At 41.1% G+C, this 72,089-nt stretch overlaps 5 protein-coding genes across 5 annotated transcripts in view; 2 read left to right on the top strand and 3 right to left on the bottom strand.

Moving 5' to 3' along the window:
* Window positions 1–19,431: 19,431 nt before the first annotated feature.
* Window positions 19,432–28,253, bottom strand: slc34a1b (solute carrier family 34 member 1b; the record flags this gene model as incomplete). The annotated part of the gene is made up of 12 exons (XM_079229012.1): window positions 19,432–20,043; window positions 20,526–20,650; window positions 23,313–23,429; window positions 23,632–23,799; window positions 23,911–23,971; window positions 24,128–24,223; window positions 25,175–25,370; window positions 25,867–25,978; window positions 26,939–27,082; window positions 27,354–27,503; window positions 27,940–28,110; window positions 28,193–28,253. The coding sequence occupies 12 exons, from the start codon at window positions 28,251–28,253 to the stop codon at window positions 19,432–19,434; spliced, it is 2,013 nt and encodes a 670-aa protein (XP_079085138.1).
* A 10,808-nt stretch (window positions 28,254–39,061) lies between these two features.
* LOC306745892 (regulator of G-protein signaling 14-like) lies at window positions 39,062–47,828 on the bottom strand (the record flags this gene model as incomplete). The annotated part of the gene is made up of 15 exons (XM_079228754.1): window positions 39,062–40,103; window positions 40,363–40,441; window positions 41,143–41,201; window positions 41,990–42,071; window positions 42,500–42,626; window positions 42,916–42,992; window positions 43,229–43,444; window positions 43,603–43,691; window positions 43,804–43,885; window positions 43,968–44,141; window positions 44,221–44,364; window positions 44,934–45,026; window positions 45,162–45,313; window positions 45,471–45,492; window positions 47,784–47,828. The coding sequence occupies 15 exons, from the start codon at window positions 47,826–47,828 to the stop codon at window positions 39,844–39,846; spliced, it is 1,701 nt and encodes a 566-aa protein (XP_079084880.1). The 3' UTR covers window positions 39,062–39,843.
* A 7,022-nt stretch (window positions 47,829–54,850) lies between these two features.
* arl3l1 (ADP ribosylation factor like GTPase 3, like 1) lies at window positions 54,851–58,236 on the top strand (the record flags this gene model as incomplete). The annotated part of the gene is made up of 6 exons (XM_079228442.1): window positions 54,851–54,868; window positions 55,677–55,820; window positions 57,113–57,229; window positions 57,641–57,691; window positions 57,838–58,023; window positions 58,186–58,236. The coding sequence occupies 6 exons, from the start codon at window positions 54,851–54,853 to the stop codon at window positions 58,234–58,236; spliced, it is 567 nt and encodes a 188-aa protein (XP_079084568.1).
* A 3,690-nt stretch (window positions 58,237–61,926) lies between these two features.
* Window positions 61,927–68,782, bottom strand: LOC306745971 (soluble guanylate cyclase 88E-like; the record flags this gene model as incomplete). The annotated part of the gene is made up of 18 exons (XM_079228835.1): window positions 61,927–62,067; window positions 62,218–62,352; window positions 62,506–62,652; window positions 63,235–63,324; window positions 63,416–63,525; window positions 63,605–63,761; window positions 63,843–63,989; window positions 64,293–64,439; window positions 64,544–64,673; window positions 65,324–65,441; window positions 66,205–66,291; window positions 66,635–66,719; window positions 66,841–66,960; window positions 67,052–67,175; window positions 67,515–67,649; window positions 67,766–67,905; window positions 68,331–68,471; window positions 68,663–68,782. 18 exons carry the CDS (start codon window positions 68,780–68,782, stop codon window positions 61,927–61,929), a joined length of 2,274 nt encoding a protein of 757 aa, XP_079084961.1.
* A 1,712-nt stretch (window positions 68,783–70,494) lies between these two features.
* LOC306746301 (myozenin-2-like) overlaps window positions 70,495–72,089 on the top strand; it is a gene marked incomplete at its 3' end in the record, with an annotated part of 5,153 nt that continues 3,558 nt past the window's right edge. The window contains exons 1-2 of the mRNA XM_079229199.1: window positions 70,495–70,596; window positions 71,530–71,623. Coding sequence (XP_079085325.1) covers window positions 71,536–71,623 — 88 coding nt within the window. The 5' untranslated portion in view covers window positions 70,495–70,596; window positions 71,530–71,535. The remainder of the gene's footprint in view (window positions 70,597–71,529; window positions 71,624–72,089) is intronic.

Genomic DNA, 72,089 nt, shown 5'->3' with positions numbered 1-72,089 from the left:
TTTAATGTTATTAATTACAGCTGCAATGACTGATACAGGGGTTGTGAAAATGGCCTTTAAGTCAGCATGAACAATACCAGGACTCTGAAACTGAAGCAGCTAAATGACCTCAGTCATCATTCATTTATAACATTTATATCTGTGCTATTTCTACGGGCTCAAGTTACAAATGTCCTCAGTGAAAAAGGCCTATTGTTCATCAGTTCAAGTTTTGTATGATACAAAATGGTACATGGGTAACTCGTTGACAAAATGAAGAATGAAGAATAGTATATTGTACACACTTTAATATTATTATCTGTAGTTGTCAGCTGCCCAACTTTTTTTTTTTTTGCCTGCCTGTTGTAGCCTCCTGTTTGCCTGCAGTGACAGACATGTTACAGATTGTTAGCCAGCCTAACCTTTGAGAAAAGTGCTTTTGAACCACCCATGCTCCGCTGAGCATCCTAACCTGTTAATATTTCAACACAATACTAGGGTCACAACACTTAAGATGTTATTTCATCTCACACTGTTTCATCTGCTAGGTTGTAAAAACTGTCATGCAAGTTGTAACATCGTCAGACTGCACTCTACACAGAACTTTTCAAATCTGAGGTCACAATATCAATTCAATTCCCCAATGTTTCTGACCACTGGGCAAGTTTTAGTCCTTCCCTTGTTCATGTGTCTCAAGAGACAGGGGTTAAAAGGTGGAGAGTGACTTCTTTATGTGTTTGAAGGTGAGATAAACGTAAAGCACATGACTCACACATGTGTGGGAGTCATCTGTGCACTGGTTCATGCTTGTTTTTATGTAGCTTGGGGATCTAACTTTAGTTATTACCATGTGAGTTGACGTGCATATACGACCTCCCAGGGAAACATAAGCAGTCTTTTGAAGCTAATTAAGACAGACTACCTGTAAACGTAGCCTGAGGACTTTGACAAAACCATAGATCGTTATTGTGAACCTATCACATGCACAGAGGGGATACGGTTCGGGCTGATCACAGTATGGAAGCAAGTTACCATGAGGGAATATCCCTGATTTCCTTCTTTTTTTTTTCTTTACAATTTTCAGTATGTAAAACCCAAGGAGGTGTGCTGTGTGAGGAGTCGGACGCTAAAAGATGGTAGTCACAGCTTTGAATGTTGTCTATGAAGCTACACATTGAGTAAAACATGTCTGCTGTGATATGAGCAAACCATAACTTATTGGTGTCATACATCCAACCAAGTCCTCTTTAATAAGAATGGTTCCTACACGGGGTACAGATGAGGGTGACAATAGCTTTGTTATACTGCTGCAAAGTGAATGTAGGTGCTTTGCCGACTGCTGGCTAAATGAGTAGGCCGTATCTCTGCTGCTACTGGGAACCAAACTCCATGAAGGAGGAACAGGTGCGGGGAGTGGACGGGACGGCCTGCGCGCTTCGATTAGCAGGCAGATGGTGGAGTAGAGTTCATCCCGGAGCAGAGAGAGGACGGTGAAAAGAGAGGAGAGAAATTGAAGAGAGGCAGATCTGCCAACACACTCAGACGCTCAGATAGGTAACCATTCAGAGTAACAGAGGAGAAGAGAGAATGTGTGGGGAGGATGAAGTAGCAAATGGACTGACACCTAACAGTCAGGTGATGGATGGATGGGAGAGACACACACTTCACTGATCACATTGTTTGAGTTATTGAGGATTATGCAGTGATATGATGTTTTTAATTTATCCCAAACAATTATTTCTTGCATATCAATTTGTGTGGTGAACTGCAACATATGACAGACACTGATTATGAAATAGATTTAAACTTGTGGGGACCAGCTCACTGCAACATATAGGCTAAAAAGCCTAAAATATTGTGGTACTTATCTCAATGTCTCAATTTCCACTATGACACATCTGACCTCTATTTTCACACTTCTAATTTGTTTTAAAGCATCACAACAGCAACACAGTACACGACATACCCTGGTTTTTGTCAAAATCTTTCCAGTAGAGACTCTGGTATCATGTGGAGTTTAAAAATGTGACCTTTCGTTAATGAATGTGGCCTCATTAGGGGGATCCATTGTAATTTGTAAAGGAAGCTGAATGTGTGTATCAAGGTTTGTGTTGGCGGTGATGTGATGTTTGTCAAACATCAGACTCTGACCTTTAATCATAATGCCCCCACTGCGCTAGCAACTGATTTGTTCGTATTGGTGTCAATTCATCGAGCGGATTTCGTGACATTTCAGTAAAAAAAACTAAAATGTTAAACTTCTACTGGCACTCCATGAAAAAAGTCTGGATCACCTAAGTCAGTAGACGTCATTCTCTGGAGACCATGAATGTCTTTACACATCATTTACTCCATCCAATAGTTAAGGTGTTTCAGTCTGGACCAACAGACCGACAGACTGAAAGTCAGACATAAAAATAATGGGTGTCCATCCAAACATGTTTAACACAGTGTTAAAAACTGTAGAAAGTTTTCTGTGTGAAATAAAGTACCCTGAGTTTATTAGGATATGCCGCTGTATTCGTACTCACCGTGACACCTTCTACAGCACACTGTTCTCTTCAGTGAGTTGATTTTATTTTACATATCATCCTATTCTTCGCTGACGGAGGTGACGATTCACGTCACACTGGCTTATTACAGTGATGGGTTCCTGTGCTCTACCTATGAATTATGCAGTACTCATGTGGCTTGGACTACAATTCCTGACAATAACAGCAGTGCAGATATTCGTAGCATTTTATCCTGTTTTAAATTCAAAATCCATCTTCGATCGGGATTGGTGTTACCGCTTGAGGAGCTCACCCAGTTTGAATTTGGTTTTCCTGCAGATATAGCTGATGAAAACTATTGGAAAAAAAGGGGTATGGCAAGTTGATGAGTGGGCGTTCTGTATTCGTAAATTGACAGTCGAAAACAACCCACAGCTACGGTGCTATGATGCAGAGAGTGAGTCAGAAACGTAGACAGAGAGAGGAGCGTAGATTCAGAATAATTCACCATCAGGCACAGAGGTTTTGTCCAAAGATGTCACTGCGTCACGACTGTTATAAATAATCTAATCACAAGAGAAAACATAGAGGCTTTTATTTCAACCAAACACTAAAGCACCTGATTTCATTGATTAGCACAAGGATAAGAAACGGTTTAAATATTATGTCTTCTCAAAAAGTAAATGCATTGTTGCACTGTAAACACAGCCTGTAGATAAATGTGAAAAAATAACAAATAACATGTACATGACAAATATGTTTAATGCACTACCTCGTTCTGTTATTTTACAGAGTTATCTCTTTCTTCTTTCTCTCTCTCACACACACACACACACACACACACACACACACACACACACACACACACACACACACACACACACACACACACACGCACACACACACTTTATGCCCCTGGTCAGATATGGCGTTGCGGCTAGTGTGATTCCATGCAAGATAATCTCTAGATTTAAATGTAATGTAAATGGTTACAGCTGAACATCTGCAGCATACCTTACTCTTTTTAATCGAAAAGACATGACCTGCTCTGTCGTGGTTAATTAATACGTGCAGTCGTGTCACAATTAAGGGGAGTTTTAAATGAATGTTGCTCTCCTTAAGCAAGAACATCATTTCCCTCTCTGAATATGGGAAGTCTTGCCTTCAGCCTCTCATGTACTCAATGATGGCCCTCAAACAGGAATCCTCATCTGACCGAAAGCTTCTCCAGATATTCCTGTATATCATATATCCTGTCCAAAGTTACAAAGCATGTCATAATTTTCAAGCATTTTGGAACTCGGTTATGGGTGATGGTGCCAAAGCTTCCTGTTTTTCCTCACCTGCACCACGATTCAGACTTCAGCCTACAAGCTCTCAGTTGTCTTACTCTTGTGAGATCCTTTCTCATCATTGTGTCTGCTGCAGTTTTAGCTTTGTTGTTTTCACATTTCTTGTAAAAGGTCCTCAAAACTGAAAAACAAAAACATGCCGGTGACCTTTGGATTTAACCACAGCCATTGAAAACAAAAAGACTTCTTCTTTGCGTTTTGACAGTGTGGTTCCATTCCATGCTTGCAGATTACTGAGCTGGTTGAAACAGATAGCAGATAAGCTGCACAGACAGTAGTGTCATATGGAAGGATGAAGCTAAAGTGGATATACGTGAAAACCGATCAACACAAAAATGCTACTGTGAGTATATATAGTTCATAAAAGTCATGTGTACACAGAAACAATCAACCATGTACGCTATACTGTTCAAAAACCAATACATCCCAGTCCATCTCACAGTGAGAACATTCGCTCTCACTGCACTGGGTGGTGTGAGAAGTGGAAGCGAGCGGAGACACAAAGCAGCTGTTGGAGCAGACAGAGGTTTACATCAGGATGCAGCAAGCCTCCTCCTCATCGTGGCAGCACTCCCAAACAGACATGATAATGCTGCAGTAGCCTCTGGGCTACCGTCCAGTGTCTAGTGTGTGCAGTTCACACAGTTCAGAGGGGTCTGATGCGTACGTCTGCTGTGTATTTGTGTCATGGGGAAATTATTAATGAAATCCTCTTGGTGTCTTCTGAGGTTAAAGGGAAGGCTGGATCACAAACAGGGCAAAGAGGACAACTATGTCCAGAAAGCTCCAGGCTTACTGCTGAATTGTGTTTGGGACTATGTGTCATTCAAAATAATAGTAGCTGTTCTCTTCATGAACGGGATATCATTTATTTAAGTCCCATATGACACTGACACAAATGGAGAACAGTTTAATTTTCTCAGTTGGCAGCAGTAAGTTCTTATACAAACGTGAAATTGTCAGACAATAACGTTGACAGTGCTTAGTCACTGTGAAAATGGATGTGTTTTCTGGGGATAACACCGTGCCTTTTAACTGCACAGCTAACATATTCCTCTGTGTTCATTCTAATAACAGGAACACGCCCCGTGATACTTAGCAACTCGTTCAGTATCACAGTAGTGTTCTCATTAGCAAAACTACTGAGGCTGATGAGATGACACTTATTCCTCAGTCATTGTGTTTACAAGAGAGGGTGCTCATGTCTTTCTTGACAAATGTCACAAGATTGTATCCAAATATTTAAAATATGTGATGTCAAAGTAAATACTTAAAACAGTAAACAGTTACATCATTTGGCGAAAGATACACCAAGCACCTCAGAACATGGCATCAACACCACCACTATGTGTCAGTGTCCAATGTTTCTCCACTGACTTGATCACGAAGACAAAGCCATGGCAACATCAAAATGGGTTTTACCTTGATGGTCTTTATTGACCTCCAGCTGTTGCCATTGAGTGTATAAATCTATTGAAGGTGTCAGTTGGGTAAGATCAGTAATGTCACAGCTGAGACCACACCCAACAGTGATGTTAGAATGTGTTGCAACAGGCTTGAAGCTTTCCCCCAAGAGAAGTATGTGAAAAAAACAACAACAGCAGACACAGAGTGGCATTCCCATACATTTGAATCCGTGTTTCATCACCTGATGATTCTCCAATGAAGTCCAATAGTGAAAATAAAATATCTGGATCTTTAGCATCTAAATGTTCAAATCACCAGCTAATTGCTAAATCAAGCTCCAGCTTAAGTTCAGTCAGGAAGACTTTACTCTTGTATGCTTAGGCTTGTAGTTTATTTCTCATACATCTACTCCTCACGCATGCGTTTGTGCTAGTCCAGTAAATGAGGAAATAATGAGGAACCCTGTTCTTAAAATGAAATTAAAGAAAAGCTTTTTAATCCTTTTAGATCACATGCCTGGTCATATTTCGCCTCTATATAACAAATGTATATTTGTGAATATATGATTGACAGCCCCGAACAATGTAAGTAAGTAACTAATGAGTGATCATTATTTACTTACTTTCAATGTTCGGGGCGGTCAATCATTATATCAGCTGTTTAGATCAGCACAACGAAACAATATCGTTATCCTGTCCAATTGCTGCTGTCTCTGTTAAATATGATTGTCTCTCAACCTTCAGTTCATTCATGTTGCCGTTGCTCGCCCCTCCACCTCCCCCTCCCCGCCCAGTCTTTGCAGATCCATCAGCTTTATCAACTCATCATTCTTTCAGCCTCATCAGCCACCACCACCAGGTCTGGACTCCACGGGGAATTCATCTCGCTGCTGCTCAGCCAAAGACTCTGTCAAGACTTTATCATCACACAATTATCTTATCTTTATCTGACTTGTCTCTCCTGATTGAACTGTGTTTTTTTTGCACATGTATGGTTTACATAAGCATGACTGAGTAACATTCAGTCTCAGCCTCAGTCAATGTATGTCCACAACATATTGTGAGCCATTTATACTGTATATTTACGTGCTAGTATAAACCAAACTAGAAGCAAAAATAGTGTGATTTGATCAGCCATATGTCATTTCATGTGAGCAAGATCTGATCACAGTATGATCTCTACTGTTTGATTAGATAGACCTAAACTGACCATGTGTGGATGCCTCAAAATACTTGACACAAAACATGCGCTACTCAGGTGATAAGAACTCTGGGCAAATAAAAAAGAGGATTTCTGTTTGTTTTGGAATAAGCCTCAAGTGACAAATAAAAGAAAAAAAATTGCTATCGGTGCTCTCACCTCTGCAAGAAAGCTCATTTTGGGTGAAAAAGATGAGTGTATTGTGTGTAACATTAAAATTCCCCAACCGTCGACCTCTCTATCTTTCTGCTTTAAAGCTCTGCTCTCTCCCAGAAGTGCACTCCTCGGCCTCTTCTGTGTGTGATTTCACATATCTCATGTCTCCGTGGGCAGCCTGCTGCGAGCTCAAAGCACACAACCCAATAAACCTCAGCTTATATTTCAACTAATATGCTGTTTATGTCTGAGAAACACTGCTTTGTCTCTGCTTTTGGAACGTCAGCCTGCAGAGCGACTTGTGGCTCCGAGACGACACGCTGGTGCAATCACTCTGCGGTGCTGAGAGCCATCAGCGGGTTCACAGGTTGGTGAAGCAGCGCCCCATTATCACCCGTTTCAAGCGTGACTCATGAAACCTGAAAACTGCTTATCTCCAAACATGCAAACAAATACAAAATCCATCACGGACAGCTCCATTATGTCACATGAAATGAGCCAGGCTGCTTCCTTTCGGTGAACCTGTCTTACTGGCATGAATCTTTTATGGTTTGGGTTTATGCTAATCCACCTATTTATCTCTGCCTTTAGTTGAGGCACAACCCAGTGGGACGTGTTGTAGAGATTCTGATTTTTTCTTGCAGCGTTTTAAGAGGAAATGGAACAACCGTCTCCCAATTTCTGTCCCCCTTCTTATCTTCCCTAAGTCATTCCAAAATATAAAAAATACTTTATTCTAGGATGCACTTGCTGATGAATGCTTCACTTCAATATGATTTTATATTCATTATCTGCGCTTTGTTTTTCCACTAATTAAGATCATGATCCAGAAACTGATCACTTTCGGACACAAAGCGACGTGTTTCCGTATGCGATGTTCATGACTCCAGCTCACTGAAGTGCACAATCAAAGCCTAATGAGTCCATAAACAGACTGTGGCAGGCAAGCTGTCATCGGATGGACATTTGGCTCTGCCAGTGCTCATTTGAAGCCGGGTTAGGTGAGCATATGCATGTGTGCACAGACACACACCCTCACACACACACACACACGCACACACACACACACACACACACACACACACACACACACACACACACACACACACACACACACACCACCACCACCATTAGCGCCTGACAGTGTCATTCCTCATTGGAAATCAAACCAGGTGAGTTCCTAATGCATTACCCATTGCACATAACCAGGCCACAGTGCAACAGGAACCTGTCAATTAAAATGGATTCATTCCGCTCATTGTGCACCAACTTCAACCCAGGATGAGGGAGGGGAGCATATGGGTTAGGAGAGGAGTGTGAGGACGGCATGAGAGGAGAGAAGAATAGAAGAGAGTGTTTTCAAAGCGTGTCATCATGAGTGTGTGAAAACGATAATTCATCATTATTCACCAGGCCTCGGACCCACAGAGTGTACTTGTATACCAGTGAGGCTGCTCTTAGTCAGGGTCTGTTGTGGAGTTATTCACACTGACTGTTCAGAGCTGACTGCAAACTGGGAATGACTCCCGATGGGATCGTCATGGCAACCTCTGACCTTCTCCAACACCGCCCTTTTCTTCATTGATATATTATAAGCACCAAGATGGCACCACATTAATTTCATTGAAAGTATCTCACTACTACGATGCATACACTGACACCTGCAGAGCCTTTCTCTGGCTCACTGCATGCACACATGGATGAAATAAAAAATGATTTCTTGATAACACTCTTGGCGGCTTTTAAATATAATTGGATATGATGATTTCAATTGTGAAAATGCATCGAGTGAGTCTCTATGCCCTGCTTTGTTCCTGGGGGCTTGGCACACACACACACACACACACACACACACACACACACACACACACACACACACACACACACACACACAAAGTGTGTGCATTGAAAAATGGTTTATTTATTTTTTTAAATGTGAATTTGAATGCTCCAGGGCAGCCAGATTACTTAGAGGCCACACAATTTGTCTTTTTTGTTTATTCCGTCTTCCAGTATAACTTACTCAAGCAACTAATAAAAACATTTAAAAAAAATAACATAACATATAACACATGTGTGTGGAATTCAAGCACTGTGTTAGACTGTTTTCTTTTTTCTTTCAAGACCGATATCCGGTTGAGGATAATTGTGTCATAATTTGACTGAAAGTCATAATGTGACTGGATACGGTCATAAAGTTGATATTATAATTCACTAGTTCAAGAATAAAGTTGAACAATACTTTATAAATTCCCAATTTGACTCCTGGGCGTGAGGCTCCCCTCAGGCAGTAAACCTGGGCATGAAGCACCCAAGAACTCTAGTTACACATTGTTTTAACGATTAGTTTATTATTCTATTCTAAAAATGAAATTAAAGAAAAGCTTTTAAATCCTTTTAGATCACATGAAATCAAATTGCTCATTATGACATTAAATGTTTCAGTTGTCACCAAGTGTGGGAGAGTGTTTTGAAAAATGTGTCTTGTATAAGATATTCTGTTCAGGTGTATATAAAAAGTAATTTCCATCATTAGAGATTATTTAAATGTAGTAGTATCACATCACAACCAGTTCGTAGTGGAAAACATCTTTTGGGGAAATAATAGTCAAATTCCCTGTCTAACCAGTGCCACCAGCCAACTGTCAATAACCGGGAGAGAGGGACCCAAAAAAAGCAACATGCTCAGACTGAAGAGAAGTCTCTCCCCATCTGTCTGTATATCTCCATCGAAAACACAGCCACACAGACAAGCAATGTGTCTGCCGAAAGTCCTTATTTAAATGGAGGCGGCATTCCAAACAGGATTTGATTGACAGGGATTTTCACAGTGTTTCATTGTTTTCAGATACACCAACTGAACAACACCCTAAAACTATTGAATGGTTTGTTTGTGTCATTATTCTTCACTTGCATTCTTTATCTAATTGTTTTATCTTTCGCTTGTCTCATGGCTGTATGTGCCGAGGAAACATGCTACTTCTGCACCATTTGTAGCCCTTGCCAGAGTTTTCTTTCATTTAGACAAAGTGAATGGGATGAGCAAAATGAAAAGATTAGAAATATGTTGTCTAACCTCTGCTCCATTTGAAGGCAGAGCTGCTTACAGGCACTGGATGATGTATCAGCACTGTTGGAAAAAACAACAACACTTTGGCCACTAGAAATTGGTCATTCAAATTGAGTATCATTATGATTCTCCAAATGCAGTAAAAAATGGAGAACATAAATGCAAGTGTTTGGTACCACAGATAATCTTTTTTGGAAAACTGTACATATCAACCCAGCAGGTAAAAGAAAACATGCAATAATGGCTCAATGCATAATACACAACATACTGTACATTCTGAAACCATTTAACAGCTCAGGAAACATACTGTTGTCTTTGGGTTGAGAATTTTTTGTCAAATCGTAAAGCAGTTTTCATATTAAAGAAAATATAATCACATGGTACCTTAAAAACAACAAAAAATATATTTACATGAAAACATCAATATTATAAAATGATGACTACAGCAAGACAAAGGATACATCATGAAATAGATAAGCAATAAATACTCAGGTTCAAAAACTGACACAACGCCAGCAGATCTTTTCCTTATATTAAAAGACAAACATTTTCCAGACCAGAGGCACCACTAGAGTTTTAGTTTGGTTTTGTAACCCTAAACTGTAAACAGCCAAAGACCAAAGCTAGTGCACCTGAGAGGCCAAAGGAGCAGGGACTTGAGGTTCACTAATACAATCTGGCTCCAGGTCACATAAAGCTATGTTAAAAAATAACGTAATATGTGAAAGAATACTTGATCTTGATAAGTCGCTGCTTAGTTGAGGGGAGTGCTGCAGCGCCTCCCAGTGCCTTTGAGCAGTTTCCAGCACCCTCTGTGGTGCTTTCTGGTCCGAGACCGAGCGGTTGCCATACCATACTGTGATGCATTTGGTGAAGATGCTCTCTAAGATGTCGTTGATAGAAGTTCACCAGAATCTGAGGTGACAGACAGACTTTCCTCAGTCTCAGTCTCCTTAAGAGACGCTAGACTTCTTGACCCGGGTTGAAGTGTTGAGGGACTTGAACACTGAGAAACGTCAAGCTGGCAACACGCTTCACCTCAGTCCCGTTGATAGAAATGAGAATCTGCATGTCATGTTGCAACTAGCTGGTGAACATGGTGGAAAATGTAGCCGCTAAAGAGACAGATGTGTTCATCAAGAGTGGAGGAGACCAAAAGCAGAGCTAAAAGGGAGGGATTGTTGGCCAAAGTGGCCAAAGAAACACAGTTATTGAAGGTTTAAAATATCAGGACGGCAAGAAGTAGCAGCATTTCCGTGGATGAATTGTAATGCCTGTAGAACATTCTGTTTTTATGATTATCATCTGTGCAATGTGACCAGATCTTGGAGTCACTTCTGGGTTTTTTTCATATATGTCTGCACATCATCGGCTCAATGAAATGAGATGTTATTATAATACATATCTAAAGGAAGCACACGCTGTACAGTGAGAACAGCTCTTTGAAGTTAGCAAGATATAATCATCATTTCTATGAACCCTTTCAAGGCAGATTTGGAAATATAGGGGCCACTGTCTTAATGTGTCAAGTGGAACATTATTGCTGGCGTTGATTTAAAATTATACATGTAATTTTTTACCACCCAATAACTCAACCAAACTTGAAGTTATTACTTTGCAGAACAATGAAATATCACTCATATGGTGGTGGACTTCCGCCGAGGTAAATGCTCTCCTCCGGTACCAATGAGCATACAGGGACCGACATTGAGATTGTTAAATCTCATAAGTACCTGGGTGTTCAGTTGAACAACAAACTGAAAAAATAAAAAATAAAAGTACAGAGCAGACTATTTCTGCTAAGGAGACTGAGGTATTTTGGGGTGCAGGGAGCATTCCTGAAGACCTTCTTCAAATCTGTGGTGGCATCAGCCATCTTCTATAGACTGGTCTTTTGGAGCAGCAGCATCACGGCAGCTGACAGGAGGAGACTAAATAAACTGGTAAGGAAGGCCAGCAGGTGGTGGGGGACAGGAGGATGATGGCTAAGCTCTCAACCACGCCTCCCACCCCATGCATGACACTCTGGCAGCGCTGCACAGCTCCTTCAGCCACCGGCTGATTCGTCCCCGGTGTCTGAGGGAGAGGTACCGAAAGTCCTTTCTTCCCGCTGCTGTCAGGCTGCATAACAAGCTGAGCTCACAGTAGACCACAAACACTTGGAACACTTTAGAACACTTAAACACTTTAAAACACTTTTAAACACTCAAATCACTTTTGGCCACTTTATTTATGTGGTGCAATATATAATACATTTAAATACTTTCATTTAGTGTGTATACTTAATATTGCTATTGTATTCTTCTTTACTGTTTATATTACTGTTTTACTGTTAATTTATATTACTTGATTATTTCCCCACTGCGGGACTAATAAATCATCTTATTATTTATCTATTATCTATCTATTATCTATCTATTATCTACTATATATTATCTATTATTATCTATCTATTATCATCTTATTAAATGATATTATTATTATCTTATTATCATTATCTTATTTTATATCAGCCCATGGGGAAGAAACCTTGTTTTTCTTTAAATTCTCAGGTGAATTCAAACATGCAGCACAATGATTACTCTCTCTTCCTTAAATGTGACTATTTTGTGGGACAAACCTTTGTATATATTTGCCTGTTGTTTGGCAAAATGAATGTGTAACTGTGTGTAACTGCAAATTAGCCATTTATTTCTGTTTCAGATCCTGAGCATAAACAAACACATTGTCCCGCTTCTCCTTCAGTAATTTGATGGATCATTTGTTCCTGTATGCATGTGTGTATGTCTGTGTGTGTGTGTGTGTGTGTGTGTGTGTGTGTGTGTGTGTGTGTGTGTGTGTGTGAGGGTGTGTTTTCAGATTTTGCTTGATTGCGTGCATGTGCATGTGATTAGAGGGCTATCCACAAAAACAAATGAGCTGAAGCAAACTCATCCATGACTCCTGGTCACGACAAAAAAGTGAAGAAGTCCAGATCACATAGTTTAGACTTTATTCTGACTCACTGCTGAAAAACATTGACTCCAAGATAAAAATTAGTTATTTTAAAGTGGTCCCTTAGTAAAAAGCTTAAACAGACCTGGCACTCCTTGATGCTTTTGTTATAACATGCTGGCAAGATCTACTGTGAAAAGTATTGTCATGCCAAGATTCATGTTCCTGTTGCAGAGTACGCCTTTATTATATCATTGGCATTTTTAGCTGTTTAGAGAACTTCACAAATGTACATTCAGGCATATTTAAAGAGGCCGCAAGAAGGGGGGGAGGGGTGCAAGAACTAAGCTGCAAGTCTCGTCGAAAAGGTCATGGCTACAAGACCTGTACTGGAGGAATACTCCCATAACTCTGCTCTACACGTATGTTCTGATAACAGCTGTCAACACGGCTTTCTGAGAAATGCAAACATTTCAGCGTTCTAATGGTTTGAGAAAACGTGCAATGTGTGATGCACGTTATGTCACAGATTTGATGTCTAAAATACAAGTAATTTGAAATCCTCTTTGCAATTCTGCTACCTCGTGTTACATTGACAATACACATTGATACGCCTCTTATGAGACTGTTAGCAGAGGTGGATTATCTCTGTTTATCTCCTAACTAGCTCTGGGTCGTTGAGTTCATGGCACATCTGAAATGTGTAATGCTGAAACCGTCACCTCATCTCAGATCTTACAGGGATGTTTTTTTATTTGAGTAAACATGCTCTGTGTACTATTGGCTATCTACTGTACATTTACATGTCAGATTGGACTTCTGAGCACCAAAGAAGATCATTCATTTGGAGATGTGTGTCCAAACGACATCGGTGCTTCCTTCCGGTGCCTGAGCCGATTTAAATACTTTTTTTTACACTACTCTGTAAAGTTGCACGGTATATAGATACTAAAAAGGTAGCGCGGTACCCGCACGTTAAAAACGATTATTAAAATAGCGCAGATCAGAGTGCACTCGCTGCCCTGCTCTCTGTCTGCCTGCATGCAGAGCGGGGCTCGAGGGGGCGGGGCTTCCAGCGCTCACACACACAGTGCGCGCACACAGAGATCGCTGGAGACACGAGCACGAGCTTTTGAATGTCCGTCCTCGGCTTTCTGGAACAAATCTCTCCAGTTGATATTAATGATGACGTGTAGTCCAGTAAAGCAGCAGTTTTAGGATCCAACAGTGTCTGAGTTCTGTTGCACACGGTCCCATCAGAACACCTGATGCTTGTGTCTGTTCTTTTTTAAATATATATTTTTATAGTTTGAAGTTAAAAGCTTTGAAGCTGTAGTTTGAAGTCAAGTGTTTTGTATGTACTTATTTATTTATATCTATAGTATACTTTAAACAGTTCATAATATTGTTCAATTTGAAGAAAAAAAAAGGCCATGGCAATAAAAAAGTATCGGTTCAGGCACCGTTTAGGCACCGGTATCGTTTTAAAAGTATCGGTTTAGCACCGGTATCGGAAAAAAACAAACGATACCCATCCCTAATAACAACTGACAAAACAAATATTGGAATTAAAGGAATGTATTATGCAAGATTTATTATCAACCTGATGCTTGAATTATTTCTCAATACATTCCAAATTACACACGGCCCTGAGGTTCGTTTTTGTGTGAATATGTAATACAATATTTTATCATAGAGCCAAACCTATTTATGAAAACATTTGGAAAATTGTTTCTCTCTTTCTCTCTTCAGTTGCCTTCAGTTGCCTTCAATAAAAATGTGTTGTGCTGTTCGGGAGGTAATGAAGTGAGTTCAGCACAGACAATGTGAAGTACTATAAACTCATGTGGACCTTTTTAAAATATCGAAATACTTTTTGAAACCATTTTAGTGACTAAACTTTTCAAACTTCATGAATATTTTTTAAGATATCCTTTTTGTATAATATCCAGAGTTAACTTCCCCCACCTTTCTGCCTGCATGCACATAGAAAACACAGCACAATGTGTATAATAATACCATCAGTTAACATTTTAAATTAGATAGCGAAGGAATTTCTCAGTGATAATTCCGTCCCTGTGTGTGAGTTCTATTTAAATTCTCAACATTTGACGGGATCGCTGTGACCTGGGCCCTATTCTTCGTACCTGTCTTACTGAGTTAGCTGGCTAATTTTCAGGATAAGATGACGTAGGTCAGGCTTTTCGGTTCCTCGTAGCGAGTTTAGAAAAGTCACCATAGCAACACAGCCAAAAATGTAAACCACCTCAGGCTTACTGAAATTCACTGGATAAGTTGACCACTCCCACCGGACAAAAAAGGCAGCTCCCTTCCTCATTCACGAAGGAGCGATGTTAGTTATATTAGTTTTATAGGGAGAGAGTTCTTCCAGATCGCCAAGATCCGTTATCACATCATCATGACTTCCTGTATGCAGCACTATAAATTCCTCCGACAAGGAAATATCTATTTACGAGAGCTTCTTGAGCCGCGGACATTGATCACCACAGGCGCAGCCCGTCTCACAGACGTAGACAATCACCCGTTACATGCCGCGCTGTTCTTAAGGTTATTTAGCTCTTAAGTAACTTATGGATTTGTTGAAAGCACTCATAATTATATGACAGTGTTATTAGTACACCATACATATCATTATTGTAGAACATGATTAAGGTGGACTCATGATGAGAATACAGAGAATCACACACAATTTATTTTCACTGCTTCAATTGATTGAAGTTCTGATTATGAATAATACATACATACTGATCCGCCCATACACATATTCAAACTCCTAGTTGTATGGTAATCTACACATACATGTATATACACATATATAGTACAGTATATATATATATATATATATATATATATATATATATATATATATATATATATATATATATATATATATATATATACATATTTGTATACTACTGCCAGCAGTCACATTTAAAGAAATATAATCTGATTGATTTGGGTGATGAAGCATTTCAAATTAGCCGATACATTTTCCCAACAATGACACAATTAACTTGTCTGATATATTTGCGACGCTTATGTCTCGCAGCGGGGGCGGTGTTGAGCTGCGTTCACACCAAAAACGTTGCAAAAACGTTGCGAATCGTTTGCTGTGAATGCAGCATTAGATTTTGACATGATTATGGTCTTGGATTCCTCATATGCGTTCATGATCATCTCCCGCTTCTAAGCGGAGAAAAAAAAAGAGGTTCCTCTGAGTTTATTTGTCACTGTACTGTTAGAACATTGAGCTCGCATTTATGCAGATGACTGACGTCTGGTTAGAAATAACAAGACCGTTTCAGCACGGATCTGCCGTGGAGAAACCCAGATAGCCTGATGTCAATCATCTCGCTAATTTAAGCTGGATAATAGGACATTTGCTCGACTTTGTTGAGCCAGGTACGAAGAATAGGGCCCTGAACTGCACTGAGAAATGCTCTGCTACTGTTTAACAAGCTACCTGACCAGCGGTGGCCTGCACATCTCTCCTAATGTACCCACTTAAAGCACGTCGGGGTTTTAGATATTACACTTCACCATACATTCATGAATTCTGCCTCACTCTGCCATGGCCGTCGAGGTCTGATCCTGCACTATATATGTGCAGGCATGCGGATCTAGCATTGAATCAAAACAAAGGTTCTCATTCAGATGCATCATCACGTCTCCATTATGCACCATATCGTAGTTATAGGAAGAACAAATGCAAACACATAACACTAAACGAGCATAGCTTAAGTATTAAATGTCATTAGTAGCCAACTGGATTTGTGACAAAGATGTAAAAGTAGACAGATAATATTTGGCCCCATGGATAAGACGGATATATGAGGGAATCATTTTCTGCAGTTTGGGTAAACATGTGTTCCCAAAAGGCCCACACATTGCTCACTCAACAACAGCCACCGGCCATGTTGAATAATAATGGATTTTCGGTTCTCTTACTCTGGTTATTTTTTTAGAAACCATGATTAGGTAGAAAAAACATCATCCATGAAAAATGATCATATAAAATCATCCATCAGTTCTTTTTTAATTTGACATCACAGCTTGTATTTGTGGGACCTCCATGAATGTATGAGGAAAACGTATTATTTCACATCTGGCTGAGATTTGGGGACATAATGACTAATAAAAAGTTGCAGCTTTTTGTGAGCACAGACTATTTTGTTTATTGTGTTCATGTGTTTCTAAGACCAATACATTGATTTGCAATGATCTTATTTTACGTTAGGGCCAGACAGGTCCTGGTTACCAAGTTAAAGCCTTTTTTAAAGTAAATGATTACTGCATTTGACCACCCTTTTCTGTCTTTCTATTTCAATATATAGCAATCTTTTCTTTAATAATTGCTGGTTCAGCAAGCAATCTGGCTTAATTTGCTTTGTATTGATAGTGAGCATGGCCAATATTCTTAATCATTAAGTGATAATAGACATACATCAACTCAGTGACTAACAGTATTAAAAGTTAGAAATAATTTGAACACAACTTCTCTGTTGTTACAGCAGTATGTCTCTGAATCATAATGTTGAGTAAGTGTATTGTAATCCCTTTGAGAAACTCTGACAGCATCTAACACCGTGAGAATTAGCTGTTGGTAGATGAATGCTGCATCAGCACCTGGGTGGGAAAGCAAAATGCTTTTCCAGCAAAATCTGAGGGTTTAAGGGTTGAAAAGGTTCATTAAATTAGCTATTTTATGAAAAGGCTGAGAATCCAACCCTACGTGGTGAAGGGAAGGGATTTACTTCCTTGTACCGTAAAAACACAAATGCACACACACGCACGCACAAACGCGCACACACACACACACACACACACACACACACACACACACACACACACACACACACACATACTCACACTCACTCAATGTTAGGTCACGTAGAGAGGGATGTGCAATAAATGAGTGTTAGTGTGAGTGTGTCGGGATCAGATTCCACTTGCGAACACAAAAATCACATTAGAAAAATACCTATAATTGTTTACAGATCCTAGATAAGTAAATAAAATGGGTAATTTAGGAGCCTACACATTTTAATCAGTGTATTATAATCTTTAAAAAATACACTTTTTATCTGATAATAATGAAAAGGCTGAAAAACAGTGGGGATGCCAGAGAGCCCTGGCAGCTCCGGCAGGGCTCGGCAGGACCGTGACCCGACTCTGCTGGACTCCATCCAAGCTGCAGCTCCCAACAGATAATCAGCACTCACATCAGCTCTCTCTGACAAGAGAGCGCTGCCATACAACAGGTGTGTTTTTGTATGTGCGTGCAGGAGTGAGTGTCAAGGTAGATTTCTTGTTTCTGGCTCCCCTTCCTTTACGGACTTCTCTCGAATGCCTCCGGGGTTCACATTGGACTCAGCAGGATGATGCAACCTCTGTCCGGACTGCCATGTCTGCTGGAGGAGATGCTGCCTCTCATTTAAAACCCCAAAACTTGAAAGAGCATGGCAAGATCAGAGGAGTGTGATGAGACAGAGCTGCTTTTGTTGAAACAAAGGTGTCTGAACTGTACGTTTGCAGATTAGTGGGGTCCACAGAGACAAAAAAAAGGGACAAATTTGTCTTCATTCTTTCAAGTTAGACACACGACACAAGAATGAATGAAGTCTCTCTTTTCGGCCGTATTAAGAGAGAGTAATTATATATTTAATGTGTATGTTTGCAGAGCGCTCTTCAAAGTCTGCCACCTTAAAGAGTCAGACTTTATTCTCTCTTTAAATTAACAGACTTCAGGCAGGGAAGCAGCATTTCTTTAACGCACGATCAATTGTTACAGAGCGACAGAGAAAATGGCACACATTCACACATTCAATAACACCTCCCGAGTGTGCATTCTGTCCCACTTAAACAAGCATACAGACCAAACACTACAGCGCGAGCGAGCGCGCACACACACACACACACACACACACACACACACACACACACACACACACACACACACACACACACACACACACACACACACACACACACACACACACACACACACACAAACACACACACACACACACCTTTGTAGATAACCTCAAGAAGCTAACATTATGATAATTGTAATCCTTTGTAGTGTCTGTGTGTATTCAGGCACCCACATACAGTTATATAACAAGTGACTACATGCAATTTAACATAATGATAAACGTGTTTGCACTCTGTAATACGATTCATTAGCATTCAACTTTGAGCTAACAACCTTTTCTGTCCGCTTGTTCTTGACACAAAAACATGAAGAAAAAAAAGAACATAAAATGTATGAACTTTGCACCCGAAACTGAATCCTTCAGTTTATACTCACTCTAGTATAAAGCCTTTGTAGTATGTGTGGTTACTGACTGGTCATAGTTGACATCAATGTTAACTAGATGGCCATCCTCTTCTTCACTGCCTTTGTTGAAACATTGTTACGTTTTTGGCTGAAACAAAACGGAGACACGCTCACAAAAACATTGCTCCAGCACCACTAGTGGGCCAAAACAGTGCACCTTTAAAGCAGTTACTATGCTACATGTTATGCTCTGTTTATGTAGTTCATCTTTAATTCAGTTTCAAAGTTCATCACTGAACGCGTCAAAAGGTGACAAAAAAAAACCTAATCGTCATTAGCAGATGGAGCTTGCTCAGTTGGATGAAAATCTCATACTGAGCTCATGATATTTAGCCTGGCTTTGGAAGGCCATATTATAATGTGAATCAATACAACATTTGAAATTAGTTCATTTTTAAGCCATTACAAAATGTCGTTCTTTCAACCCATCTATTCCCTCAATACTGACAAAATCCAGTTGAAATGTTTTTATCAGTTTGACTACAGTGGAGTGCTGTTGCACCGCTCTAACCCTTTTAAAACCAGCACCTTCACACCTGGTCTGCTCTCGCCCAGGTAGTCCAGGGCTGGGTTGTCATAAGCCAGCTGTGCCCTCCTCTGGGTGGACTCTTTCTGCGTGTTGACATAGGTTGCCTGTGTTGATATATGCTCTTCTTCTTCTTCTTCTTCTTCTTCTCCTCCTCCTTGCCCCTGCTGGGACGCAGAGCCGCAGCAGACAGTTGCCTTCGTGATGAGCCGGTCGAGCGGTTTGAAAGAGTGCATCCACTTGGGCAGGAAGTCCCAGCTCTGGAGCTTTGTGGGCAGATGACGAGGGCTATGGGCCTGCATCACATTTACCATGGTTATGAAGATGGTCACACCCAGGAAAGGAGCCCCGACACCAGCCATCACTCGCCAGCCTGCCAGCGAGAGGCCGAACACAAGCGACGGCAGGAGCAAGAAGGAAAGGAGAAGATACAAGACTGCAAACCAGCGGTACTTGGCAGTGCGCTCACCCAGGACACGAGCCATCGTTATCGGCAGGCGTGTGAAGGGAAGAGGATACCACAGCAGAATACCAAAGACGTTGAAGAAGAGGTGGCACAGAGCAATCTACATGGAGCGAGAAGATACAGAGATACAGTGTGTGAGCGCTGAAGGATGTCTGTCATTTACTTCCTCAGAAAGTCTGCATGACCTGTTTTGTCATTATGTTACATTCAATCCTTTAATGACACAGGATTGTCCTTGTTTTGACAGTTTTGTTTAAAAGAGAAGATCATTACAAACAACTGTTTTCCCTGAACTTGTCCACTTATTCGCCTCTAGCTCGTTTATGCATAAACCCATGCTCATAAAAATAATTTATCAACCATCTTTAGAGAATTATTGTGCACATTCTTTTTTGTGTAAAGGAAAAATATATTCATGGACTCCCTAAATGTTGTCTCACTGTGTGTAAATTGTCCTCTGACATATCATAAAAATAAGTTTTTCCTTCAACGTGGGAGGGTGTTGGTAACGGTGCATTCACTTATTTATTTTTCTTCTCTTTTTGCTGTATGGCTCATGCATCTGATAAAGCATTGGCTTACTTGTATGGCAGCTGCGAGCTTATCCCCCGGACTTGCCAGAGCTGCCAGCAGGGCTGTGGCAGTGGTGCCGATGTTGGACCCGAGGGTGAGGGGATAGGCCCGCTCCAGGCTGATCACACCAATACCTGAGGGAGACGACAGAAGCATGCATCAGAGGACACAAGGGCATTAAATGAGGAGTCCACTACTTTTAAAACAATAAGAAGTAGTATAGAACCACATGAACAAATTAAATGTACTGGCGTCATTGTTGAGAGCCATGAAGGCTGTTCGCCATCAAATGTTTTTAAAATTTGAATTTTACAAACTATATGACTCAATTTGCATCTCAGATTAATCAACGACATAAAATACCATCTGAATTTGGTGATGAACAAAAGCCAATATTACAATAAGCAGCAGAGGCTGAAATATAACTTTGCCAGATAAGATGACTAATGAGTGACTGACAGCAACTGACAACCAAGTATACCAAGTAGTCTCTATTTAGTTAAATATACTGAAATAGAGGGGAAATGGTTGCTCTCTATCTGTTTTAAATGATACTATGATCTAGTGACCGCAACAGTTGAAGGTAAAGCGAAAGTCTAACATAAAACAATCAGAAATATTGAATTAAGTGTATCCGAGAATTGGAAATCATCCATGTGTATTAGTCTCTTGCCTTTTAGCTTTTTCAAGCTGCTTAATTACTCCGGTTTTAAATGAGACATGCTTTCCAACTCACATTTATCACTGAGTAGCAGGCTGATGACTCAGTCATCACTGATTCTACATGCTTCATTTAGCCAGTGGCATACAATACCTGTTATGCAACATGCTCTTACAAACTTCACAAGACTCAATCAGTGGAAATAAGCAGAGTTGTGTCCTTATTTGGCCTCATCTAGCTGGTAAATGAGTTATTAGCCAACAAGGAAATTTACTCCCGCGAGTATGAGAACAAACTCATTTTTATTCGCCATTAGATACATGACAAGAGCAGTCAGGTAAACCTTTTCTCAATAAACAGTAAACAACATATTACTGAAGCAGTGAATGTCTGTTCAGAGGTTGGTCCAAAAAGCAGTGGCCTTGGAAACAACAGTCCATTCATAAGCTGTAAGTTACAGCATGTGCTGTAGTTTTCAGCATTTGGCATTCTCTCTCTTCCACAACAACTTCAAAACAAAGCAATCACATGAACTGATATTTGTGTAAAAGATTAAATGAGATTATCTGAGCTCACAAACGCAGTGGCAAACCTCAAATGCCAAAAGCAGAGTCCAGACAAGTAACATGACTGATATCCACCTCTGCACAGTGCTGGCCCACTCAAGGACAAGATCTGATACTCTGCTCAGTTAGAGTCCAGTTTAATAAGACATTACAAGAGACTCCCCGAGGGTTTGCACCAAATGCAACATGATGAGATGAGGAGAAGATTCACATCAGTCCAACCTTGACTGGGCCGATGCTGGAACTGCCCCCGGACTATAATAAACCCTTTCTTAAAGTCCACCCAACACAAAGAGGAAAAAACTTAGCAAATTGAATGTTTTAAGAGTTGTTTTACTCTATACGACTTCTGAATCACAAAGAAAAATTGCGATGACAAACTATAGTGTATAATGAGCGAGTACAATTACAGTTGGATTTTGTATATGATGTAGAACCAACAAAAGTACCAGAGATTAGCCATCAGGATGCTACGAATAACTGTTCAATTTACCAGATGGTATTTCTCTAGAGAGAATAAAGTGCTGGACAGCTGCCAGGGATCAAATCGCTGTTTAACATTACTCACATATCTCTTATATACTGTAATATCTAAGCGATGCTGCCACAAGTTTCACACTCGCACTGAGGTGATGGCTGCACAAGGTTATATTGTATTATTCTGTATTTTATTAGCCGGGGGTGTTTTAAAATGGTTCGGCCACCTATGCTCACTGGTTGGTGGTCAAGAACAAGAAATATAGAACATCCATGAGAGTAAAACAAAGCCATGCAGCAGGGTTTCTGCTCATGCAGTGTTCATGCTGCAACCTATTTGCAGCCGTGACAGTGAGACAGTGAAACACTAGTGCAAAGACCAGATAGGTCACCCAGCATTGGTAAAAGAAAGTAAAACTAAATAGGCAAACTAATAGTACAAACAAATCCGTCAAACAAAGAGCAAAGAGGTTTTATTAAATATGTCTTGCTAGAAACAAACTTTTCACCTCTGTAAACACATTGTGTGTCTCCACTGAATCTTTAAGTGTTTGAGGTGTTTTATAGAATACAATCATGGTTTCACAAGAGAAAAATCATATGTGTCGATAATAAACCATAATATTAATTGCCATTAATTCAATTGCTTTCTGAGCAAAATCTGTTATTAGTTGTTGGTTTTACATAACAGTTGTCATCATATTTCAGGAGTCTACAGAACGATAACAAATGTATGAGGTTTTAATATCAGAAAATAACTAAATGATGTACATGTTTAGCTCTTAGCAGCCCTCTTAGTGGGGTTATTAACATATTTCTGCATGTTCAGTATCTTGTCTGCCTTTATCACATATTCCTCCATTTCTAAAGTCTGAAATATCTATTTTGTGCACATCGATTTTCATGCTTTAATCTGATTGGATTCTGTTTCACATTATGCTGATGAGTTTTTATTTCTGCCTACAATTAATTGTCTTTTCTGGGTCATACATACTGTACCTACACATTTCTCAAGTTAATATTGTATCTTATAAATGTTTTAACTTCCTTTTTTACAGAATGTAATATGTTGCAAAAGCATATTTCACCCACCTATTAGAGGAGTCATGGCTGAAGTGAAGACAGAGCTACTCTGGACCACAAAAGTTACCCCTGCACCCACAAGCATGGCCATGTATCCTGACAGCCACCCAAAGGGATAAGGCAGGTCTATTGAGATAAAGAGAGGAGAGATGGGATTATGGAACGCTTGTATTACCACATCAATACTTGGATCTTCTTCACAGCCTCGTTCGTGTAATTTGCAAAGAAGGTATTCTTGGTTTATTTGCTCCTTCGCAGACTGCATCATACATTCAGTTGCTCCATAATGACCTGTGTCAAACCTCCAGCAGCTCAAAAGAAAGCCCACCTATGTTGACGACTTTATGGATGACCTTTGCGACCTGGCCTTTAAGAAGAGAGTTGAGCAGTTTAACTAGCAGCAGCAGACAGGTACAGAGGACCGCCAGAGAGCCCGCCAGGAGAATCAGGCCCACTGTGAGGTCCGACAGTCCGGTGGACGCAAACAAATGCCTACCTGCAGAGTGACGGCACCAACAACCATCAGAAAATGATCCCACAAATACACTATACTGAGAGAAAATGCATACAAGAAAAGCCGTGTAGATATTGTTAAGTTTGAACTCACACTTCAGTGAAGATTGGGACATGCCATGAGTGGGGCCGCAGTGTGCAGTGCTCACATTGGACTGTAGAAAGAAAGAAAGAAAGAAAGAAGCATCTGTGGTGAAAACACAAATTTGCAACACAGTTCACTGGCAGCAGTGCCATGCTCTATTTGGCGCCAGCGTGTGACACAATGTGTCTACATGTGCAGGAGACAGCAGTAGAGACGATGCCATTACCATAACAAGGTCAGTCTGGCACCATTCCTTCACCAGGCTCCTGTTCCTCATGTCCTCATTCCCCATGGCGATCCCTGTGATCACACACTTGTCTAGCTGAGGGGGAAATAAAGGAGAAATATTCGTCCCATTTTTTCAATTCAGTGAGCTACAGTATTCAACCTGCAGTCATTCAGTCACATCCTCCATAACAGCTGTCCAAGACACTTAGGACAATTAACTGACTTGTTTGTTAGGCTCCGCCCCCCTTAGTTATAGTTGCCATACCTATCAAGCTTTCCAGTCTTCTGCGGCACATATGCAGTTTAAAAATGGATAATACCGGAGGCAGATTTACCACTCAATTTTCAAAAACAATGGGTCTTAGATTCAAGACAGAAAAGCAGGTCTATCATTTATAGCCAGCACCTGACATCTTTGTCAGCCAAAATGGCAAGACATTTGGACTCGCTGATTTGATTTAGCTGCTTTGAGGTTCCTGGTATCATCGTTAGTGTTATTAGTAACACCTGTGAGACTTTTTGTCTCCAGCTGACTTCTTTTGAAATGAGAATCATGCAAACGAGGTCTTAAATGTATACATGATATCTTACTGGTAGACTGGAGCTAAAGCTGCGAGTTACTGGCAAAAACGTATTGTCCTCACCAGTGATGATCAATGAAGACATAGAAAACGAGATTATTCTTGCATTGCAATGAAGAGCCAATTAGTCCTTGCATTGCAGCTACAATAAGTAGAAATGTAGATCAGACTGCTATTTCAATCTAAGATTGTCTTGACTAGGTGTTTAACTTTTCACTTTTAATGACAACTGAAAAGGCTTTTAGAAAGTTATATAACCAAAGAAACAGGGAAATGCATCTTGGGTTACATTGCAGGCAAAAAAGGGCAAAAATCCCATCATCCTCCAAACTCTTCAAATGCATCGCTCTTACAACAGAAATCCAAAGATGGCCAGTCCCGCCTAGTTACAGTTGTTCAGCTATGATTGGACAATCAGTTTGGGGGAGCGGTTTCGCGAATGGTCAGTTACAAAGATGATTCACCTGTATGATGAGCTTAGTGACTGGCTCAGTGATGACCTTGAGCATCTCAGGTGCTTCCTTCCCTGGCTGAAGCTTGAAGCTGGTGACCAACAGGTACGATAGCTGGGACATGAGGCCACTCGCCACCTCCAGCGGCAGCAGAACCAGCACCGACAGCCAGTTGAAGCAGTCGTGGATCGTTGCCCCAGCAAAGGCCCTGCAGTGGGTCGTGTTATCTAAGTTCAGCCATCAGCATGATCAACTACTCAAAATGATTGCTTGTTAATCTGCTTTTTTAATAGCTCGCCTTTTGGGGATGTGTCTGATGTAATGGGAATTTTAGTTTTGACTCAGTGTGTGAGTATGTTATAAAGGTTTAATAAATTATATTTATTTAACCAGACACAGATAAAGCAACGTGCCATCTGTTCAGTGACGTACATTTTCATGCCAAGGGGTTAGTGTTGTGAAATTAATGTGGATTGGTGCCATTATTGTCACTGTTGTAGAAATAATGCTCGAACAGAGGCTGAAGCAAAGAGGCAGCGAGCAGCTGCTAATGTTCTCCCTTCACCTTCCTCTGTTTTCTCCTCTGCCCTTTCAGCACTTTTCCCTTCGTTTCTCCATCTCCCCACTTATCCTCTTCAGTTTTCCATTTCAATTTCTTCTTCAGCTTTCCCCTGCACTCACCCTTTGCCCCGTTTTTCACTCACCGTTGAAACTCGGTCCTCTCTGCAGCTTGCATCATGGCCACTATGGTGTTCGTGACTGAAGTCCCAATATTGGACCCCATAATGATTGGAACAGCCGACCTCACCTCTAGCACTGTGACCACGTAAAAACATCTTACGTGTGAGTAATCATTCTTAAAACTATACATGCAGAGTGAAACATAAACATTGTAAATGGATAAATGTCCACATGCATTGAATGGTGATCATCTCACACGTAAGAATGATACAAATGACCTTCTGCATTCAGAATGCAACCTGAGTTTTAATGGAGATGAAAGGGGATTGTGATTTTCTGTTGAGTGGAAGCAATTTAGTCCTCGTAGAAGTTCATTGTTGAGGATGCATTTAATGATGATGACCCACGTTCACACATGCATTGCATTTCTTTTTGTCTTTGAAAATAACCAATAATCTTTCTCCTGGCTCTCTTACAGAAAGGTTTTAGAAGCACAGCGGCAGCTCCTGCATACTGATACCATTTACTTTAACCACTGTAATGAAAGAGAAGCTGCGGTCCTCAGAAACAGACGGTTATAACCTCACCATGTAATGGTTTTATGAGGCATTACAAACTACAGGCTGAGATGTTGGGAGATTACAGTGTGGGAAATGGTTTGATTTCATTATATCTGACCCCAGTCAGATCATCTAGAGTACAATAAATCTCAGATGGTTTCTACAAATGGCCACTGCAGCCATACAATCTCAAAATGTAAAATTCAGGTCAGTGTATGATAAAAATAACACATACGAAAGATTAAATTACACCTAAATTAATTGAGTAATTTTAATTAGATGTGAAGGATGATGCTGATTATATTTTTATTTTTGTCAATAAATGTGCTCTTTATCTATTTGTTATTGCCAGTCTTTTCTATATTTAATACAATGTTACTGTTTTTTGTTTACTGTAATGTTTTTGCATGCTAAATAATAGCGTAGCGAGACAAACAACATACAATTTATCTCAAAATAAATGAGGCCAACCTGGACATTTTTAAAACCTAAAATAACTTGTTGTTCAGACACACTTTTATGCTCCTATACTCACATCCGGAGGCCACCAGACTGACGACAATGGAGGTGGACGTGGATGAGCTCTGGACCAGCACCGTAACCAAGATCCCCACCACCAGCCCTGCCACAGGGTTAGTCAGCACCGCATTGTCCTGGAAAATGTCCCCTGCCACTTTTCCTGGTTAAATATGCCGACCACATACACACAGAGACACACAAAATGCTAGTCTCAGATATAACACGATTGCCAAGAGCAATGTTAATCAAAATTCAAACCTCTTGTTTCCCCAAATCCAGAAAGGTCACCAGATGAAGCTTTGTGGTAAATTATGCAGCAGAGCCCGGTAGGACAGTGTGAACTGTTCTGCAGTGACTCACTTATTTGTCAAACCTCAACTGGCTGAGTCACTATCAACCCGCTCTCGGGGGCCAGTGAGGGTTATACTTACCCCCTGCTAACTGGAAGGCAGAGCTCAGCGTGTCCAAGGAGCAAACAAAGAGGAACAAGAGGAGGAGGAGGAGAGGGATCTTGGATAGATTGATGATAAGGAGCTGCCTGGTCTTGTTCTGACTCACTGCTGTGTTCTGCAGAGAGCTATCTGTTGAAAACAACAACATAAACCAGGGAGATTCTTTAGCTTTACAATATGCCCTACAGTAGAGCGCAAAGTCATCAAAAAATATTTCACAGATAACACACAAATGCGGGGTATGTTTCTTGCCTTTGTACTTCACTGTTTCTTTCTGGATGAGGGAGATGGCCTCAGTAAGCAATCTCACATAATGTACAGAGAGCAAAGCCATCTGACAGACTACATTACCCATATGCAGCCAAATGCTGCTGACTGACAGCAGGACTTAGCCTTTGTTGCCCAGACTGTAGGATCCCACTAGCCCTGTGTGTCTGTGAGCATGTCCTTATCTAATGAGCATGTGGTTTGGCTTCTGCTGTTGTTATTTGCCTTCTTTTTTTTTTATAAGGTCAGACCTGCTGCCAACGCAGGACACGAGTGCAACATTCTCCTCCTAACATACCTTTCTGTTTCGGGAGTCTGTCTGTCTCCCTGAATGTAGGTTTGCTGGAGGGGTGATGGGCATGTTGGTTATGGCCCTCAAAGGGGCTGCAGAGGTCAAGGGTGGAGCCAATTCCCGACTCTCTGTCCTCCTCATGCGGGAGTTTGGGCTGTGAGGAGAAAATCCCCCCTCCTAAATAACCACAAAGAGTACACACTCAGCTTTGAAGCATCTCAAAGACATAAAACAAACAGAATAATTGCCAATAAGTTACCATTGTAGTGGAGCCCTGTGCTCCGCCCAGAGGACACTATAGTTATAGATCGAGATGACATGGTGCTTGGAATGCTGTGTGGAGACATGGAGGTAATTCAAATTGACACCGTTGTAGAGGGAACACATGTGAGAGATAATGTGTTTATCAGTCACCTGCAGCATAAAAAAAAAGAAGCCCAAGGAGACAAACGTGTCTGTATATGAGCCCGTCGCTCTCCACGCTACTCAGATCCACAGACAAGCAATTAGAAAGAGACAAAGGCGGCCCACACTGTAATTGCCGGCTGTCCTTGGTTTTTGAGGTCAAACTGGCACGCTTAAACTACATACACCGCGAGGCATCGTCTTGCCTCTCAACAAATGAACGCCTTGTCAGAATCAATAAAGAAACACCAGTTTCCATGTACTTGTCTCGCCCTCCATTTCCTGCAGCTGCAAGTAAGCTCTTAAAGGGACTCTCCACTGTCTATAGTGCCGCAAATCCCTCCAAAGATGTTCATGCTCTCGGTTTGAAGAGAAGCGTTTTGTTTTTTTAACCCCCTTTTTCATGTCGGCCACTTTGACATACTTTGGGGACTCCAGTGTAGGAGGGAGTACTAATGTGTCTCTGTAAAGCAAAGAGGATGGAAGTCACAGTAATTACAGGAGTCGAAATTGCAGTAATTACAGTCGCTGCATCATTCTCATTGTGTGTGGCATCCTCCTGCAGGTTCTGATGTGCAGAGAGGCCCAGTTCACACATGTACGTATGTGAGAGTGAGACTAGTTCCATAGATTGCAACTGAATGTACTTGAGCATATTGTGTGTGTGTGTGTGTGTGTGTGTGTGTGTGTGTGTGTGTGTGTGTGTGTGTGTGTGTGTGTGTCTACTGAATGCTATCCTCTAATCTACCTGCCCTACTCTCACTGTTTGCCGGTCTGCTACTCTCCATTTCTATTTGTGAGCTTGCTTTTAAGTCACTATAACTTATATTGTCTCAATGGTGTTTATGTTGTGCCAAAATCTACTTGAGATTTACTTTAGTAACAGTTGTTAGTGAGTAATGGCTGACATGCCAACATGTTCTCAAGGATGTATGAGCTGTTGGTCCCTTTTAGATAAAAGGACAGATTTTCTGTAATATTAATGAATTATTCATTTTATATAATAGCTTCAGTAATAATGAAGCAAAGTCACTAAACATATTTATTTGGTAATGACATATGCAGTAAAGTATCTTACCTTTTCTGAAACAGTCTAAGGTGTTGTGTATGACCCTCTGGAAAGGAAAGCATCAAACTGAAGTGTAGATCAGCTTTAAATAAGCGACCAGGTAACACCTCATCTCTCGTTAACCTGCTCCACTCTCACAGCCCTCACTGTTAATCAATAACACAGAGACATAACTTAATGACGCACAGGCTGGGAAAGCACGTTGTGTATTAGGTGATGAATGATGTTTGTTCAACCAGCTATTTTTCCCCCTGACTTGGGGCCAGATAAAGAATTCCAGATGAAGAGGACCATGATGTGATTGATGATCGTCCTTGTTGTTGGAGGTTCTTCTAGTTTTACATGGAAGAGAAGGAGAAATCTGACACCTAGTGGTGGAAGTTAGGAGAAAAGCATAATATATTCTCAAGTCCTCTCATATTTTCAAACAACTGTTTTCATCACGTACTGTAGTTTGGCACAGAATCAAGTCAGGATAATAAATGATAATTTATTGCATGATATAGTGGAAGTGGAAGTGGTTCAAACACGTGTAATCTCCCAGACGTGCAGAATGTTCAGGTGCTTATGGTACTTTTCCAGTACTTAAGATCAAGCATGTTGTGATTGGAATTTAAATATCAGGAATATTTTCTCAGATCCTCTTCACACACAAGTACACACATGTACACACCGCACTACTCACAGGCAAGGCCCTCCTCCCCATGGGGTAAACGCTGTGAGTAACAGGGTAATTGTTAACAATTAGTCCAGCTACGCTTCTGTCACATCAGCAGTGCTCTCAACCAAATCTGCCAAACCTGCTGACCACAGACTTGTATCCATGATCTCAAAGGAGCAGAACTTAATAACCCACTAGCCTAGAGTTGTTATTTTACAAACTGTTATGAGAGCTGTGAGGCAGAGAGCGATAACGGCTCTGTTGTTGTGCAGGCAGCTGGACCAGAGCCGAGGCTGCTGCTGTCAATGGTGTCTCTGGGATAAATCCTTGAGATGTGGTGCTGCATTGAGCAAAGGAAAAGAGAGAGACAGAGACGTACATGCACATATGGACACACAGACGGCTAAATATCTGGCGCGGTCCCAGAGCTCTTTGGTACACCCCCTCTCCGTGACGCTGTTAATCCCCTTTTCCAGATGTGCAAGTCACAGGGAGGTTGTTGCTCAGCCTGGGGATGAAGCAAACAGAGGCCACCGGGTCACCACACACCATCCTGCCACTCAAAACACCTGCCAATCAATGAGCACTAGGTGCACGGTGCTAGTCCGCCTCTGCTCCCCAGGGGCTGCGTTATCCTGTATTAAGCTCACACTGATGGATACATAATGCTTTTAGTGAGTTTGCAGCCTGTAATCTGTGAAGGGAATCACAGAAACATTATCTCTAGACATATGTCAGTTAGCTGTGAACCGCCGGTTCTGGCGTCGCCATGTGGAGAGCCATGCGGAGGCAATCCATCAATCATAAATATGCTCAACTTAAGCATCCTTAAGTGTGCCGATGACGTGAAAACGTAACCCTAAACGGAGGCCACATATTATGCACAAACACAAGCTCTCCAGGCTTGGTGCAAAGAAAAGTGTGAAGCAGAAACATTTAATTAATAAATCCATTAGTCAATCCACAGATAATGTATTGGCAATTATTGCTATAACAATCAATTGCAAGAACTTTTTAAAGAACAAATGTCCAAAATGTACTGGATTGACTGCCAACATGTGAATATTTACTCTTCTTTTAGTCAACTAGTGAATTGAATATTTTAGTTCTGGACTATTGGTCAGACAAAACAGTGAAGGTCTCACTTTGTATTTTTCCCTATTTTCTGAACAATCAGATCATCTTATTCGGAAAACAGTTGTTAGTTGCAGCCCTAATTTAGAGATTAATGTCGATAGACTCATGATATTGCTTGTGTCAAGCAGGATTTCATAACATGGTCTGTTGTCAGATGGCAAACTGCTGAACAATTGTAAAGCTGTAAAGATCTTCACATCAAGAAATGAAAACAGCTTTCGATTGACTCAATCTCAGAAGTAAAAATTTACAAAACAATTATTGAGTTTTATTAGTTACATAGTTTGGGCTTTTTGAACTGCAGGTAGCAGAAAGGCACATGGCCAAAATAATTGGGAAAACCCAGATGAAGCTTTTACATCTTTGTGCTGCTTTTATGTTTTGGTGACCTAAAGACAATGTTCCCCTCTGGAGGGATACAAAGTCATGAAGTTGTATTTTCTTAACCCTTGTGTGGTGTTCATATTGTTGTTATTAAGCCAGTGTTTGTGGGTCTGGTGGACCCGCTGCATTTTGGGGGTTTTAATTCAGCACAATCATACATCATACATCATAATGTTAAAATTCTCAACAGATGTTTACTTCATCATAATTACAAGCAATATAAACTGAATATATGGTTAGTATTTGCCCTTTATCTTTGTTAGATCACATTTATGAATTAATGTGCAAATCTTTTTTTCTGAAATGTAATAAAACAAAGAAAATCAATTATAATGTGTGTGATGTGAGTGATGCTCCTGGCCACAGATGCTTCCGTCCCAGTGTATTGTACTCATGAGTACCACATTCCTGCCTTTCTTTGGCACAAATAGGATACACAAACTTGGAAGAGTTGACCGGCCTGTTCAGTTGGGGTGGAGCTCAGACTTGTTTTTCTGTATCGTTCCCACCTTGGTCAGCTTCCTCTTTAGAAGCTCCTGTTTTTTAATATCCATATTTCTTCACGTCCTGGCTACTGACGGGCTTGTTCTGGCCCTAGGGCTCGTCTTCATTTTGGAGCAATAGCTGAGGTCAGAGCATAGAACCCTGAGGTCAGAGCATAGAACCTTGAGGTCAGAGCATAGAACCCTGAGGTTAGAGCATAGAACCCTGAGGTCAGAGCATAGAACCCTGAGGTCCGAGCATAGAACCCTGAGGTCAGAGCATAGAACCCTGAGATCAGATCATCCATGTCTTCACATGCTAGCTGCTGGTGGGTTGGTTCTGGTGCTCGTCTTCAGACTCTGAATTTTCATAAATGTGATCCTCACATTCTGAAGCCTCTTCCTCTCCATCATCATCGAAAGCTTCTCTAACGTCCAAAATCAATTGCAAGGCCCTCTGAGCAGAGAATCGTTTGGCCACCTTGATCAGTAGTGATAAGGAACCTATGGGTTGTGTCCCGGACCCAATTTGCAGGTGGGATAGAGTATGAGAAAATAAAGATTGATTCCCGCATGACAGAGGCTAAAATGAGCGCGATGTGTCGGTGCTTGCATTTATCAACAATGTTGCAACCTTCTGCGGGAACGGCAGGGACATAGAAACACAAATAAACAAACAAACAAACAAACAAACAAACACACACACACAGGCCACAAGGCCAATGAGTCGTATAATTTTTCGTTTGATAGAAAATGTAAACAGGTACCACAGATCCGAACACCACACCTAATGGAATGGTAGCATACCCTCTCAGTCATTATCCAATGGTTCATCTGGGATTTGTTTTGGGAATTTATTTTCAACCAATGGTCATCTTAGCTGAAGGATGTTTGAAATACTCACCTTTTTTTTTTTTTTACCCATCTGCTTTTATATTGCATCATTTTGTTACGATGGATAAAATGGGGAAGATCTCCAAATGGCTGCCGTTATGATTTTGGCCTTATAAAGTAATCGAAAAGGGACTCTTCACGCATTAAAGTACGGTTATTTGCACACACACATGCTGACACACAAACACCACGGCAGATGTGAGTTTCAGGAAATATTTTTGGACCCTTCACAGCTGTCACTCCTCTTTCAATACAGACAGGAGGATACCCAATCAAGTCAAGGCTGTATACTCAGAGAAACGTGACGTGAACGAGAGAAAAGACAGATTCAGTCAACAGCATCACTTTATTGTCCACACACATTCACTGTGGTATGTATACGACACTCACAGTATCACAAAACAGCATCATCACAGGTTTACAAGCGATTGTTTCATTGTGTGTGTTCAATTTATCGCGTTTTGTACAGTTTCCAGCTTACACCAATCAGAAATGCATTGCTTGTGTGTTTTCTAATCTAGTTCACAAATATCTTGAATAATATTTTGTATGTTTCCTCTTGGACATGTTTATGCATGTTAAGTGAAGGTCTTCTAGCTCGATGGATTAACTCTAATGTCCTTCCCTTTGTCACTTTAGCTCCTCGGTGGAGGACGACGGCGTGTCAGAGCCGTCAGGACACTCCTAAAAAACAGAGAAGGAAAAGTACAGCTCCATTTACATGAAATATATCTTTAAAACAGTGACATAGAAATAAATGTATAAACAACAGTCTTCATACGTATTGCAATACAGTGGTGGAATGTAAGTATATTTAGTACTGAACATAAGTACACGTTTAAGGTACTAAAGTATTTCCCTTTCATTCAACTTTATACTTCTATTCAATTACATCTTAGAAGTAAATATTGTACTTTTTACTCCACTACATTTGTCCGACAGCTTTTGTAACTCTAGAGATGACAGTTTTCCATCTTCTTCCTTCTTCCAGTGAAAACCACGTATTTCCAAATGTGGTGATTTGGGGTGTTTGTGATCTCATAGAATATGTTAAATTGCTGTAGATAAAACTATCAAACATAAAAAAAAGTTAAAGTTAGCTGAACCGTAAACAACTACAGCAGTAAAAAGCAATATTAATCCAGAAACATAATAGTAAAACACTGGAACATTTTACTGCACAATGGACTGAAGTATTTTCATAGTGTGGTATTCAAAATTTTACTTAAAAGGATCCCAATACTTCTTCAAATCCAAATAAATCCAAATAGACACATGTGCACAGCTCACCTTCACTTTCTCCAGCTCCGGTCTGCCCGGGAGAGATTTTTGTGAGGAGAAGGACTGTAATGTGAGACAGGGGAGTCCCATTAGGTCAGATGGCTATTAACGTATGCAACTATGAAAGAATGTGATCAAAACACCAGGAGGTATGAATGACTCATTGCCTCTAACCTTCCTGGTCTGTTGCATCTCCTCTGTGGATTTGGACCTGTTCTTCATGTGCTTCTGAGGAGACGTGGTGGTGGGACACTAGAGACAGAGAAACAAGAGTCAGTCTGGTCCTTTCCAATGTGATCCTTCCTCTCTATCAGCTTTCACACACCTCATTTGCCTTCTGTTCCATGGCTGACTTGAAGATTTTTCTCAGGAGTTCAGTGCCGATTAGGTGATATCCTTTGGAGTATTGTGGTTGTACAACTGGAACGACAGAGGAGGAAGTACAATACATTTTACAATAATTGTTTAGTTTACTGATATAAAGTCACAATCATTTCACTGTCATTTAAATGTGAACAAAAAGCTAAATTGATCCCTGATGTTGTGCTCATGAGGGGCCTGCCAGCTGAAACATCTGCAGTTCTTAACTCCTTTCACTAGATGGTGACTCTGACTCAGGGATCCGACACTGTTCCCACCCGATTTGGATGTTTTGTTGGGTGATTTTACTCAGGCGTTTTACCTTTGGTACCAATTGTCACACTGAAACGTCAAACACTGCTGCTCCAATTATTGCTTCTCATTTTGATTTGTAGAGACAGGAACAAAAACACATCTGTTTCACCTGGAGTTGATTTGAGTTTTTTGTTGTCTTCATCCGACTGTAACTAAAGGTTTTTAAAAAAGTCCTATAACAGTAGAGATAGTCCACAGCCATACAGTTTAGGATCCCATTTGAAAAGGAGCCAGACATATAGTACAATATTGTCTATGCAGGACAAATAATGATTTTGGCACAACTAAAAGGCCACAATGATTACTGATAACCGATAACAGTCCCGGCCAGATCCACAGCTGGTGTCCGGAGCCCTGGTGGTTGGTGACAAAACACCTCCGGGTCTGGGTCCATTTGCGAGAGACAGACTTGTATACTCCAGCGACCTCAGTGGTGCCGGTCTGATATATGACCAGTTAGAGCAGATCAATCAAAATACTTCCTGGCATGTCAGAGTGAGTGTGTGGTTTCCTGCATTCCTATTCTGCTGAGGCCTTTAGATGTTGGAGTGTTTTAAAGATGATGTTCACTGACGTTGCTCTTTATAAAAGCAAAAGGAAAACAACACAAAGTCCACTTACTTGATGTTTCTAAAGCTACATCTTGTGGCCTTCCACAGCAGAAAAGCATGACAGCTGAGCTCCAAAGGAGGTTGCTCAAAGCTGAAGAAATACCAAGTAAATTGATCTTGTCCTTGTGCAGATTTCTTTATTACATTTGTATGTTTTTCTTTGTTTTTGTCTTGAAAGGTATATTTATAGTCTTGCCTCGCTCAAGGTCAAGCCTGGCGCAACAAGAATGTCCACAGAGCGAAGATGAAATACATAGAAATACAATCTCCTGATGCGACTGAGCTGACAGAGACTCGTCTACCCCCGTAATCTTTAGTTGAGCCTTCTGCGCTACAGGAAGCATTCAAGGCTCAAGGCTCATGAAGAATGAATGGGAGCTGATCGTCAGGAGCTCATTAACCCGCTGGGACGGCTGACGTCAGCGCTACTATTTGATGCCATGGAGAAGCCCATGAAAGTCCTCTTTGGACTGTAATATTCAACAAGGCCCGTCTGCTACTGAACAATCTGCACGAGAGGAACAATCTCACACGAGCCGGTGAAGTGTTCCCATCTTATTTCATACATCAGGCCTATTATGCACATGCGTGTTGGTTCAGTTGACTCACCCAGGAGCATGCAAGACTGCTGTACTCCATGCACTTAGTCTAAAATGTGCATTACGCCACAGCCCTTTGAGGGATAGAGGATAATCTCTGCCTTGATGGAAAGGTACGCATTCAGAGAGTCCTGAGTGCGCTCTCTGACCAGCTCACCGAGGGAAATGACCTTAATGAGTATGATGCTTGTCTCCCAATGCTTTCCTCTGTCACTGTCTGTCCCACTTTGGTTAGACAAGGAATCCCTCCTTTGTCAACGAGGTAAAAGGGATGAAGGACCGGATAGGCTCGACGGAAGTGTATTTGCTTTGTAGCCGAGGTAGAAAAGCCCTGCAGCTTTGAGAGATATTTCTCCATCGATTAGTCCACATGAGCAAGCTAACAACAGCCAAGGTAACACATCCAAAAACACTACGCCTCTTTGTGGGATGCGGACAAAAGAATGCGTACAGTCACAAATACCCAAAATGCATTTATTATTACATGGACACATACAAAAGCAACGCCTGGACATTTGCCTTAAAAGCTACTCAAGAACTTTTTCTGCAAGGATGGGCGAATAGAATATTTTGCCTCGCAGTCTTTTTGCACCCTAATACCATCGCATGACTGAGACACTGCAAGAGGAGCGTGATGAATCTGAGGTAGCAAAGTTTAACAAAACTGATTAGCCTTTGCAGCACATCATAAAATACTAATTTGAGGATCTGCATTACGTAAGATTTGAATCCATAACACCAGCAGAGACCAAGATTGTTGGGTCAACACTAATTAACTCCCCAACCGGGAAGCACTACAGGAAGCTTTATTTCTGTGTCTGTAAAAGAGTTTCACGGGAACAGGAACAATTACAAAAGAGAACATCCACATAGTCACTCCTTCTTGAAAGGTCGACCCAAATGACAACCTGCCGCAGACACAATCCTTTCTGATTGTGTCTGCCGCAGGTGGTCATCAATGTCTATTCCTTAGCAGCAATGAAAGAAAATATCATTTCAGCTGTGAAGTGAGTGATTCACACCTTGGAGATTCCACTCCTTTGGGTCAACTAATCCCCATAATTCAAGTTCAGGAGGTGAAATTAAAGCCTGGTCTGATAATGCCGCCTCGCCACATCTGTGCTGTTTAACATGCTAATCACATGCTGAGGATGTACAGTTGGAGGCCATTCGATCACATGCATGCACACAGGGGTGGGGAGGGCACCAAGGTGAGCGTGTGGACAGTAGCTGCACCGGCAGAAGACTCACAGTGCCAAGGACATAATGTCCTGTAATTGATGATGATGATGATGATGATGATGATGGGTTGTCTGTTCAGCCACACTCAGGTGTGAGACCGAGACAGACACACAAACTCCCCCCAGCAGGATGAATTTAGTCAATAGTCGACCAACACAGCTGCTCCCAGCCCGAATCACAGCTCGACCATGTGTGTCTCACCTGATAACTGAGTCAGTGCTAATGAATCTACAATCGTTTTAATTTTAACACACCAAACAGAGCCCATCCTTCACCAGCTGAGCAGCATCTTTCAGTGCACAGTAATCTAAAGCATTTATCTGATGGATGGGTTTGGTTTTATACCACTTGTGTATTCCTCTGCAAGATTCTCAAAGGCACAGTGAGCACCATTCAGAAATCCCATCAGCAGAGGATTGAGTTCAGAAAATAAACAATTCCCAGATATACAAAGCCCATTTGTTATCCATCCCAATGCAGAATACCCAAAGCACCAAATAACAAAAACAAAGATAGGATAATAAAAAAACTGGCACGAAATGTAAGCTTTTCTATGATTGAGGAGATGAAGTGGTTTATCTCAAAACAGCATATGACATTTAATCAAGCAATGAAATGCACTGAGTGACAGACAGGATGAGAGAATGAATGATGGGAGTGACAGAGAGAGAGAGAAAGGGTATGCTGACACATCCAATGAAACTACAAGCACAGGGATCACCCCAAAAAAGGACATTAGACAAATGCCTGAGGGAAATTCAGACACTCACCTTTTTCTCCCTTATTCCTTCTCTCAGTACAGACGTGCAGTGGAGTAGATGGCACTCATCTCACTGCTGCTATGCTGTCTGTGTGAGAGAGCACACCCCTCTCTGCCCATTCATAGCGCCGCCGACGCACCACTCATGCATGGACACAGATGCACGCACACGCACACACACACACACACACACACACACCAGGTGTGACAGTCATGTATGCTAATGTATCCAGTCTGGCAGACAAAAGCTGTGGGTGAGACAACCCAGTATCATTTACTGCACATTATTGTTTCTTGCACTGCATGGTTTACCGTCTCAGGTTTATTACTTCAGGGACAATCACATCAAGGTGGGCGAATGAGACGCCATCCCGTCACATCTCAAATATAAAATCTGCTGACATCTATGTGGATGAATCCATGACTCATTTGTTTTATAACCCATATAATAGGCAAAAACACCCCATAATAGTCATCCCGGGCTCCTTAACTGGAAATCACCTTCCAGCAACAAGTAGCCAGATGAAGCAAGTGATTGGCTACAACTCTTCATAAATAGCCAACCACAGCGCGGCACAGATCTGTCGTCACTGTGCAAAAATGACATCTTACATGACGCCATTTAGAGGGAGGTTTCTCTACCAGGATCCACTTAAAGGAAACTAAATAATGTAAACAAAGCTAAAATTAATACCTGCACAGTCTTGTTTTACACTGCATGAGTCATAGAGCCAGTCCACTGGGGCAGAGGAGTCTGGCTGAACCACATATAAAACCAAATCACGTAGCATTTGTCAAGCCAGAAACTGACCTCAGTGATTCATCCAAAAACATTCCTCACATGAAAAATGTGAGGAATGTGAAAGCTGAAACTTGGCATCTTTGCCACAAGAACAAAATACAGATAGAAAGGATCTCCCTTCATCATAAAATGCTTTAATTCTTTGGATACGCCCTGTAGGATAGTTTTTGATGATCACATCGTTGATGCATTTCACATTACTAAATCATGATCTGGACCTTGAGCGGTGACAGTAAAATAGGACTTGACCAGGGCTTCTCAAAGTGCCATCACAGCAAACACAATGCAATAAGTACCACATGCACACATTTGAAAATTGCAATTAAGCACACACAAAGAACATTTCTAATTTAAGATATTAAAAACTCATCTCAGTAAAAGATAATCAATAATCTTAATTCAAATAAAGAAAAAAACAATTGTGCAATACACTTCAAAAACCCCTTCTGGACAGTCCTTTGCAGAAACATGTATTTGTTTAGAGTTCAAAGAAAAGCAGGACTGCAATGTGAGATTGTGACAAAGTAAAGCAATGTGAACTTCAAACTGTACAGCGTAGAAACAGGGACCACTAAAGCAAACACGTCGGGCTTCAGGGCTTAAATGTTGAGCTAAAAACTTATTTTCAAAAAATGTTTGGATACATTAAACAATTCATAGCAAATTTTCATTAACATACGTAGTGTTTTAAAATGACACCATAAATGCTTGCAATGATCTGTCTTCTTTACATTTTACCTTAAGAGGCAAATTATCTGTTAGTACACAGGTCTCAGCTTCTTTGTAAACAATTATAAAAAGTGCTTGACTCATTTTCACAGTCTTTTGACGTCTCGTGACAATGTGAGATGTTTGTTGTAGTTTCTAATTGTGTGTTTTTGTCCATCCAACACGTACAGAAAGGTCTTTCAAACTGCAGTTTCCCTGACGTCTTTGGCTTTAGATTCAGCAGAGTCGGGGGTTTCCTCCGCTGCGCCAGCTGAACTTGACGTGTCCTCGGAGTCTGCCGTGGAGGAGCTGGTTGTACTGGGTTCAGCTGGCGTCATGTCCAGTCCCTGGTCTGAGACCAGCTTCAGGAACAGAGGGACCTCCAGCTGCTCTTTAGTCAAAAGGCCTCGCTGGTCATCGACCCTGCAGCACTGCGCCCTCGTCAGCATGTCCAGTAACCCTGACACACACAAAACATCGAGGACATTCTGACATGTTTCAAATAAATAACACTGTGCCGTTTTAAATCTGCCTACAGTCTTTTTAATAAAAAAAAAAAAAAAAATACTATAATATCTAAACAATTATGTCTAAATAGTAATAATTCATCACCACACCACTGGCAATGATTCTAGGAGTGAGCTATAAGTCAATTATATATTACATATTAATGTCCCGTCATGTCGAACCAACAACAAGATACTGCTGAGATGCCTCACCCTCCATTTCGCTGTTTTTGCTGGACTTGGGCTGAGTCTTGGCTCGGGCCTCCACCCCAACGGCACTCACTGCTCCTGCCTGTCACCAAAAATAGATTGAGGAGTTAGCAATGCACAAAATATAGCTTCACAGGTTTTAAATCCCTGTAACGTTCACTAAAGGAATAAACCTTTTAATTAAATCGATGCCTTGGGCTGTGTCACAATCAGCTTCCCTTTTGCTTTACAGTGCAATAAATGTACATTATGTTCGTTATTGTTGGGTAAAGTTTACAAAATGGGTTGAAAGAAAGTGCGCATAGGATGTACATTACTTTCTGCTAGCAGTCGCACAATGCAATTAATCCCATTTCAATATTCTACCCTATTCCCTAGAGAACCATTACAATAAGTGATCTATATATATATATATATATATATATATATATATATATATATATATATATATATATATATATATATATATATATATATATATATATATATATATATATATATATATATATATATATATATATATATATATATACACACACACACACACACACACTAGTTACACAAAAAAGCCAAATGTTTGTTAATTATTGTCCAAATAAGAATATAATGAAGGTTGTGTCAAAATTACTCCCTTGTTCATGCATAGCCATGGTCTTCATTATATTCTTATTTAGATAACCGAGACAGCAGCTCGCCAGCTCGCCTTGTATGGATGACAGTATGTCAGTATTAGAGACAAGTAGTCTCTTGTTTATGTTTAGCAGTTTATTGACATTGCCTCACCTGTGTGGGCGTGGCTGTAGCAGAACCACTGCCCCTGGAAATGTTGGTCTGCTCTCTTCCTGTTCAAACCACAAAAGACAAATGTATTTATTTCCAGAAGAAAACTAGTCGGTCGGCTGCTAATAATGCTACAGACCCTAACTTCCCATTGTGTTAAACACTGACATAAGCCAAATAAAATATTTCTGAAAAGAAGAATAAACTGGTCGCTCTCTGAAACAACCACTCTAATTTAATACATTCCCCTCATCCTAAATGCAGTGAATGTGGCTGAGTTAAGGAGCGCTGATATAAAGTGACGTTGGTTCTGGTCTCCTCGCAGTGGGAAATGAGGTGAGCGAACTCAAAGTGGCACAGCACTCAACAAACCAAATGGACTCAGACATCTTAACCACAGAAATGAATGAAGACTCATGCAGAGAGCGAGACGCACAAAGAAATCAGAGCAGGAAAAAAGATACGTGCAGACAGTGATGTAGAAAAACTCGGCATTAAAGTGGACGGTGAAAAGACTTTCCCCTCGGCCCCGGATAAGAGCAAGGGAGAGCCGAGCCTCATTGAGAAATAATTAAGTGAGTAAAAAGGCACAGCCAAAGTTCAGCTGGCAGAAGAGAACACATCCCCAATGTGTCACCCACATCATCGACAACCAACAGTGGCCGCGGGGCTAGAATGTGCCTCATCTGATCCGATCAAACTCATTTCATTACCCATTGGCCAAGTAGGTTGCTTCTCATCCTGTGGCTGCTGGTGCTCTTGGGGAGCAGTGTCGTAATAATAAATTATGTCAACTTTCCCGTAAAGGTAAAAGATTAGGTTTTAAAAAGAAAAGGTCAAGTGTATTAACCTTTGGTTTTGTCAAGCCGGAGAGTCTTATTGGCCAGTCTGAACACCGTGCCGCTCATGTTCACAGGCTCGTCGCTTCCAACCTGAAAAGGAACAAGGAAATAAGACGAAACAAGATAAAATACACATTAATGAATTACAAAGATGGCGTAATCCTCGTCAATAAAAATGCTGCGATACATTTTGTTTTCATATAAAAATTACAGATCAAATAGATATTAACATGATAAATGATGTGCAAGTGGTTGCCTAGCAGCAGCTGCTGTAAAAAAAAGAGGCAGACAGGGAAAATAAATTGTATATTTTAAAATGTAAGACAAGTCTGCTGCTTTAACAGTAGAGGTGAGTCATTAATGTGAATTTACGAAATTATTGCAAACCAGAGTAATCCGTTTGGTGATTATGCTTCAATTAAGAGAAGGTTTTATCAATCATTTACTTTGCTGAAAAAAAAAAAATACTGAAGCACTGGCTCCATGATATGATTTCATTCAGACATGCATGCACTCGCCATGGTGACCACGGCCTCTTGTGGCTTGAGGTGATGTTTCTGCAGCACTGCAGAGAGAGCGTCCTGCAGCGTCTTACTGGATTTCACCATGATCCCAACCGTTTTACCAGTGGAGACAATCTCCAGCCTGAAACACGCATGCATTTCAATAATCTCGCTCGCACAGTACACAAACGCTAAATGCAGTTAGACAGCAATATAGCATCATTGACATCTAATCATACAAAAGCCAGCCACCAAATTATATGAATCCAAAATGTATTCAATGCAAATGACTAGTCTAGGTCTGGTGTGAACACAAGGACTTCCCTCTGATATGGTGAGAAACTGCTTGCAGTAGTGGAGACGAGGGTGTGGAAGCCCGCTACGGGTAACAAAGAAAAAAGGAAAACCAGGAAGTGACAGAGTTGACTCACGCAAACATCACCCTGAGCTCCAGAGAGACCTGCTGATCCCTCAGTACCGAGCAGTCCTGGTCCAGCGATAACGGTTGCTGCAGAGAGACAAAAGGTGCACCACACAGAGAGAAGCGACTTTCAGAAACGTCAGCATCAACTAGAGATACTTTCAGAAATGAAGAGGCAGTGAGAGGTTGGGAGAATGTTAAAACAGGAAGGGGAGAAGTCATCCTTCTCAAACCACCTGTTGCAAAACAACTTTGCAGTCGAAACCTTTGAACAGCTTCTTGATTTAAAGCTGGTGCTGCAGACACAGCAGCTAAATCCTCACCTTGTCCTTGCCATGAAGGTAGATTATGACATCCTTCAGCGGGAAGCCTCTCTTTTCACACAGGCTAGCCAGCATGTCTTTGATGGGTTGGCCACTACGCGTGGGAGCCAGCGAGGCACTGCCATCAGGCAGGTAGACACAGCAGTAGCCCCCCTCCATCCCTATCCGACTTGCACCACCACCCTGCTCTGGAGATCGGGGACTCAATCTGCCATTCTATGGCACAAATGGAGAGGAAAGAACAGTTAAGAGTAAAAAAGATATACTTCAAAACAATAGAGTGAGGCACTTCATGTCAGATCTTCTAATCTGTGATTTGCATTCTTGAATACAGTACAGTATTGTGTCATCCATGTGTGCCCTCTTGCACTAACCTCTATCTGTCTGTAGAGGGAGCCGAGCTCTACACTGCTGCTGCTTGACTTGACAGACCGGGAGACTGAGGTATTGTTGTTGGATGCATCTAGTGTTATCAATCAAGGAAATGAACACAAAGACAGCCAAAGACAACTTGTGAGATGAAGCCACAGACTGTACATCAAGACAGAACTTAGGAGCACGAGATCTGCCACTACCTCCCCAGGATCCTCTTTTCTGTCCCTGTTTTTCCAAGGCAGTCCTTCCACCTGGCAAGCTGTTGGAGTCTGACTTCTTATTCTGTTTGAGACAGTGAAATTTAAAATAGCAATCAGGGATGGTTTGTTTTCCATTTTCTGCCCCTCAGTCCATGTCACTCTACCTTCTTGTCACTTAAGGGGCTTCTGGTGACCACGTCCTCCCAGGATCCACCGTGGACCGGCTCTATAGAGAGCTGAGGCACAAGTTTACCTCCTACGATTCCCAAGGTGCAGCTGTGGTAGAGAGGGGAGCGCACAAAGCGCCTGTAGCTGTCCATCTTCATCAATTTAAATATCTGACACAAAGGAGGGACAGTTAAGTCAATTAATCACTGTATTACTGAGCCAAAATGGGAGTGTGGACTCCAAACAGACCTGCGCTTGGGCCTTGTTGAACATGTCAGGTGTGAGCTGTTCCAGGTCCTTCTCCTCCGTCTTGGCTGTGTCATCGATGTTGACCGAGTAGGGAGCGCTGTCAGACAGGTAGGTGTTGTAGATGGAGCGAGCGGCTGTTTTTAGCTGGGAACACAAGAGCTCCATCAGCTGAACCCTCCTGAAGATTAGATATGAACTAAACCTTGTTTGCTCATCATTGAGTCTAATCGGACAAGACATCTTTTAACTAGAATAGATTCTAACGCCAATTTCCTTTTGGAGCTTATGAGTATTTAACTGAGCTAAATTGAACAAACACCAATTCTGCCTGGAAGGTGAAAAACAGTTAAACAGCTTTTAAAACTTCTGTTGGAATAGTATAAAAGAAGTGAAACACCACAAAAATAGGAAACAGCTTCAGTCAGTCGTCAATTTAAATTGAATGAATATGCTATATATCAATATATTCTAACATAATAAATGCAATTTCAAAGCAAAAGAACCTTTGCATCTGCTGACTGCTACAGAGAAAGCAACATAGCAATCATGTCTGGTCAACAACTACTAAAATAAGTTGTTTCAGCATTCCAATAAAGAGTATTTATTTAAAAATAAACAACTATAATATAGAGATCTCAACACAGCTAAATAAATAAAAAATGATAATAGGTAAGATGATTCACCGTGGAAAGCAATAAAAAGTGCCAACGTACCTTGTCCAAGGAGCCGGCCGGGATCTTCCTGAATTTTTCACAAGCTTGCCAGAATAAAATGTTCTCCGCACTCACCTCAGACATCAAGAAGGACTGTGGACACAGACACCATGTATGAACACATAGGGCACGCCTCGTGAGAGCTTGCTAGAAAACAGCAACACTAAATATATTCCTGAACATTAAAAAAATTCCAACATAACACCTTGTGCGTTTAGTGCGTCTCACCGTAAACTGCCGGACTCCAGAGGGGTCCTCCAGAAGCTTCTCAAATGAGACGGCCCAGCTCAGCACACTGTTGGCTGGTCCGGCCTCTCCGCCCGGAGTCCCTGGAAGGCTGGAGCTGCTGCCTCCACAGCCCCGTGCAGACATGTTCAACTCTACAGCACATCCCAAGACAAACACACCCATTTATCAGAACAGAAAAGCATGACCAAGAGCAAGATACGTTCTCCTGTCGTGCGCAGACATGTTTCAGTTCGGAGAAATGCGAGATGTACAGGATAGTCAGCATGCACGTTGGTCTTTCATGCTTACCTCCCTCTGACACTGCCTGGCTCTGTGAATAGAGAGACAGAGCGATAAGGTAGGGAACAACCCGAAACTATCATAAAATCAAAAAAGGAATTATACTTAAAAAGGGCATTTTAATTCTCCTAGAAGCTGCACTCAAAAGTAGAACACAATCACAGTACATTTAAATATTAAAGTAACAGCTTTACATTATATTCCAAATAGTGTTAATACACAAGCTGCCCATATATTCACACACAGAGGCAGACGAGGAAGTGAGATGTGAACACCAGCTGCATGTTCTTTGCCTTCTGTGTAACAATGTCGTGCAATCAGTCAAGCGGTTTCACAGGAAGTGGTTGTGACACTGATGACAATGGCTTTCATTCAGCTTTTAGAACTCACGAAAAACACATCTTGTAAAAGTTCTGTTTCAATGTTCAGCACTTTCACAGTTGAATACTGCCAATCATTGTTGCATATTGTTACATATGTTTCACATAACCCTGTGCTGACTACCATATATGCATGTCAAGTATCAATGTACCTAGATATGTACCTACGGAGGTATTTTAAAAGGAAAAAAAGATACACAGGTCAACTGGATCAAAGGGTGGCCTTCACACAGAAAGACCCTTCTCAAGAATGAAAAATAATTTAGGGGTCCTGGGATTTAATCCAGAGGCCGTCTGGGTGCTCTCGTCTAAAACTGCTCAGTGGTGTGAAAGTGAGCGCGTCTGTCCATCAATTTAGTCCACTGAGTTGTAACCTGCAGTGTATTCTATACGTGTAAAAATGTTACAATACACTTGAAGGAAACATTGTCATCATGAACAGTTAAATATAAGACTAAGGGATCTACATTCAATATTTTACAATACCATTTTTTTTATTTTTTTTTTAAAAAGGGACAAAAGCGACCTGAAGGGTTATGTGAAGGGATTACCCTTCTGTTTACACAGAAATATTTTTTTGACATTATAGAAATTTACAAAAATCTTGGTTTACAAGTTTATAGTAGTAAGCTAAATCAAATCACTTTGGCTGGTATGTTGTGGTAATGTGGTAAGGTTTGTAATATCTTCTTCATTGTGAATTGATGAATGCCTTGGTTTCTACAATAAATAAAGCTGCATGCGTATGAATGACAGACTTCAATTTCCCTGATCATTTTTAGCTCATGGGTGGTTCTTAATGAAACGCTTAAAATGTGAATCACCTCTCGAGGTTAGCTAAACCATAATTTCTATAAAAAGGTATCCAGATCAAACGTGACTGAGCAAACTATTGAGAGCACACAGCAAGGTACATCTCGTAACGGGAGTGAGAGGACTTGTTTTACTTAAAATTCATGGGAAAACCAAGTTAGTATTAACCATGAGACCGAGGCCCATCTCCTGTGTAGAAGTAGACGGCTTAAAAAAAATTTAAAAAAGTACCCACAGTATTGAAGATTTGTTTACCTAAATAAATGACCAGTGAGAAGATAACTGTATGCTTTGTTCATTTTAGTGCAAGCAGAAAGACAACAGCTCTTGGCAATTGATCAACATTGCCCATATACGGTTGATATGGGATGGCATTTTCTGCAGATGAAGCTCCACTGTGGCTCCACCTCTTCACTTTCTTTGCTCCACTGCTCAAACTCTGGCTCCAAAAACACGACATGTCGGTGCCTACAAATACAGTCTCCAATGAAAACAACTCAGTCTTGCTTGTGCACCGGTCGTTCTCATACACTGTCAGCAGAGAAATAGCTAAGGATTAGGATTCCCTGCAAACCCTTCGGAGTAGAGACACGATATGCAAACTCACTTTGTGAGGGAAGAGTGATGCAGCACCAACTGTAGGCACATTTGCAAGCACTCAAAATGCACAGAGATACTTTTCCTTGACACACACACACACACACACACACGCAAACTAATTAAAGAAACTAGAGACTAAAGCCTTCTCAGCATACACATGGCAGCTAGGCAAACGTTTCCGCTTCAGACTCGAGGCCTGATCCATTGGCAGTAGTTACACTCTGTTCCCTTCCGAGTTAAGACGGACAATACAAGCACAACACAGGTCTGTGCATACTGTTGAGTTGACAGTCCGATGATTACAGTGAAAGCAGACTGAAAAATTGGTCAAAAAATGTCAAAAGAAATTCCTGTTTATCATGACAAACAACAGGTATACACTTATTTCTCACAGGACATTCAGAGTCTTGAAATTCCTCTATGCAAGGGCTGAAAAAGCCTTCTTCTGCATCAATGCATAAACAGATCACTGGCTCCAAAGAAAAGCTGCACAACTAAAACAAAATGTGTCAGACAGAAGATTACTCACCATGTGGCCAGTAGCAATCCCTAAAGCATTGCAGTTCTTCGCCATGGTGGCTCAGACACCCGACTAAAAGTTGAGACAGCACACTGTCAGGGGACACAATGAAGTGCTCCACCCAAACATGATGCATACTCTCCACACTAAAAAGTCAAAATTGTAGGTCTTCCTGTCACTTCCTGCCTGTGAGGGAAGTCTTGCCATAGCAACGAGCCACAAAAGAGGAAGTATGGTAAATATGATCAAACTGCTCTCAGTACATCTTGAGAAATACTGATGTGGGAACACAGACAAGACAAATGCACTCGCTTCGCTTTTGATGTTAAGTTCCTTGACACAGCTTACAAACATTATACAATCCAGACAGCGTTTTTTTTGCAGTTAGTTTTTTAGAAAGCCACTTAATGAGACAGAGTGAAGTTTCATTGTACTTTGAAGTTATTGAGATTTTGATATTAAAACTACAAAACCGAGGCAGCTTGATATTTTACAAATTTGAAGATGGTAATCAGTCAAAAATCATGGTATTCTCCAAAGATCACAGAACTTCTACAAAATGCAAGAGTAACTTTACATATCATGAGCAATAATAGGCTCTTTCTTTTAAAACATGGATTCAATAGGTCAATTATTTTCAATAAAAAATAAGATTTGCACGAGGTTTGGTACACAGAGCACCAAGTTCGTCATTATAGGACTAATATTCCTTTGTAACGAGTTAAATGAATGTAAAAATATTCCAACTAGCGTAATGCAAGTAGTGCAAATGATATAAACACTCTCTATTGCCGGAGCGGATGCACTCTCCTGTGCGTGAAATGATGGTCTTACCTTCTTGTTCATGATGCGAGTGACTGTGGTGCAGCAGTTGTCATATTTGCTGAATTGCTTTTGTGCAGCAACTTTTGTCAGGTGGGAGAATATGTGATACAGTCCTCTGAACGCGACCATCTTCAGGAAAACAATTGGATCAGACGAGAGAGATGAACGCGCTGGAAGTCAACAGGTCAGAGTTCATTAGCAGCTCCGATCTCAACGTTTTGCTGAGTCCTGACATGCGCACTAGCTGGTGAGCCCAGGAGAAGCAGGACGTTTTAATTGACTGCACCTTGTGACATATTATCAATTAGCTTAAATCAACGCTTTTTTTTCAAAAAATACTTTTGAGAAGTAATGTGAAAGCACATATTCACATGGATAAGCTACTTGTATGTACGACACAATGGCAAACGTGCTTTACTTGCAACGCAGTTTATCTTACACACAAAGTGTGGAGGGAAACAGTAAAACGAAATGAAAACACAAAATTGTGGCATGAATGAATACTCGACTAGTCAAAAGAACTGCAAGTCTCTCTCGCGGTCTCTCCCAAAGTGGTGTCAGAAGAAATGTCGTGCTGGGTTGCTTATTGAGTTAATTATTAGAGGTTAGGTGGCCTTGTGACGCCATCTGGTCCAGTGACTTTTGCCATCTGCTTCTTTCCACTCCAGCCCAGTAGGTGGCGATCATGCACCTGTAAGCTGTTTTGCCAACCGCCAATAAAGAAAGAAGATGAGTGACTTCTCTGAATGTAGTGTTAACACTCAAAAAGTGTGCTTGTATTTATTTCCACTACGTATAGCTGTTAGATGAACCAAACCATGATAACTATTAGCCTGTCAGCATGTTTACAGGGAGTAGCATTCTCAATTTATGATGTTGAACATGATATTATACTAATACTAATATTACAGTAGCACATAAAAGCAACATGCTAAGACTAAATTAGTTATTCCTATTATACAGCAACATTTAGAATTTTTCATGGTTTCTGCATTATGTAAGAATGTAGAAACTATATTGCCAATCTCAGGCATTCAATTGAACAATTATTATGTGTGGACTGGTGTATATTGGTCTATAGCCAACAGGGTGGAAAATAGAAGAAGTTGATTATCAAGCACACTTGCCAAACAAAACCTCAGTAAAGTAAATACAAATATTTTAATAATTTAAGACATTTGTTGTATATTGTACATATTTAAAAAAAAATATGAAGAAGTAATTACAGAAATGCATAACAGAAATAACCTTTTACATCACTTTAGGAAATGCAACTCTCCTGTCATAAATGTAATATTTGAAAAGTGAAATTAATAAACATCATAACATCATATGAAATGCAATCTTGTCGAACAGTTTGACTTGGTAAAGGAAAGTGTTACATTGTGATTCTTCTCATTCATGTACTTCTTCAGGGAATGTATGGCTTGCACTAGATCTGCCTCAATGCTGTTAGAATAGCACAAAATCCACATTGATATTTCTCACAAGGCAATTTAAATGATTATTATAGTTAACGACAAGGTGATTACAGGCAGATAGATAAACTCTGACCTGGATCCTATGTCAAAGCATGTTACACCAATTAATAGCTTGTCCCCATATTGTTGCCCTTCATTGTTGGGATATAATCTTGGTTTAGGTGAGGCATCACTGAGGTGGGTATAATCGCCAACCTAGTTCAACCTGATCTTCACTCCTGTACATTATCTATGATGAAAGAGAGACAAAGTGATTCAGAGGTGATTTGAATCCATAAACCAGTTTTGTTATTTCCATGTGGAGTTTGAATATTCCCCTTGTATGTGTGGGGGTTGTTTTCTGTTTTCCTCCCACAGCACAAACACATGCAGATTTGATCAAATTAAACTCTAAATTGCCTTTTGGCTGTTTTGGTTGAGGAGTGGGATAGCATTTGTGTTTTGCAATCTATCCAATGTGCACCCTGCCTCTTTCCCAGTGCATGCTGGATAAACTCTAGCTACCCATGGGATGAGTGGAATAATAAAAGATGGGTGATCAGCAGCACTCTCTACTGGCCACTGCATAAATATATATACTGTGAATGAAGGCTCCAAATGATTTCAATGAAATATGATATTGTATTTCCAAGCTTCAGTTCTATAAAATTTAGCCATAATCCCCCAAAAGTCTGGGCAAAGCTATATGTTATACAGTGTCTGCCAAAGCCGTATTTGCACCGTATTTCCACTGATTTGCTTACAGATTACACTTCAGCATGTCTTTTTAATAATTACTTATTCTATCCATTTGTAAACAGTGTACAAAATCCCACAATGTTTACCTAAATGTTACTCAACAACATAAACAGCAGCAGCCTAACTGTCACCGTTGCCATCGCTCCCTTTAAAAAACACACATACAGCGATATTGTTTGTGCCATTAAGTTCCAGGAAAGAATTTATTTGCATGGGTATCAGTATTTTTAATCAGCTAGTGCCGTGCCTTTTGTGACGCAAAGACCAATAGGTTAGGCAAAACAGAGCAGCTCCTCTTTCAACTATGTGAGGCGACAACACCACCACAGGTCACAAGTTCAGTTTTTTTTTACCTCTATAATGATATGGAATATACATGTGAAGTGTAGATGTCGTTAGCTTTTATTCCTAGTTCTGATCTGATGTGATGAGGAGTCTCATTCTACTGTTAAACTTATTCTGAGGCAAAAGCAATTTAATGAAGCTTTGAGTCTTTTCCAACAGATAATGTTTATGAGTGGGGTATCTCTAAATGTTTTGCTCGGTCATCTCTTCATAGGTAAGTAGCCACTTGTGCATTGAACAGTTCATGTACAGTAGATGCCTATTTTGCTGTTTATTTAATCAATTTTTTGGTTTACTTTATTTAAGCTGGTGCTGGCTCTAGCTGTGTGCCTGCCCAGTGTCTGAGATGTAACACCACAGGAGAAACTCAGGCAGGTAAGGAAAAGAACCGTAAACTTCTCACCCCATTTATAGGCTACATTTGGAAATGTTATGTAGCAGCTACTGTACCTGAACATGGTCTGCCAATAAATAAGGTGAGGTGAAATGTATAGGAAAAAATGTCTTTATGCTATTCTTTCACTTTAGATCCTTGTGTACTCTGCTCAAACACTTCATACTGCATCGATGGTGAGTGCCGTCTTTCTTTTCATTTGTTTACTTGAAGATAAATCCTATGAATTTTACACGGCACATTAAGTATAGTAATTGGCAGTGGAATGGCGGAAGCACAACAAGGTTAATCGAACATGGCAAACATAGGAGACCTGACAAATAATGTAAATGCTACATTTGATTGATCTTTATAACTACAGTAGTGTATTGCTCAGGGTTTTATTGAAAATAATAAGTTAATACGTTCTCAAAAAAATAGTTGAATGTTATTTTTTATCCTAAAATAACTGGGATGTATTATGTATGCGCTGTTGTAAACAAAATGCTTATTTTGACTATTTGCATTTCCATGTTTACTATTTACTCTAGTACCTCCAGATATGAGATCAAACTGCACTAAAGGTAACCTGAAACAATATCCTCATCTGTGGCAGTGCACCTAATCTAAACACATCAAGTGAAACTGACCTAAAACTATCACCGTTGCTCCCCTCCAAATAAATATTTCCCCCACCCATTAGACTTTCAGGTTTCTGTCAACAGCACTGGATCCAACATAAACGAGGGTGGTGACATTATTCTGACATGTGTCCATAACTATCCCCATTTGAATCTGACGTTTGGGTGGAAGAGGAACAAGAAGGACATCCCGGATGGTGGAAATAAAAACAAGCTGAATCTCAAGGGTTTGCTGTCACATCAAGGTGGCCAGTACATGTGCATCGTGAACAGCTTGTGTGGCAGTTCCAAGTCTCGGCCACACAATGTCACTGTAGAGAGTAAGTTGATGTTGCAGTCTGAGGTTGACATCTCCCTGCTGATTTCACACGGCTGCAGATTGCATGTGCCTCTTGATGTACATTTTAATTAATTAACCAGACTGAAAATAGTGCATAGTATGATTTTGGAATTGAAAATAAAAGTGCTCGACCATTTAATGTTAATCGTAAAATGCACAACTTAGTGACCCTTGATAAGATGTGTCTTAACGGTCTGTCCGTGTCTCCGGCTTTGTTTCTGTCCTCATCCAGACCAAAGTGTGGTGATCCTGATTATCTGCGGTGTTTCTGCGTTGGCCCTGGTCGTGATTTTGGGTCTGGCTATGAAGTACAAGCTGAAAAGAGACAGCGGTAAAGACATTAGTTCAGGTTGTTTGTGGTATTATACACCACATAGACAAAAAATATGGTCTTGGATGCAAATCATGATTAAACATAGATATAGTGTAGGTATATGTACAAATTGTATATTTAAAAGACTTCATGCTTAGATAGTTCAACATTTTTGGAAAATCTGCTTATTTGGCTTCCTTGCATGAGAAGATTGATAACACTTATATCTGTTTGTAAAAAATAAGGGTTCAGCTTGCAGCTGGTTAGCTTAGCTTAGCACAAAGACTGGAAATGGATGGCATCAGCTAGCCTGGCTCCAAAACTAACATAATCCACCTAACAGAACCTCTGAAGTTCACTGATTAGCATGTGATATCTGGTTTGTTTAATCCGTATACAAAGTGAAGGGTAAAAATGGCAAAGTTACAAGGGGTTTTGTCTCTCACTATTTCTTTGCCAGGAGCAGTTGCCAGGCAACCGGCAGAGACCCCTAGTCAAAATCTTTCCATATTTACTGTATTGTGTACTTTATTTACTGTGCGCATTTCATTTGGGTGTCTGAAATGTCAGTGTGTAGACAACAAATTTGCTTTTTAAATTATTTATTTTTTACAGATTAAACAAAGAACATGTTAATGAGTTAGCTTTAATGGTGCTAGATGGACTTTGTTACCTTCAGACAGAGCCAAGCAATGTTTCCCCTGTTGACCCAATGTTAAACTCAGCTAACACTGACTGACTTCAGCAACACATTTTCCATACAGAGCTGAGAGCGGTGTTGATCTTCTTATCTAACTCTTTGCTAAAATGCAAAAAGACATTATCCTACACTTTAATTTTTGCATCATGCTAATTTTAGAGTTACAGGTTTGACTTCTCTCTCTCTCTGCACATTATAAAGTCTGAAAACGCCCCTTTTTTCTCTCTGCAGATAAACACAGAGAGAGGAGGGAGCAGAAGGCAATGGAGCAGCGTGGCGGTCCAGCTTCATTCATACCAAGAGAGTCCTAAAGTAGAACCACCTTAAACATTAATGAATAGGGATTTAGTGATATTGTTTCATAATAATGTTCTGTTGATGTATTTGATGTAGACATTAAACGTCTTTGACCAAGTGTGTGTGGTAAATTGATGTAACAAGCTTATGTGTAGAGCCATTTCCAGCCCAGGGTGGACCCTTTGACCAGGAAGCCTGTTCAGTTGAGGAAAAGAGTCTAGAAATGTTTTAATCCAGACACAGCACATGCGTGCTCAAACTAATCCCCACGAACGCGCTACTCACAGGAACCAACACTACAGACGACCCAAACAGAGCAGCTTTATAGCGGCTGGCATCTAATGGATATATGGGATGATCACGCTATCCACTCCTCTCCAAGTGAGGGATGGATTTGATAGTTGATTTATGAACACAGAAATAATAAATTGCCATGGCCAACATGATATAATCCTTTGAAATGTATGCGTTAGTCTCTGCTGTCTACTATCCTCATGCCGCTCTGAGGGCCTTTGTTTTTTCTGTGTTAACAGCATGTTTGTCCTCAGCCATATGGCAAAATGTCCGAACCTTTTCTCACTTTTCTACCCATAATATTTGTGTGTGTGTGTGTGAGTGTGTCAGGAAGGACTGTTTATTCAGTTTCTTCCTATAGCAGGTGGCTAAGGGATAATCCAGGTAAAGCCACTGCAAAGTGGAGGTGGAGGGATGGGCAGAGGAAGGGGGGATGGGGTGGCCTTTGCATGGATGACTAGTGCTAATTCTGGCCTCCTAATCCCAGTCCCATACACCCTCCCCCTCTCTCAGTGAGGAGCAATTGACGCCCAGGTAGACATTACTATCGCATACACAGATAGCACTTAACCAACTCAAGTTTACAGTGTGTAAAGAGGGAAAAGACAGAGGCTACTGGAACCTTTTCTGGATAGTTAACCTGGGTGACCTGGATAGCTAACACACCTGCGTGAGCTTCACTGGAGAATGTAGTTGCAGCCCTCCAGCCAAGCCACAGGAAACGTCACCATGGGAGAAGCTCAAAAGGTAAGTGACCTGATCTGGAGCAACAGGATTTATAACCCCAATTCAGTATTTGACACTGGGAACTATATACAGGTGCTCAAGACTCCAAAGGTCCAATAGAAAAACAATTTTACTTGATTTGTAGCTGTTTAGATGCAGCAATGGTGTGGTGGTTGGATTATCTAAATTGATTGGCATGTTAAATGATGCTATAATGATTATACATCTAAATGTAACCTCTAATGCACTTTGATGTACACGTAATCACATATACACCGTAGTATCTGTCGCCTTGATCAAAACATTTAAAGCTCCAACGTATGCCTCTTTTGTCAGTGACAGCCTGCGATTGCACAACCTTGCTTGAGACTAATCACATTAAATAGTAGCCCATTATATGAATGGAGCTCTAATCAACCCTAGAATGGGGGTGGGAGCTACGCAGTAGGAAGAGAAGGATGTCTGGAGGGTGGGGGTGGGTGGAGCCAGAAGGCATACGCGTGGTAAAAAGCGTTGTATGTAAGAGGTCAGTTGGATCTGTTTACAGGTGTAAAGTTTGTCTGAAACCTGTGTTTCTGTTTACCTCAGGATATTGTGTCGGATGTTCAAACACCTCGTCACATAAAATATTCTGGTTTTTATGCTTTTGTATTCCAAACTAAAACAATATGAAATGTAAATATCCTATATAGACTAATGTTCTGATACAAGTCAACTTCCAGTGAAGAGAAGTCTACCCTACAAATACTAAAGGATGCTGTGTGATTGTTGCACTACGTTAACAGTCTGCCCTCTCCTTCCACACCTCCACCCTCCTCCCTGCATGCAGGGCTTACTCTCTGTCATTGAGAGGCTGAAGGGATCCACAGAGCAGGAGGTCAGGATAGTGCTGCTGGGGTTGGACAACGCCGGCAAGACCACCCTGCTCAAGAGCCTCGCCTCTGAGGATGTGAACACCATCACACCAACACAGGTGAGAGAAAATGATATGTTAAAACTCTCTCTCACACACACACACACACACACACACACACACACACACACACACACACACACACACACATCATGACCTTAACGTAAGTCACTTCCTGTTTAGCATAATAAATCAAGAAGCACCACTGACTAATACGCTTGCAGAGGATGTTTTTCTGCCCTTCATTTTAATTAAATCATCTCACCATAAACAGCTGAGCCTCTTTATAACATCATTACCTGATGCCCATCATTAAGTGTGTTTCAGATAAATAGGGTGCATCTGCCAGAAATATAGCCCCAAGGTTTTGTTCGGTTACCACTCAAAAGATCAATGGGTCTGCTCTCACTGAATCCAAAAACAGGGATGCAATGATGGTCTTCACTTTTATCAATGAAGCTTTTGAAAAGATATTTCCTATTTGCATGGCACTTTAACCCAGCATTATAAAAAGCAGGGGGATTGTATCTAATCTTGTGAGGCCAGCTGGACCCGTGCACGCTGTCGCTCAAAGTAATGGGATTCAGATGGCCTTTGCTTTTCTGACTGGCTGTGAAGTGAAATGAGTGGTCTTACAGTACACACGCTTTCACCAAAACCAGTAAAGTCATGGTTTCAGGAAGTCCATCCTGTTAAATAGTACGTTAAATAACCTTTCAGCAGGCAATGATCTTCCTCATTTGCATCCTCTCCACACATTTTCTGAGAGCACCCAAACATTATAGTGAGCTTTTCTTTCATCACCCTCTTGTGATGTGATTATCTTACCTCTAATATGATGATCTAATTCCCCTGCATTACTCTCACAAGACATAGAGCAGATGTACTGCCAGGTCCCGGGTGAGTGTGACGGCTCATCAGCCACTAGGCAGCGAGGGTGCTGTCCAGCATGACAAGTCACCACAAAGCTAAACCAGACTTGACACATAAACACACACACACACGCCGCACTTGATCCTTTCAGTCTTATCCTCAGATTTGCTCCTCAGCGAGCACTCGGGATAAAGTTGTTATACAACCTCGCCGACTGAAACAGAGAAGCTGCCTTACGAAAAACAGCCTCGGATTAATACAGTGACCACTTCCTTATAAAAGCTTAGAGCACATGATAAGCAACACTGAGTAACCAAATGATTCATTTAATACACATGTGCTCTAGTCTGGTGCACTGCCACTTGGTGAATTGCTTCATAACCATTTGCCAGACTTTCCAGGTGCTGCGTACTGGAAATGTGTTCAGTCAAAGGCAGTGATGTGCAGTGCAGTGACTCCAGCTTTGTGTTTCACTTCAGGGCTTCAACATAAAGAGTGTTGCCTCTCATGGCATGAAACTCAATGTTTGGGACATTGGAGGACAGAGGAAGATCAGGCCCTTCTGGAAAAAATATCTGGAAAACACAGACATGCTGGTGAGTGAATCAACTTAATTCAAATCAATTCCTTTGCCCCTGCTATAGGAGACATTTACTTATGTATTTAGATCCTCATTAGTGTTCACAAAGTGATTGCTAGTCATCCTGAAGTCCACACAGGTCCTCACTGAAAATACACCACAAAAAAGTATATGAAGCAACAATTTACAGCCTTCAAGTATAACATGTATGCCCAAATTATGCACTATAATTGTATCTTGAAAGAAGGACTTGTTTGTCAAAATCTAATGTTGTGGACCATTTTTGAATTATTTTTACAAGTGTAACTTCTGTTCTCCATTATCACTGACTTTTTGGCTGTACAGGAGCAGCAGCTCTATATTAAAAGAAGCCAGAGAGAAAACTCTTCATCGATGCATTTTGCTGTGTTTACTTGTCTTCTTTCAGATTTATGTTATTGACAGTGCAGACAAGAAGCGATTTGAGGAGACGGGACTGGTGAGCTTGATGTCATTTCTACATCAACATATACATTCTGACAAGAACCACGGCACAACTACCTGAAGCTGATTACAATAACGTACTATATGAAAATAATTGTTTTGTTTTTAAAACAAGTCAGTTTCATGTGCGCGTGTGTGCAGGAGCTGTCCGAGCTGATTGAAGAGGAGAATCTAAAGGGCGTTCCAGTGCTCATCTTTGCCAATAAGCAGGATCTGGCCACATCGTCACCGGCCAGTGAGATCGCTGAGGGACTCAACCTGCATACGTACCGGGACCGTGAGTGGCAGATCCAGGCCTGCTCCGCTGTGTCCGGGGAGGGAGTTCAGGTCAGACTTTGTCCCAGCCTTGATTCATTAATGTCTCCCCAACATATAAACGTGGTCTGGGCTGCTTTTAATGGAGACTTAATTTCCATCAACAACCCCTTTGACCTGCTTAATTTGATGGTTGATTTTCTATCTTCAAACTTGCTTTTATTTCTCCAACAGGATGGCATGAACTGGATTTGCAACAACATTGTGAACAAGAAGAAGAAGTGAACCAGCATCCCAGACAACACTGACCAGAGAGTCAAACAGAGAACCGGAATAAAATATAAGGGATGAAAGAAAATGTGTCACTTCATTTATAATCAACACACTCCACATATGACAGATCCTGCTCCCCTCACAGATTTGAATCGTAATTTTGGTTTTTATCATTTGTGTCATTTTTATGAATATTTTGCAATTTCAAAAACATTTTTTAGGCACTTATCAATCAAAATGTGTTTGTCCCCTTATCCCGAGGATTCTTGTCTGATGAATCTGTGCTTTCGTAAACACCAAGAAAAACAAGTGTGTGTAGCCATGTAGAGTTGTTGGGGTTTGTCAGTTACGTATAGACACCAGTGCAGTGTGAGTGTAAAGTATTTGTTTTTGAGGTTTTTGACAATAAAATAATTAGTCCTTTCTGTTCTGTTTTTAGTCATTTTCTGTTCTGTTTTTGAATCTTATGTTGCCATCGGTAATCATATTTTGCTCGAATACATCACAAATTGTCAAATAACATATTTTTTTTAACTCTCAGCGAATGACAGAAAGCTTGTGAATGTGACTGTGAATGTGACTGTAAATGTTGACTCTTTCAGGAGTGAAAAGAGAACAATTACACACTGATCCACTCCTGCACGGCTGTCAACTTGCTTTATTTCTACACCACAATGACAAGCACTTACATTGTACAGAGTGAGAGCGAGGAGAGTTCACAACCATACAGTCGCATGGCACAACAAGATATCAAATCTTCGAGGCACAGCAGAACAAACAGAGCAAGAAACTACACGCAGAGAGGCTGACTAATTTACTTCAGAGAGACTTTCTCAAAATGTTTATTTTATATGTTAATTCTGGGATGATTACATTGCATTCTGTCTCTGTTGCAGCAATGCTAGTGCTTTCTGGGTCCCTTGTTACAGAGGTAGTTGGCGATTTGATGTCCAGCTGTAAGCACTGTTGTTCTGCAGAGAAACAAATAGTCTACTTTTTGGAAGCAATTTTGAGGTACAAACCTTCTTCGCCTTCTGTTCTGAAATCTGCAATAAAGATTGTGCAGATCATTGATTTCAGAAGACTCAGTCTTTACCCACACGGGTCACCTCCACTGGGACGACAGCACTCAAAACCCCTCCAGACTTGAAGGCCCTCACAACCCTGTGGTCTGTCTTCACATATTTGTCCTTTAGACTGACCTTGGTGTTGGCTAAATCCTCTATTCAGCCATTTTGTCTCTACTCAGCCGCAGTTGAATTTAATGAATCTTTTTGTTTCTATTGTCTGGAGCTGTAATTAACCATCTGAAAGCACTCTAAAATCACATCAGCTGACAGGCTTTGTACTGTGTTCTCCTGTATATGAAATTACGCTAATGAATACTTTTTTCTTTTTTTGTTTGTTTGAGTGGGTTTGAAAAAAACACAAACAGCACACTGGTTTACCCATTAAAATTAATGGATATTGAGATATCTCCATGACAACTCAAATTTGGTGCTAGTCCTAAAACATTTTTTAGGCATCAACTTCTGCTGAGCGAGCACAGCGGGGGATGTGGGACCAATTACAACTTGTACCAAAGAGTCGCTATGGCTGTTTGAACCAGGCTGTGTTGTTCAGCACTGCTTCTACCAACAGGTGGCAGTAGAGAGCCTGACTCATCTCAGGGCTGCTCTTTACAAACAAGTCATTTGACACAATCAAGTTTCACAAATGTTGTTTGAAAGATCTTTGATCAAGCAGATACTTTTATTGCATAGCTTCAGAAGAATAACACTTAAGTATGTTTTTCTATGAGCTACTAAATAAACTACGAGTGATTTTGGTTTCCATAATGTAGCTTTAGTTCTGGACATGTTTCAAACTAACCTGTTAACACCTACAAATATCTCCCTTTGTATACTTTAAAACACATTGTTAATCCTGAAGTGATATGATGTCACTTCCATGCAAGTGGGCCCTCAGCAGGGTCGCCATAGCAACCCTCCCTGTTTCTCGTGGTCCACCATCCTTCCTCCCTCTCTCGTCCTCCATTTATTTCATTTTCCCCGAGCTCTGCTCATCAAAAGAAAGCCTGCTCAGAGAGCCTGGACAGCCACACAATCCAGGTATGGACAAAATACACGTCTGTGTCAGTGGAAGAGATAACCTAGGCTGGTTAATTAGACATATTTATATTGCTAAAATGTATATATTTTATTATTTCACAGAAATGGATTGTTTTAATAATGTGAAAATCATACAAAGTCATGAAATCGTATGCTATTGTTTATGTCTGTTGTGTACGACAGGTTGATTTATCATAATTCATGAATAACTGTATCTTATTGATATGAATGTTAATCTATAAAAACTGTATTCCAAATTTGAATTCTTTTTTCCCCTTAAAGCTGCAACAAAGTAGACACTGAGGCTTCCCATCATGCCGGAAGTTGACCACATGCCCTCCATGATGCCTCCTCCACCCAGTTTCAGTGCCCTGACGACCTCCGGCCCCCTGACCACCACCACCCTGCTCCCATGGGAGGATGTGCACATGCAGGCGCACATCATCCTGATTGTCGTCATTTTTTGTATTGTCTGCTTCCTGCTCCTGCTCGCCTTCTTCTACACCTTCTGCTTTCATTGCTCCATCGGTTCATTGCCTAAAGAGTCGCACACAGCCAACAGATGCAGCCTCGACCGCGAGGACGCCTCCTACAGGTGCAGCTCCCCTGAGAACCAGCCAGTGGGGAACATGGTCTGACTGGGACACGGGACCAGGATAACTGATATTTGATGTTAGGATTACACTCTTCTTGTTTTGGTGACCTGATCCTGTACGGATGTGTCGCAGCACCGTCGGGCAGAGAGTGACTTGTGAAGCATGAAATCTGAAACGTTGCTTTAACTTATTGATCTGTTCCTGTGTTTGATCGATGATTGAACAGCAGCAGAGCTTTCCATACTAGATAATTACTAAAAATACAGTTGTGATGCATTTTGAAGCTAGAATGCAAAGACATTCGGTACGGTGCAAGTACACATGGATGCATTTCACGTGAGAACATATAGAAACAGTAATAACATGTGCATGGAGAAATGTGTTGAATAAATACAAATGTAAATGTGAGTCTGACTGCCAGTGCCTTTGAGTGACAAGACAAAAACAAACAGATCCACACACGGCTCAGCAGTCTGCTCACTTTATTTTCACTGAGCTGACAAGCGTTTACATTTTGCCGGCTGTGTATTTGACGAGACTGATAGAGAACAATGAATTCAGACGTGGAGAGGGACGGAGGAGGGAATCAGAGGGATTTCTTCCGAGGATGAAATAAGATGTCAAATCTACAAGATGCAGCAGCACCAACAGGAAATTACAGAGCTAGAGCTAGACCAGGGTGGCACTGACCACTTTTGGCATTAAAACATTTCGCTAGGAATGATAACTGAGATCTATTTCTGTTGAGTCAGAGCTCAATAAACACTGATGATTTTGCAATGCAACCTAACACCACGCAAGGATACTAGAAATGTCAAGCATTACAGACAAGGCCATGTACAAACACTACGTCGTTAGAGATTGTCATGGCGTCACCGCAAGGATGCCAAAATATCAGCAAAAAAACGCCATTCCTGTCTGGCATTTAAGTGTTATGTTCAAAAAGCTTTTACAAATAAATGACTGGCTATAGCATCAGCTCGCGTCTGTTTGGCTCATGACACGGAGCACGTGGCACTCTTGGAGTCACAGGAGCTGTCAGGGGAGTCTACGATGGAGTCTCTGCCGTCAGACTCAGGGGAGTCCAGTTCCAGGTGAGTGTCCCGGAGGTCGTTGTGCAAGGCATCCTTATGGGACTGGGGACCAAACCGTTCATTTAATCACACCAGTAACAAAACAACAGGAGAAAAATCATCGTATGGATGAAAAGAAAAATAATTAGAAGTTGAAGTTAAATCAGAGTCATTAAAAGTCTATAAGTCTTGGCACCAATAATTCCCACTTACCTTATTACCAGACATCTCCTCCACCCGGCAATCCGTCGACTTCTCCGGACCGTGGCCTGAAATCTCCGTCTTGAGATGATGAGCGTGAATAGACTTCACATCATCCTTGTCTCGCCCTGCCACCGGTAGGGAAACCTGGGGGCAAAAACTCAGGGAATCAGAGATGATGATGATGATGATGATGATGATGATGATGATGATGATGATGATGATGATGATGATGGTGGTGGTGGCAATGAAGCACATGAGAGTGTAAACCATTCAAGGATGTCTTAGTTGATGTATTACCAGTCCCTCCTTATCGCCTGTGGCCTCAGGACTTGATATGTTGACCTTACTGATGGTCTGGGTCTCAAACTGAGGACACGCCGCCTGAGCGTTCCCATCTTTGTCCCTCTTTCCTTTCAGCCAGTAGGTCTCAATTTCAACATTCCCCTAAAAATGGACAAAGAGAAAAATAAAAGTGAGAATAAGGTTTAGACTTGTGCAGGAATATTGAAAGGCATGTGCTCAAAGGCACGATTACTGTTACTGAGTGGAGTAAAATGGCAGGTGACATATTCCAATAATCTGAATACTCGGATGAAAAAGGAGTTGCTCTTGCTTTCCTGAGATTGATGCCTGTAATCAGTGGCCTTAAAACACTTTGGGACTGAATGCACAGCCTCAAAGTCAGAGCCAGTGATGAAACAGAATGGTTAATCAACCAGCAAGCTGCAATTACCAGCTCTGAACATTAGTTCTGATTCGCCATGAGTCAAAACATTGTGAGTTATTATCATTTCATATAGTTTTAAGATTCTGAAATGTTTATTATGTCTGATTGCTGATCCACGAATATTCGCAAATTTCAGTTTCAATGCTTAGTTTTAGGTTGTGTATAATAATGTGCAGATATCATGTATTTACTTTTCATTAGAGGCGTCCAGACCGCTCTGAGCCACATTAATTGTATGATGTCATAGTGGCTGAGTAAAGGTAATCAATGTGTTGAGTGCAGAAGCTTGACATCCTCACCTTGATGGTAATGGTGCCCCTCCTTTCAAAGATAAAGTGGCCTCCTTTCAGGTGCTCGTAGGTGGCGCTGCTGAGCTGAATGTGCATCTCCTAAATGAGGTAAATGAAAACCAGGCAGTTACAACAAAAGCACAGAGAGCTCTTACCTAAGTCATCATATATGCAGACTTAGCTTCCCCACCTTTCCATTGCTCTCCATGGCTGATGCCGTGTGAACTGTGTCACCGTGCAGACCGTATCGTGGCATCTTATGCCCCACCACACCTGCCACCACCATCCCAGAGTGGATCCCTGCAACCAGAACAGCACGGTACTTTGCTCAGTCAAACACCGACGTAGACACAAACAAGCCCTCACGCGTTATACCCACCAATACGAATCTGTATGTGGTTGCCATTGGAGGGGTCTTTCAGGTGATCTATGGAGCGCACCATGTCCAGGGCCATGTCACAGATGTTGTGAGCGTGAAACGTTGTCTTCTCCGGAGTCCCGGCTACCACCATGTAGGCATCTCCAATGGTCTCAACCTGGAAAAAAACAGCTCCCATTCAGCAGCACTTATAGATAAAGTAGACCCACATCAGACGAAGGGAGAATCACACACAGACCTTGAAGACGCGGTGCTTCTCGCTGAGCGTGTCAAACAACGTGTACATGGTGTTCAGCATGGAGACCACCTGCATCGGAGTGATGTGGCTGCAAATGCGCGTAAATCCCACGACATCGCTGAAAAGAATGGTCACATCTGGGAACACCTGGGAGAAAAGAGATAAGGGTGTTGATAAGTATACATGTTGATACACATATTTTGTGTCTAATTTTTTTTTCTAATTTTTTGAGATAGGATTTTTGAGTTTTCTTAAGCTGTAAGCCATAATCAGCAATATTAAAACAATAAAAGGCTTGAAATATTTCAGTTGATTTGTAATGAATCCAGAATGCATGACATTTTTGTTTTTTTAATTGCATTACAGAAAATAAAGAACTTTATCACAATATTCTAATTTTCTGAGACAGTCCTGTGTATATATATACAGTATATATGGTACAATCCTGACCTCACAAGTGTTCACAGCCGGCTCTCCTTTGCGCAGCCTCTTGGCCACTGGCTTGGGAATCATCCTGTACAGCAGGTCATCAGTCTTCTTCATCTCATAGTCCAACATCTTCATGCCTTCCTCCAGCTTGCTGGACTTCTTTTGCTCCTGCGCTCACAATGGGAAATAAAACCGAATGAAACTGTAAGTGTGTGTCTATTTCTTTCGTCTCATATCTGCGGGGGGGAGCACATATGGAATGCAGAGTGAACCTGTATGAGAGCTCTCTTCAACTCCTCTGACTGCTGCGTGCCCGCCAGCACCAGGTCTCTGCTGGAGTCGTGCATGCTCAGGTCATTGATGTACAGGCCGGTCCTGAACATAGCACTCAGACTCTCCATCCTAGACACACACACACACACGCACGCATGCACGCACGCGCACACGCACACACAGTTAGAGAGACAAATATCAAAAAGACAATTTATAACAATGATAATAACAACATGTACTAAAACAGTGTATGTAGAAATAACATTAGCATTATCTATAAAAGTATAACACTTAAAAGACAGTGATTGTGAGAGATCATATGATCCTATTTTTAGTTTCCTACAGTATGAATAACATAAGCAGCGTGATGTGGCATTTAACATTTGAGTAGTTTTGTCAATACAGGCATGAGGGCATTAACTTGCAAAACAAAATGTTTGAGAAGAGGAGGGGGATGTTTTGGTAATGTACTCTGTGGAAAACACTCTCACTTGCAAATGGGTTTCCATTAGGCTCACAAGAGCTGCACTGTCTGATTACAAACTAATTAGCAGCTCATTTCATGCATGGTAAGTGCTGTTAGAATGGGCCCCTGATTTGATTCACTGCCCAGGCTTTTATTTCCAGCCTCCTAATTCAGTTTAGCTCTTGCAGCTTTTTAGACTGTTTTACTTTTCAACGGCAGCGTTTTGATATATATCAGTGTCTATGGATGTGTGTGTGTGTGTGTGTGTGTGTGTGTGTGTGTGTGTGTGTGTGTGTGTGTGTGTGGGCCTTACACAGGGGTTCCCAGGAAGATGATGGACTCCCACTCTGGCATGTATCTCATTTGTCCTTTTAGTTTAAGGCAGCGGCTCCCATCGCCCAAGCCCTCCATCGCATTAGCACTGTTGCCGTCTAAAAGAGGAGCACGATGAAAAACCAACAAGACAAACGCTTAGAGAGGGGTTTAGGTTCAATTTCAGCTGTAGATAATGACTGCACTGTGTTAACAGTTTATTATTGTTCCAACCTAGAGAGTTCAAATATTTGGAAAATACGCTCGTTTGCTTTTTTGCTAACAGTGAGGTGAGAAGATCAATAACACGCGCATATCTGTATGTTCAGTATGAAGCTGTGGCCGGCAGCTAGAGTAAGCTCAGCCTTAAGACCGGCAACACGGGAAACAGCAAACCTGACTCTGTCCGAAGGTAACGACAATGATTGGCTTTCAATGGGTTTTGCGCTGGACGACTTCTTGGATGGAAACAGTGACTTTCTGAAGTTTCAGCTGGTTGCCTGGCAGTTACACACTGAAAAGAAGACTTCAGAAAGTAATTGGTCTCAGCCATGTCTCTTTTTCAATTTCGCTTTTCTAAAAAAACATCAACAAGGTATAGCATGTTAAAAGTGGAGCTTTGCTGCCTTTGAACAGAGCCAGGCTAGCTGTTTCCCAACGTAATGATAAGCTTAGCAAACCTGCTGCTAGCTACAGCTTCATATTGAAGTGGTATCTAACGTCTTATCAACTCACAACAAGAAGGCAAATAAGCTTATTTTCCAAAATAAACTGAGATTATATTGTATTCTAAATGTGTCTGTGTCTTTAATAGGTTTTAAGACTAGTTCAGTGTCTGAATGCTCAGGTCTTGTCTTTTTTAAAGAACAGAAAGGTCATGACCTTTGCAATCATCTTCGATGATGGACTGGAAAGCCATGAGCTCCACATCTACGTCAGCAGAGCGATTGGCATTTTCATAGTCTGAACCTGTGGAAAAACAGGGTAAACTGTCAGAGCCACACACATTCATATTCACACCCGCTACCCATCACAACCAGTGCTGGGATCAGACCAATAAATTCAATAAAATTTAAGCTGAATTAAGATATCAAACAATTCCATTTATGCAACTGCAAGACCTTCTAAACTCTCAACTACCATTCAGCAGAGTTTTACTGCACACCTGCTCTTTTTTCTTTTATTCAATGAAACTGAAATTGAGCATTTATTTTGCAACTGAAGGCACTGAAATTGATCTGACCCCAAGCCAGCTAGTTCTGGCCCTCCAGACACACACCCCTGCAAGCGTTTGCTTAGCTCCCGCTCTTACTCTGGACTCGGTTGTGAAGGTTCCTCTCTCTTTTCACAGGCTCCTTGGACATGATCTCAAACAGGTTGTTGGGGTGGGAGATGATCTGTTAATAGATGGTAAAATCAGTATTATTAACACTCATCAGCGTGCTGTTCAAAACGGATGCATTTTGACTTGATGGAGAATTCTGTAGTTAAACGGGGACATGCAAAGTGATGTCTGACCATGCTCCAGGATAACTCCACAAGGGGGCGAGCCAGCAAGAAGGCATCATTGATCTTCTTCCCATCCAGATCAGGGAAGACAGTGGACAAGCCCGAGCCAACGTTATGCACCACCATATCCTAAAGAGTCAAACCATTACAGTGATTTTATTAATTCAACACTTCACTTCATGAATTAGGTGAGGTGAGGGATGTAGCTCAAATGGATTACCTGTCTGAAGACAATGTTAAAGGGGAAGACCTCAAAGAAGAAGTCTGAGGTGATGGGCAAAATTTCTTGCTCCTCCTCATCCTCCTTCATGATGTAGCGATAGGCGGAGTTGTCAAAGTTCAGCCTGCACAAACACACGCAGATCAATGTTTTCTAAAGTTTACAGTGAAGTATAAGCTATTTTGTTCTTTTACTTAAATTAAAGTTCCAACACAACATTGATATTACTATGTATCTTTCATTATGAGATTGATAAGACTGATGCATCAGTACAATAACATGGTTACTTACTTTTAACTAACTATGTTAACTGTTTGGTTTTCTGAAAAGTATGAAGTAACATAAGATGGAAAAACTCAAGTATAGTACCTCAAACGTTTACTTATATACGCTTGAATAAATGGACCTATAATTACTTTCCACCACTGAGTAAAATGTTTTGTGTGCGTGTGTGTGTGTGTACCTCATGGTGACATGGGAGTAGTCTCCGACCAGCTGCTCAGACAGCACTTCCACATGGATGTCGGTGTCGTAGAACTGCTTCCCCATCTGCCTCAGCTGACCCATGGCGTAGTGCAGATAGCCTTTGCGTTTACTCCTGCCGGTCACAGAGGGACATAATTAAATATCACTCTGAAATAAATTAATCACACAAGCCTCTCTCTTTCTCTGATGTCTGATAGTCTGTCAATGTCCCTCCTGCTGGTCTCAGACCTGTAGTGGAGGGTGACTCCAGTGGCCGACTCCTCCTGGCAGAAGAAGGTTGGAGGCTGCACCTTGGGGTAGCTGAAGCGCAGGTACTCGTGGAGATTATCAAGGCCATTGACAAAGTCACGAACATGGCGGCCCAGCACCTGACGGTAGAGACAGAGGGTGACAGTCAGGTCATGTCTTAGAAAGTTGCTCTACCCTTTTTTTTTAAATAGTACTTTTAAAGGGACACTTCACTAATTTAATACCATCTGGGTTATTTGGGCTTGAGGACAAAAAGCTATTAATAATGAGCATGTTCAGGACTTGAGCCATGCAATTGACTGCAAATCAGGATATTTTGCCCTTTGCTGCTGTGGGTTTAACTATACTTGACTTATTTGTCCATGAGTTACATATTGCTTCTTCAATAATAAGACACAATAATATATATGAGACACTAAGAAAAACATTTCCGCGGCAAAATTGCAGTTTTAAGGATACATAGCTCACTGGGTAGTTATTAATATTCTCACACATCTACCAAAACACAGCTTTGACAGTTTTGAGTCTGAGATCTTTTTTTCACCTTGAGGATCCTGTCATAACCGTACTTCCCAACAAAGCCGAGGAAGTAGACACCCCAGGAGTTCATCAGCTCGTTGTAGGGCGTGCCTGTCACTCCACTGGCAGCCTTTGCAATACGGGGAATCACACTCTCACTATACACCTGCAGACACACACATATATAGAGACCTTTAATATAAAAAATATGTCTCTTGACATCAGGACTATGAAGTTCAGACAGAGTGACAAAAGCTGAAGACAGATTGGCTTGGATGCACAGAGACAGCACGGCCCTCACACACATTACTATTCAGAGCACACACAGAATGATATTATTCATCTCAGAAACCTTACCTCGTGGGTGACAAAAGAGTGTAACCTGACATCTGCTCTTTCTCTGACCAGCTTCCACACATCATCTCCGTACGACTCTTTGATGAAGTCATGAAGACTCTCACACAGCAGCCCGTACATTATGTCTCTCTGGATTGGAGCTCAAAACCGAGCAAGACGGCTCCCCAACTGCTTGACTTCCAACAACCCTCCCAAAGGCACCTGCGAGCGAGTAAGATAAGTTCAGAATGATGACTCTGTGAGCGCTGCAAGCTGAATCTCAATGCATTTAGCTTTCAGCGTGAAGCTATAAAAAGCCATCCACTGAATATTGTTGCCTATCAACCCTACCTGTGGAGTTTTGAACTCCCTCAGACAAGCTGGCCAGTTAAGGTTTCATCTGAAGGCCAACAGGGCAAACGGTTTTAAAGGTGCAGTAATCGCACAAGCCCTTGAGTCTGAATGGGCCTCTTTTGTTATTGTGTTAGCTGTCAGCGCCTGGTGGCTGTGCACCTCTCTCTAGGTGACATGAACACACTGCACCTCTCAAACACAGATGACACCAGTCACAAGAATTTGTTCCATTTTCATACTCTTGTTATTGTCCTTTTAAAGAAAATTGCATTTTAAATCACAGCATTATCATTACACAACTGTCATAAAAACCTAATTTGTAATGGATTGCAATAAGAAATAGGTTGGACTAAAATGAAAGTGACACATTGATTCTAAACACTAAGGCTCAGTTCGATGCAGCGCCACACAAAAGCTTTTTACATGTTCAAAGGAGGCTGCTAACCTCCTGTGGTTTCTTTTTATGAAGCACATTTGCGACCAACACTCTTAAATAAACTCTTCATGGGCAGCAACTATTAAACTTCTATTGTGTGTCTGAAGATTTTTTTTATGTGGATCAGGATGACTCCACATTTTCTTTCAGATGCTGGGAGGCTTCTCACTGGGGGGATAGAGGTGGTGCTGTGGAGTGTGCAGGTGCAAAATCAATATCCAATCTCAGCAGGGATAAGGAAAATGTTTTTTTCACCCTCCAGGCTCCTGCTGAGCTCTATGAATCAATTTGTGAGGGGAAAAAGCTGCTCGATAAAGACTAACCTGACTTCAAAAAGGCCAACTAAATATAAAGTTAAAGGGCATTTTTCTAGTGTCATGCAAAATGTGAGTTTTTGCAGAATTCACAACTCTTAGCAGTTGGTAACCCATGCAATACATGATCACCAAATAGCAAACATACTGAGTTATGTATTGTCAAATTTTCCACTGCTGAATAACTAAGGTATCTAGAATGCCCAAAAACTCTTAGCAGTGTGAAGGGAAAGGGCGTCAAAGGTTTAACCTTTGACCCTAAACTGCTAAACTGAATCACATCCTCTGATCGCAGTGACCTCATCAATTTTACAGCAGCACTTGTAACTATATGGAAAACACATGGCGGGTGTGTTTGAAAGCAACTAAGTGTATGTGGCGGGTAGTTACAAAGTGCTTTACAGAATGGGGAAACAGACAGTTTGTGTGTGTCTATGTTTACACTCGAGAGCGTGGACTCTTGGCCTCTCTGAGAGCTCAGTGTCACTGTCTGGACAGCAGCTGTTATCACACACACACATACACACACGCACGGAGGGGATCAAGTTTTATTATCAAAGAGGCTTGAGGTCAGGATGTAAATCTTTATACTTGCCCCTTCTGCTTAATAGCCCTTTATAGCCCTCCATAACACTCCCTCCATCCATCCTCACTCTCATATCCCTCTGCTAAAATAACCCAGTGAGGTAAGCACCCAAGGCATCCCGAGATGGGTTTTATACCGACTGCTCCTTCTGTGCTGAGGAGAGTCCGAGTGGAGCGTGGAGGCATCCCAGTTCCAGTACGGGATAAAGCATACGACCATCCAGACCAGCTCAAACCCTCGACATACAGGCCGTCCAGAAACACAGGTAAGGGCCGAGGTGACGGGCGTGTACGCCTTTAAAAATAGACAAAAAAAGCAGTGATAGAAGGCACTGCGTCCAATGTGACTAAACAGAGTATAAAGTGTAAAGTGAAGCTCCCAGGTCAATTAATAAACTGTATATACATGTATATGATGCTGTAGAGACAGCTAAGACCGCTTTAAAATGTAACCTTTACTTATTTGAATGACACTTCAGATTTGTATAGCTAATCATGAAACTAATGCAAAAAAGGCAAGTCACATCAGTAGCAAATAATTACTTTTAATCAGAATCAGAATTCAGAATCAGAATTCAGAATCAGAATGCAGAATGCAGAATAAGGATCAGAATCAGAATCAGAATTCAGAATTCAGAATCAGAATTGTTTAATTGCCAATTACGTTGAGATACGAGGAATTTGACTCGGTGAAAGGTGCATAACAATAAACATAGAATAAAACAATAGAACATTCAAAATATAATAATAAAAACAATAAACGTAGTGCAATAATAGATACATATGGTAAATGAAAACCAGATAACAGTACTATATATTTAAATAAAAGTGGCAAGTATATTTTAATAAGAGAAGAAAAGATGTGCAAGGGTGTTTGAAATCGTCCTGGGATGAGAGTCAGAGTCAGTCAGTGGGGGTCCTGGGCTTTGTTGAGGAACCCGACTGCAGCTAATTTTAGAAACTTAACCGTTGAGGTATTTTCTGGGCCCTTGAAGTCAAAGCACATGACCGGAGTAATTTAGCCTTGCTCTTAATATAACTTATAATTTAGGATTTGTATTTCATGATATTGAAATGTATTTTTCCGCATATGCCACTAAATAATAAGTCCTTATAAACGAGATTTGCAGCGGTAAATTACATATTAAACAAAGGGAATAAAACAAACAAAAATCCTGAACAATAATTATGTCCATCAGAGGAAGATGATGAAGATGATGCAGTCAGGCCTGGATGACTTGACTAAGCAGAGGATGTTGCAGGCTAAGGCTCTGTGTAAGGAGGCCAGGGGAGGTAAGTGCGGGTTGAGATGCATTGATTTGATATCAGATTCCCGTCTATGCCAGTACAGAAGTCACATACACATAACATTTGTAAGTAAGCTAACAAACATGGTAGTGTACATACTGGTGAACATATCTTTAACAAATTGCTATGCTCCTGTGTGTATATATTCAAACTGCCATAGTGTGTGATTATGAGCAGAGTCTGTCGGATGAGCCAAACATCAAACAGCTGGGCACACATACCACGTTGCACACTGTACGTGCAAATCCCAGGAGTGCCAGTGTGCTGTTGAGATTTTCCAAACATTCGTGCAGGGACCCATCCCGATTTGTTTTCTAGCGCTGTCCTCCAGCTAGGCTTTGAAACCAAGTCCCCTAAACTCAGCAGAATGTGACTCCCACCACTGAATTTTACGCAGGCCGATCAAAGGCAGCTCCTCAAGGGTGCCCAGACTTCTCCCTACACTTTTCAT

Source organism: Taurulus bubalis (genome assembly GCF_910589615.1).
Source record: "Taurulus bubalis genome assembly, chromosome: 13".
Lineage (NCBI taxonomy): Eukaryota > Metazoa > Chordata > Actinopteri > Perciformes > Cottidae > Taurulus > Taurulus bubalis.
The sequence above is the reverse complement of the archived record's forward strand: the minus strand, read 5'-3'. Positions and strand labels throughout refer to the sequence as shown.